This window comes from Girardinichthys multiradiatus, chromosome 7 (assembly GCF_021462225.1).
Source record: "Girardinichthys multiradiatus isolate DD_20200921_A chromosome 7, DD_fGirMul_XY1, whole genome shotgun sequence".
NCBI classification, from domain to species: domain Eukaryota; kingdom Metazoa; phylum Chordata; class Actinopteri; order Cyprinodontiformes; family Goodeidae; genus Girardinichthys; species Girardinichthys multiradiatus.
Genome location: NC_061800.1, coordinates 35,890,860 through 35,962,948, shown reverse-complemented (window position 1 = coordinate 35,962,948; position 72,089 = coordinate 35,890,860). Strand labels below are relative to the sequence as shown.

The following is a 72,089-nucleotide window of genomic DNA, read 5'->3' as shown; positions in this document are numbered from 1 at the left end:
TTCTTTTATTTTTATGCTCTACAAATAAACTGATTTAAACGTTGTTCCTAAATTTAATATGTTAGTGTTTAAATTGTTACATTTTACAAATAGATTTACACATTTTTTTATCTATGAACACACAACTTTAACAATTTAAATGGCTGAATAATGAACAAGATTATAAAACAAGAAAATAAGCCATTAGGACTCCATTTGTTCGGTTTCACACTATCACTGTTGCTAGGCAACATAAGTTACGCTGAGGGAAAGGCAGACTGACATAACACCGGCCGCACCATGCTGATCTGGCATGTTTGGCTAATAGCTACAGGTAGCATAAGTGTTGCTGTTTGACCATCATTTGTTTACATAATGCTTCTTATAGATGTTCATTTGACTTGGTGATGGACATCCGCTAAGCTCATGTATGCTGCACTGCTCCAGCTCAACATTCCATAAAGGAAGTTTAACCTGATGTGAAACGTAAATCGATGAATATATGTTTGTTTATTCTAAGGCTATCCTCAAGGACCCAGATGTGTGACACAAAAAACTGAATTTTAGAACTGAAATTGAATTTTAGAACTGAAAGTGAAAGTAGGCAAACTGAATTTTCAAAACAACGAAATACATTTTCAATGCAAATTAATTCAGTTTCAAACCATTAAATTCAGTTTCAAACCAGTAAATTCAGTTTCAAATCAATGCATTTAATTTCAAATTACACAAATACAGATTCAGTCGGAGAAATTCTAATTCAGTTTCTGATGGCACACGTTTCTTCCCATATAGATGACTTGCCTAAATTCCTCAGTTTTCATTGTATTATCCATCAGCAGGCCTTGTATCAAAGCTCAGAAATAATGACTTTGAAAATGTAATGCAGGTGATTGGCTGCAGTCTACTGTCGCTCCAGGAACTGTACACCTCCAGGACCCTGAAGCGGGCAGGGAAGATTCTGGCTGATCCCTCCCACCCCGGTCACAGACTCTTTGAGACTCTCCCCTCTGGCAGGAGGCTGCGGTCCATCCGGACCAAAACCTCACGCCACAAGAACAGTTTTTTCCCATCTGCCACCAGCCTGGTTAACAAAGCCCGGAAACCACACTGACACTCTCCCTTTCACCCACACCCCCCTTTTTTTGCTGACAGGACACCTGTAACCTGTAACTCTATGCGTTACATTAACGCTCAGCTTGGACTCCTGCTTACTTGCACTGCTTTACTTGCACAATGATCATCTGCACTGTTGTATTGCTCTTGCATCTTATACTGCTCTATATTTACTCTCACTCACTTAAAACTGTGCACTTATATTTATATTATATTGTAGATATGTTTGTACTGTTTAATTTGTACTGTATTGCACCGACTACGCCAAAACAAATTCCTTGTATGTCCAAAAACGTACTTGGCAATAAAGCTTTTCTGATTCTGATTCTGATTCTGATTCGGGGTAATGCAAACTGTTGTGCCTGTGGTAAACTATATTGTTTCAAGAGCACTAAACCACAGACAGTTCAGACAGTTAATAGAAGACTATAACACAGAGTACAATGATTTAGTGATGCACAGTGAAGTACGGTGGCTGTCTCGTGGAAAGGTGCTTCAGCGGTTTCTCAGCCTCCTTCCTGAAATTTGCACCTTTTTGGACAATAAAGGGAAACACCAGCCTGAGTTAAAAGACCCACATTGGATCATACAGCTGGCCTTTCTAACAGATATTACAAGTCACCTGAACTCTCTCAACTTGCAGCTCCAAGGAAGAGACAAGCTGCCAAGTGACATGATGAGGGCAATCAGGGCATTCCAGAGCAAAATAACTGCTTTGTGGATACCTGACAAAGAACTCACCCACTTCCCAAGACTGAAAGAAAAAACCACAAATGATCCTACTCTGCAGCAGCACTTCAGCTAGATTTTGTTGAAGTTTTGAAGGAGTTAAGTGGGGAGTTTGAATCCAGATTCAGTGATGTGTATCAACATAAGGGAATTTTTTATTTAATTGAAAATCCCTTTCATGTGGATTTATCCTCTCTTGGTCCAACCATCACACAGCTCTGCCCTAACAGCAGTGCCTCTCTTGAAAGTGAAATAATTGACCTGCAAGCAAATTACATTCTCCAAGCTGAACTCAGAGCAGGAGTAGGCCACTTCTGGAGCTTGGTTTCTGAAGAAGACTTTCCCACCTTAAAACCACTTGCACAGAAGGTGATGTACTTCTTTGTGAGCACATACACATGTGAGTCAACATTTTCAACCATGAACATTATCAAGAAGAAACAGAGAAACAGACTGACCAATGCTCACCTTGAATGCCTCACTAACATCTAACTAAGCAAAAATAAAGAAAACAGCAGTGGGTGTTGAATCAATCAGCATTTATGGCAAAATTGAGAATATGACGAAGAGGTGTGGGGGTGAGTGGAGAGTGGGGGGCGCAACTCCTACTGTACTCAGTGATGTCCTGATCATAAAACTTCCCCCAACTCCTGAGCAGACAAAGGGTTATAAAACTTTTGGCGGCAAGCTAGCGGGCAGTGAGATTGGAGACAAAGGAAAATGGAGAATTTTACCATGAGGTGATTTTAACAGTCCAGTCTTACCACACACCTGCGTTGACTCTCATGTGGTAAAACATGCACAGAGCTAGCACAGCAGCTTCATACATCAACACGACACATCAAAGTTCCAATAAGCAAGGTTACATGCACATATCGTTCAGAACACATGAGATCCTAACTAGCGATTCTGATCGCTCTACAACCTCTGACCCTGCCCAGGCCTTCTAATAAAGAAATAAAAATAAAGGATAGGTTTTACTTGGTGAAGCTCCTTCTGGGTCAGCGAGTGAGAGGGAAAGAGGGGGGGGGTTGAAGCGTTTTGCGCGTCCGCAGCTCAACTCCAGGAAAGCGGTCAGTCCCCGTCCTTTGGCCTCCTTGACGAAAAGGAAAAATATGATCTGACCATCAAAGTCGACTTGTGATGAAAACACGGTGGCGGTTCGTTTCCTCGAACTCCGTTTTTTTAGTTACGTGTTAAACTCAAGTCTTCGATCGGCAAAGTGAAATTTCTGGCCTTCCTAGTCCAGAAACCTCAGTTATGAATTGTTCGTTGTCCAACGAGAGAGAATGAATGAACTCTGCAAAGAGCTCTTCTCTTGAAGTGGCGCACTTCAGTCGCTAGTCCAGTTCCTAGCAGAAGGCGGGGTTTTCAAACGGAACCCTTCCTATATAGCGTCTTGTGACGTCAGACTTGGGACGCTCGTCATATCAGTCGCAGTGCTCGACGGGATATGTAGTAGCGGGCTGTCCTGGATTACAAAATGGCCGATGCCATTGGAGATGCACAGTGACGTCCAACAACGTGCAGATAGTCCAACACTCAGCAAACAAGTGGTCCAACAGATGGTATAGATGAAAAAACCAGAAAGAGTGTTGGCAGATGGTTTTGGCTGAACATGAAGAAAGCTAAAAAAGAAAAGGAGTTGGCAGAAGAGAAAAGCAAAGACAGTGGTTGGTTTAAAGGCAAGTTTAAAGAGACAAGGGACAAGGCAGCAAAAAATTAGACATTCTGGTCTCAGATGGTTTTAATATGGCAGGGAGGAAAATATGCAATGTTTGATAAACCTGACACCACACATACACAACCACACACTGACAGGAATAAGGAAACAGCTGACAAACCACCACCCTATGCACCTCCCCCACCGTCTGCTCAGCCTCCTCCCCCTGCTACATCTCCTTCCACAGGGCTGTACCCTGTACTTGACGTCAAAGAAGGGCATGTAACTGTTCGTGGGTTGTCCAGCCCACAGGCTGCTCTCACCTCTTGTCCCGCCCCTACAGCTCCACAAAAAAAAACAAAAGGACTTAATTTCTTTCTTATCTGAATCACAAGACTCTCTGTCTGTAACTGACCCAGCTTGCTCTGAAGCACTCTCTGTTCGCTCTTATACTCCAGTAAAACCAGATGAGTTTAAGCTAAGAAGATTGCGGGAAATCTTGGATGGTGTAACAATTCCCATCCCAACTTTAACTCCATCTCAGCAACATCCCTCACCCCGTTCACCCTGCACAGATTATTCACCCCAAAGCATGACCATGGCAACACCTGCCCCATCTAAGCAAGTAGGCTCAGTGACTGTTGCTGTGTGTGGTGAAACTACAGCTCACACCACCTTTGCCCTAGATTCAGACCTTTTCACTCGATATTCCCAGTGGATAGGGGATGCGCTAAGGGACCTATACACTGTGACCAGGGGGTGCACTATCCCTAAATTTGAATGGAATCCAAACACCAATCCAAGAGAATATTTGGATCAACGCCAATCCATGTGGCAAACACAAACAGGAACCAATCCAGCCAATGAGGGCTCACAGAGGGATTGGTTCAGAGACGCTGTGCTGAGAGGCTTACCCACACAGGTTAAAACCAACATGGAAGACAATCCTGATTTGCCAGGGGCTGATAGTGGAACGTGGGATCGCCATTTAATTCACCATCTATCTAAAATAAGAGAGGAACATAAGAAGGATGATGAAGAACTTAAAGCATTGCAGACTCAGTTACTAAACATGCAGTTAGCTGAAGCAAAACAAAAAGCAGGGGAATAGAAAAAGAGAATAAAACCACCAAAATAATGTATGAAGGTGCTGTGTCCCAACCACCACAAGCTCCTCCATTTCCTGGCCACCAGGACACGTTTGCACAGGGGCCTATGACCTCTGGTCCTCATCAGGCACATGCTGGTCGTTTCAGGGGACGAGGTGTGCCCAGGAGAAGGGGATTCCAGCGAGGGCCGCCACGGAGGTGGGGGAATGCTGATGTGTGCTACTACTGTGAAGAGCCAGGCCACTGGTCTCGTGAATGTCCATACAAGAACCCTCAAGGAGAGAATGGATGGTATGGTCCACTTGCAAGACCAGCAGGTCGCCCCCGCAGAGGGAGAGGTAGTCCGCCACGTGGAGGCCAACAGCTTACTGTCCGTGACGGTGGATGGACAAAGTTTTCCTTTTCTAGTGGACACTGGGGCTACATGCTCAACCATCAAACAAGCCCCTCCCAACACTCTCTCCACAAGGACTACCACTGTCATGGGGTTTTCTGGGGCTAAACAGGTCCTACCTTACACCAAGCCCCTAAGAACTGAAATAGGAGGGCAAACTTTGAACCACAGTTACTTAGTGTCCGCAGACACACCAGTAAATTTACTGGGCAGAGACATGTTGATCAAAATGGGCGCAACCATTCTGTGTGGTTCAGACGGACTGCAGGTGCATCTTCCTAATGGCACCCAACTTTCATGTGGCAGCAACACACACTTTTTACATGGACAGTATTTAATCCAGCCCTTACCCGATCCTATGGCTGACATTTACTGGGTCTTGCTACACCCAGAAACCACAGTGTGCAGAGGTGTTCTCTCTTCCTTCCTTCGGTGGAAATCCTGGATCTCCACTCTGGCACCCTATATTCCTCCCCCTGACCCGCCGCATGTCACCCTGTTTTATGACAGAAATAACTGTGAATACTACCAGGAAAGCTTTGCTGATGAGCTGGAGGGTAAGACGTGGGACATTGTCACCACTGACATTTATGTAGCTCCAGAAGGCGTTGTTGCCTCTGTACAGTTATCCAAAGAACAGGAAGGGTGGTTTGAAATGTGGGCTGATGGCGTTCCGCACGTTTCTTTAGCCCTCCATCCAGGACATGAAGCACGTGAGTTAGGGGGTGTGTCCTTCTTCCTACAGGATTGGCATCTCTCTTCCACTCCTAACCTCTCCTATTCACCTTCAGGGAACACTTATCGCATTCTTAATCATTCCACAGATGTAGGCACCCTGGAACATGTACAGTTAGACAGACATCATGGTAGAGAAAAATCAGATCACCCACTGACAGCTGCAGTTGTACAAAGCATGCCCTCCACACTTTGGTTCAGAAGGTCCCACGGACGTGGGCCTCATACACTGTACTCCCATTACTTTTCAGCTTACTTCTGATCAACCAATCTGGAGGTCCCAATACACTCATAAACCCGCTGCTGAACTGGGCATTAAGGACACAATTGAGGGTCTGTGGAATGCCGGTGTATTAGAGTCGGCTGACTCCTCCCCGTGGAATACACCTATTTTACCAGTTGAGAAAAAAGGAACAGGGAAATGGAGAATGGCACACAATTTGAGAGCCGTTAATGCAGCACTGTCCACTCCTACTGTCCCTGTTCCAAATCCTTATGTTGCTCTCACTAATCTTAATCCTGAACATGCATGGTTTACATGCATTGACCTGGCCAATGCTTTCTTTTGCCTGCCTTTAGCTGAAGAATGCAGGGACATTTTTGCTTTCACCTATAGATCACATAGGTACCGATACACTCGTTTGCCACAGGGTTTTGCTCTCTCCCCAGGAATCTTTAACCAAGTTCTTAAAGACTCCTTACAGGACTTCCCACTCCCACCACATACTACACTCATCCAGTATGTTGATGACATTCTCTTGGCCACACCTACTCTCACTGAATGTTTGGAGGCTACTGCTGTAGGCTTTAGCAGGAATTTGTCTGCCATCCTTACACAAAGCTAAATATTCCATATCAAAATGATTAAAGTTAAACAGATTGAGCTTGCGTGTTCCTGTAAACGCATCATGATCCAGTAACGCAATCACCACATACTTGGGAAAGACGCCTAAGAAAAGATTCTCTTGGTTGCATACCCTTGAATTTTCAGGGATGGAATATGTTTTTACATTCACACGTGAAAGTGGATACAGAGCATTTGCCTTCATTAAAGCTGAAGCGTGCCCCAGTCGTACAGCTGGAGAGACAGTAACTTTTTTGATAAAAAGAGATGCTCCTAATATCCTGAGTTTGTAAGTGGAGTCTCTTGCTGCCATGAGACAAAAGGTGTCGTTGGCTCTTGTAAGTTTAATTTTGAGGTCAACAGAGTTTAAAAGAAGTCTCTCACAGAAAAATATGTCTGCATGCAGGGGGCCTAGGAGATGTACCTCCCTGGAATTTGCCGTAAAGCCTGCTCTGCTGTTAAGACCTTGATTTGGCCCGTTAGTTGTAACAATAGAGTTCAGAGCACCTGCAGTGTCTTTATAAAAAAGACCAGAGCTAAAGTGGGTTTTTAAAGAATCCTCAGAAAAGTTTAACAATGTCTCAATCATGGCTCTATATGGATATGTAGCGCTGGATTGTGAAATCATTCGATCTCCGAGAGTGACATCACACTGACTGAAGATGGTGTTTAACGGGTAGTTGATGAGCCCTACAGGTGCATCATCTGGCAGGTTTGTTCCATCCTCGTTAGTAATTTTCACTCTGAGATGCAACAGCGTATCGTTGAGATCCAGATACTTTTCTCCGTCTCCCGGAATGAAAAACTCGATCGGGCCTCCATCAGTGATTGCTGATAAAGGCTGGATCTCGGTGTAAATTTTATCTTCGATCGATAGCTGCGTCATCGGGCAGAAAATAAGTCCAACTCTGCCAGCGTGCACTCTGATGATTTGTTATGTAAAAGAGCCATTATTTAAATATATCAAAACATGCGGATGACTTCCTTCCTCTTCGTTTGTCTGCTCCAACTGATCTCCTTTTTTGCGTTTGTCGTTGTTTTTTAACCGTCCTTAAACGATCACCAGGGGGTCTTGTTCTGGGTCTTTTGGATAAAACCATAATTCCTGAACCTTCTTGACCGTCGGTGTGTGTAGAACCACTCATTTTACTCACGGCTCTACCGATGACATCCGAAGCGATTTTTGATGCAGCCGTTTTAAGATGGGGTTTTGCAATTGCAAATCCTTTTTTAACCAGAGGGGATACGAAGCGGAATAATTTTGAAAATAATGATCCAATTCCGCGTCCGTACATGACCGGAGCCCCATAAAACCCTGGCAGATTACCGCCTGATTGACTTACATAGTAATTTACAAAGCGATTTGGATCACGTCTCAGACTTAGCTGTGCCATGTTCTCTCTTGCCTGCTTGATGCAGTGTTGAATGACCAGCGTAATATGAATGATAACCAATTGGTCTTAGAGGTTATATACATATCTCTGGAATAGTTTATACAAATAAAATTTATCTCAGGCTACGTTGTGATATCACCGGTCTGAAGTGTAGTCTTATGACGGTCTTTCCATAGAGGAAATTTACAGGAACGTTTTGGTCCGATTTAATTTCTATATTGATATTTTCAATATGTCTTCTGGAGACTGGAAGGTAGTGGGTGGGGTTAAACGTCTGAGTAATCATATCACTGAATTTGCCTTGTACTTTGACGGTCCGCAGTAAAGGTGCAAAAGTGTCGCCTACTATTTGAGGGCTGACCACGTCGCTGTAACAGTATAGGTGATAGAAACCAGCCTTTATATCTGCCGGAAAAGGAGCCAGTTTTGGTTCAGAAACATGAATCCATTTCCCTGGTTTCACGCCCATCATATAAGCTAGAGTGTTGAAGAAGCGTATTTCATACGGACTGTTTGCTTGAAATGCAAATCTCTTTTGAACTTTGCTGAATTTAATGCGTAAACCCGAATTCAATTTTTTGAAAAACATTTCCATCTCTGTCTCGAGTTGAACAACGCTGTTATAGTAGCCACTTCTGATCCTTTGCGTATTGATCTCCACATCACCAACCTTCCTCCATTCAAAGTAGGCATCATAATCCGGTAAATTATGCCATGTATGAGGGTATGAAATCTCTGCTAATGCAACCATCCATTGGCCTTCTAAATCAATATGTTGAGCTAAATTTACACGGAAACTTGAACTGGTATTATTTTTAAACACTTCCATGCTAGCATTATATGGAAGAGTAACGTAAAAGCCATCATCCTCTACCTGACGGTTCATGATGCTGTGTCAACTGTGAGGTTTAGTGCAAACCTTTTTATACGTTTCGAAGTTCATCAAACTTGATCCAACTGTTGAATTTCTCAGGCCAGTTTTTCCAGCTTACAAAAACCTGTTTGACTCCCTTGACCGTACGTCGTTTTAATATTTTTTCCACTTGATACATCTTGTCATTAAATATTTTTACTTTTTGAAGTTCCTCAGCGTAAAAGGAACCCTCGATAGGTTCTCCATCCAAATCTTTGAGTTTGTATACAGGAGGAGATCGGGGTATCCACTCATACACTGTAAACACTTCATCCGTAAAACTCTATTCGTATTTTTTGTCAAACACTCCACGGACCTTGGATATTCTGACAAGATCCCCTTGTTTAAACGTTGTCACTGAGTCCTTGCAATATCTGTTGGACTTGACATCATACAGATTCTGAAACACTTGAAAGGCATTTTCTGAGGTCACTTCCATAGGGCTCATTTTAATGCTGGAGTGGTAGGAATGGTTGTAGCTTCTAGCTAGGTTTTGCAGTACATCGACGTACCGCCGGGTATTGTTAGCTGTAAAATATCTCCACATCCTTGTTTTTAATGTGCGGTTAAATCTCTCGACCACTGAAGCTTTTGCTTCACTCGCTGTGGCAAAATGTTCAATACCGTGTTTCTCCATTAAAACCTTAAATTTCTTGTTAAAAAATTCTTTACCGGCATCAGTCTGAAGTTTTTTGGGGATCTGACTTTCTGCAAAAATTGATTCAAATGCCTTTACCACCTCAGCGGCTGTTTTCCTCTTCAAAACTCGTACATACGCCCTTTTTGAAAAGATGTCAATGACTGTTAATAAATAATTATAACCATCATTTTCCTTGGCCAGAGCTTGCATGTCACAGAGATCAGCCTGGAACTGCCTCAATGGTCTGGTGACAAAAACTCTGTTTCTCGGGAACTTTATTCTTGCAGGTTTATGTAGAGTATAGGTATCTTTTCCTGATAAAAAATCTTTAACTTTTTCAACCGCAACCTTCTTTCCCGTTTCATCTTGCATAACCCTCCTCAGCCTATCTACACCCCCAAAACGTCCCGGATTTGAAGGGCTATAATATACTTTCTTCATCAGCCGTCTTCCTGCCATCTCTGCCTTATGCTCACTCTGCCAATTACTTGTTAAATAATGAGAAAAAACACACAGGAGGGTAGATTTATCCTTATTTTTTTTATTTTTGTATTTAATATTTAAAAAAAACAACCAAAAAACAAAATCAGATAAAATGCAGATTAATGCAGATGAATTCAAACACTACTAGCTTTTAAACAACACTTCTGGGAAAGGTTACTATGTTCCTACTTTAATTGTATTTAATAGTAAAAAGAAAAAAAAAGAAGAAAAATCATATAATGCAGATTAATTAAAGTACTGGAATACTAAAAAAAAAATGATACAACAAGTCATCAAACATGTGAGATCAGTTTGTCAGTCCATAGCACTCTGAAACAGAGTTAAGTTGTTTGAGATGTTTCTCATCGACCATGCGATCATAAACATGCGCTATTGCACTGTGGATGCCTTGTACCGATTTCAGTTCATATAAAACCTTGGCTTGGCTTGGCTTATCGTCTTCACTCTGAAGTCATCTGCTTGTATGCGTCGAAGTACCAGAAGATTCTGAATAGAAGGGAACGAGTTTGGGGGTTACGAGTCGTCGTACGATGCGTTGAAAGTTGACTTGGTAATAATCCTCCCCCAATACCTCCAGGCAATGGTGCTGACGCTGGCTCGGGTGGTTCGTTATACACCCATAGCAGGTTTCTCTGAGATAGTTCAAAGAGGTTATGTTGAATAAATGAAGTATCGCTGTTTTCACCGTATTGATGAGGGTGGTTGAGAACCAACCGTCAATTTCATCCTCCTGGTTACTCTCATCCTCTGCTGAAGGCTGAGGATCCTCCATCGGTTCCAGGGTTTGTGTAGGGGCTTCGGTAGAGGGTGAGTAGCCGGTGGCTACCTCCTCCTCCACGACCACCTTCATGTCTTCAGGCAGGACATTCGTGTCTACAGACTCAGCCATGAATAGCGGCGATGGTGAGCAGAGGTCTGGAGAAAGCGGTAGATATTTCATGTTGTATCCTGTAGGTGATGCAGGACTGAAGTGGTTCTCTGAGAATGAGGATGTTGAGGTGGATGGTGAGAAGAGGTCAGGGGAAGGCGGATGATATGGTCCAATGTTGAAGCTTTCATCGTGCACAGGAGAGAAGTGGATCTCTGCTCGGTGGTTGTAGAGATCCCTGTATGGTGTCGGTCCACTCATTCTCATGATACGATTCTCAGTGTCTGTGAGCTTGTAGTTATCCCCCCCGTATATATATCATAGGAAGGGGCGTGTCCTCAGAAGAGGGTTCATTCTAAACGTAAAACAGGAAACATCAGGGTTTTTTTCACTGACATGACATCGATCCAACTTCGTGACTTGTGGAAAAGGTCGGAAAGACGATGTCCAATTTCACTCATCTTCTCTGCCCAAGCTTCAAACGGCAGAGCCAGCATTGTCTTGAATATGCCGCAGTCCTGATTGAAAGCCTCCAACACAAACAGATCTGAGGGACTCGTCCGGTTGTTCCTGCGTCTGCTTGCCCAAAAAGACCAGCGGCCATTTGCTGTGGTTTTTGACCCCCACACTGCGCTAAAGAGAGGTTCTCTCTCAGCTATTTCAACATCGGATGGTATATGAAACATTCTCGCCCATTTTACAGGTCGAGGAGACAGTTCATTTTCTTCTTCTTCTTCCTCCCTCTCCTGCTTTGAGACTGTTTCAGGGGTATCATTAAGGTGCGGGATTGCAAGCCTTAACACAGCCCAGTCGCTGTGGGTGAGAGTACACAGAGCCAGTGATCCATTAAATACCTCATCTTGATCCAATTGATACAGGCGAAGCTCTCCTATTTCATACATGAAAATATAACCCCAGCTGCCAACCAGGCCATATGGCTCCAAAGACCATTCTTCCTGCAGAGTGTCGAACGGGGGTCTTTGTACCCAGCAGATGTAGTATGTTGATTTCTTAGGAGCATTCAATTCACAGGATGAATACTGGTAGACGGTCACTGGGGTTTCGCACAGAACTAACATACCTCTTGGCCGACCCGAGGTCTGATTTTCAACCATGGTTGTTGAAGTTGATGTTGGATCCTCATCATCGGTAGAGTATGTTATGACGGGAATTCCGATAGGTATCTCAGTTGAGGAAGTATATGATGCAGTTGCTTGTTCATCATCATCTTGGCACGCGTTGCGTTTCTCCTCCGCTTGACGATAAACTCTCTTAACTCTAGCCATTGTTGAACGGGTGTTCTTTTCCAACGAATGCTGCATGTAAAGTGCAGAGTTTTATCTCTGTATTTAAAGTAAACACTAAAGCACGCCCTATTGTTTTCATTGGGTTATTCAAGGTTTAACGATGCTTACAAACACACCCCCTCTATTTTTAATTGGTGCTGATGCCAAACAGTTTCCGATAATACCATATTTGTCTTGTTCTATTTATAACAAACACACCCCTGTGTTTTAATTGACTCATTTAAGGTATCGCCCCTAATTACGACAACCAATCAGCATCCACGGTTATGCCCCCTTGGACACACCACCTGCTTGACCACGTGACCTCCCGCCCACATGGCACCCACATGGCGCCCACATGGCGCCAACCGGAAGTCCCGCCCTCACCGGAAGTCCCGTCCACCTGTCAAAAAGTTTGACGAAAGGGTGTACTTAAATTCTATCACCTCATCTGTCATTAACTAAACCCGTGGGGGGTCCGTGGAAAGAATTAGAAAACTTTATACAGCGTGCTGAAAGAGGGAGGTATGAGGCATTAACAAGCTCTGACTGGAAAGTAGATCCTAACCCAGGAATCTGGAAACTCACTCTAGGATGGACAGTCAAAGTCCATCCAAAGACACATTTGGATGAGGCAAATTGACAAATACAGGGCCTAGCTGAAAGCAAAGAGAGCAACAGGCACCCTGCCTTAGCTGCTGTCCCACCTGAACTGTGGTCCTAATCATCAACTGATGTAGGACTTATAAAGGGGTTTCCACCATATAAGGTTAAATTAATATCTGAAAAATGGCCAGTAGTTCGCCAGTACCCCTTGAAGCCAGAAGCTGAAGAGGGTATTAAGCCAGTAATACAGAACATACTGAAATCAGGAATATTAAGGGAAGCACCTGATGCTACATGCAACACACCTATCTTTCCGGTGCAGATAGCCAGCACAGGAAAGTGGAGGATGGTCCAGGATCTTAGACCGATAAATTAAATTGTAAAACATGTAGCTCCTGACGTCCCAAATCCAAATACATTACTGCATTCATTAACTCCAGATAAAAAATATTTCTCAGTACCACTGCATGAAGAGTCACAGCATTTATTTGGCTTTCAGTTTAAAGGGAAAAAATACACTTACACCAGACTACCACAAGGCTTCAGCGAAAGCCCACATGTATATACACAAGCCTTAAGATACTCTATGAGCACCTGTGAGGTGCCTGAACATAGCCAAGTCCTGTTGTATGTAGATGATATTCTTACAGCTTCAGACACTCAACAACACTGTGAGGAAGCTACCATAACAGTTCTGAAACATCTCTACAGACAGGGCACAAAGCCTCTAGGGATAAACTGCAGTTTTGCAAGGAGAAAGTGATTTATTTGGGACATATGTTATCACAACATGCCCGTTCCCTCCTAAGCAGCAGAAAAACAGCCATACAGGAAGCCCCAAAACCACGAACTAAACAACAAATGATGTCCTTTCTGGGACTGTGTAATTTTTGCAGAGAATGGCTACCAGACTATGCAGCCATTATACAACCCTTGCAATCTATGATCTATGGCAAAGACATGACATTAAAAGACAAAATCATATGGACTAAGGAGGGAGAAGCAGCATTCACAGAGCTAAAGAATCTGCTTCAAACTACAGTCACCTTAGCTCTGCCGGATTATAGCCAGCCTTTCACACTTTGTGTAGATGCATGTAAGGGTTATATGAAAGCTGTATTAACCCAGCCATTTGGCTCCAAAAACAGATCTTTAGCATTTTATTCTAAAAAACTGGACTCTGTGGCATCTGGATTTCCAATCTGATTACAGAGCTGCACAGCTGCGGCAGAAGCTGTGAAGCAGACAGCTGAAATTGTGCTGTGCCACCCGCTCACACTGAAAGTTCCTCATTCAGTGTCACTTGTATTGCTACAAACCTCACTTCCTTTCTTGACACATGCAAGGCATATTACGTTGACCTCATTGCTACTTTCACAACCAAATATAACTCTGCAAAGATGTGGTCCACTGAACCCTAGCACGCTAATTCCAACAGCAGAAGATGGGAAACCACATTCTTGCAAAACAAAGGTTGAGGAAGACACAAAACCTAGGCAAGATATCTCTCAGACCCCTCTGAAAAACTCACAAATAATCTTTGTAGATGGATCAGCATCAAAAGATGAATATGGAAAAAACAGAGTTGGTTATGCAGTAACCACTGAAACTAAAATTATAGAATCACAGGCCCTGCCCCATACATGCTCAGCACAGACTGCAGAGCTGTATGCTGTTATCAGAGCTTGTGAATTATATGAAGGAAATCCCCTATTTATAGATACAGATGTGCTGAAAGATTCACAACAATCTGCACCAGCTGCAGAAGTTAAATCTTGGCTGAATAGAGGGGCCATAAAGAAAGATGACATTTATCATTTGGAAAATAAGCCAATATTACCAAAGAATTTATACAAGACGGCAGCCCATGCGACACACGGGGTTTCCCATGTGTCGACAGGAGGGATGGTACACTTAGTAAATCTACATTTCCACACCATAAATTTTTCTGACTATGCAAAAAACTTTTGTAGATCATGTATTATCTGCTGCAAACATAATCCACAGGGAAACATGAGACCCAAAAGAGGCCAGTTCCCAGCAGCAATCCATCCCTTTCACACGATACACATGGAATCATAGAGTTATCATGGTCAGGGGGAAAGAAATGTTGTTTAGTGGTCATAGATGCATTTTCAAAGTGGGTTGAAATATACCCTGCAAAGCACTGTGATGCACTCACAGTGGCAAAGAGTTTAGTGACACATTTCTTCCCCATATATGGTATCCCACAAATCATAAGATCAGATAATGGGACTCATTTTGTAAATAATGTAATAGAACTGTGCTCTAAAGCATTAGGGTTTCAGTTAAAAAACCATTGTTCTTACCACCCGCAATCTGCTGGGCTGGTTGAACGAACAAATGCAACAATAAAAAATAGATTAAGGAAAACAATGGAAGAAACAGGGAGGCCATGGCCCGAATGCCTATCCCTGGTATAATTATGGATGAGAATAACTCCAAATCAAACTGGTCTCACTCCATTTGAAATAGTACATGGAAGACCTTTTCCATTGCCATCAGAAATGGATGACATAGGAAAAGCACAGCAGGAAACATCATTAGCTGAATGGATGAGTAAAATGTTACAAACAAAAGAAGTACAGTTGTCCAGTAGTCTGCCAGTAAATTCTGCTCCAATTTCACAGAACAACCTGAGGCCTGGAGACCTGGTCCTGATTAAGACATTCCACAGAAAGGACTGGAGCACCCCCTGCTGGAAAGGGCCATACCGCGTTCTCCTGACCACACCGACAGCTCTGAAAATCGCAGAGAGACCATCCTGGATCCACAAGAGCCACTGTAAGCTAATATCACCATTACAGGAGCCAAACCAACCGACGGGGTAACAGGGGAAGACCGAGTACAAAGGGGCTGGTGACCTATAGGGCCCAGCATCTCAAACCGGTGAAGAAAACAACTGACTTGTGCCCAACTTAGCATGGCTTTTTGTAACATGTGGACAGGACTAATAAGCCTGAGCCTAATTCTGGTAGCAGGGCTCTTTCTCTGTTTAAGGCAGGATCCACAGGATGCAACATCACACGAGAAGAGATGGACACCGGACGGCTCTCATCTCAGACCCCTAAAGAAAGGAGGAGGACATCTGTTTCTTCAAAATTATCGGTATCGTTACATGTATGAAACAGCTAAAGCACAAAACAAAACAGACTGTTATGTATGTTCTATCATGCCAGTCCATTCCCAGGGCCCTACAGTGTATGTGAGAAAAATGAATTTCACAGAAGCAGCATGTGCCTTTTCAATAGGACTCTGGGGTATGCGAAGCGTACATTTTTTATTGTTCCTGGTCAAAACCTGAAGAGAGGAGAAGGCATCCAAACGGTTGGTAAGGAAGGACAACAAAACATACACATATTACAACAATTCTCTTGCATATGCATGTGACCCATGTAACTGTACATGTGACCCCAAGAAATGACAGCCTCTGCACATCAGTAATAAGGGAAGAGCCACACCATTCGAAGCACATGCCAACGGAAACACATTCCACCACGATTGTTTGAGTAGAGAAAAGGAAAAAGATTCTTCTATCTGTATGGGTAACACCACGCAGTGTGGAGGCACATGAGTCTCCAAAGGAAATAATCACAATGGAACATACTGGGTCGAGGGGGTAGCTTGGTTATGCGGGAATAATGCTTATTTTATATTACCCCCGAATTGGTATGGGGTGTGTGCTCCAGTTTTCACATCTGATCACACTATAATACTTAGTAAGGTAACGATGATACCCACAATCCCCAAAAGGCAAAAGAGAGATATAGAAATGAAACCACACGACCCTATCTGGGGAACTAATGTCCCGGATGAATTTAAGCTTTGGCCAAAAGATGAGAAAGTGACACTATCTCTCCTTCCTTCGCTAGGTGTGGGGAAACTAATGCTGCGTGTGGAAACTTTAAGCTACCGATTAGGGCTGTTTTTGAATAACTCCATAATAGTAGAAGAGGGCCAAAACACAGAAATGAGTGCTATGCGAGCCATGATAATTCAGAATCGCATGGCTTTGGATATTCTAACAGCATCAACGGGGGGCGTTTGCATTTTGTTGAACAACACCTGTTGCACATATAACCCAGATAATATACATTTCTCAAATATAACAGGGGCGCTGAATAACCTGCGTAACCTGCAAAATGTCATGACACACGACCACCCGACTCCCAGCTCCTCTTGGCTAGACTGGATGTTCCAAGGGGGGTGGATGAATTGGGTTAAGATGTTCTTATTTGTCCAGCAGCATTCCTGATCATCCTGTGCACCTTGTCAATATGTATTATTCCAAGTTGCAAATGCTTGGTAAAAAGGATAGTAACTCAATCAGTCACAGTCGCATATGCAGCATTGATTCAAGTCGACACCACACTGGACCCAAAAACAGATGACTATGATGACATGTTGTAAATGAATATATCTTCAATGCCTGAGTGTATTCATAATTGTACTTCATAAAATGACCTTATAGCAGAAAATCGAAAGAAGTTGCTGTTTAAGTGAAATGAGAAAAAGTGCAATGATGACATGAACAAGGTTTGTTTTAATTCTTTTACTTTTATTACATTTTATTTTCTTTGATTTATTATATTGTTTTACTCTGCCAGGATTGGTGGTCACCTTGGGCGGAGGGACCGTGTGAGTGTTTCCCACAATATAATCTGCTTTCCGTCCGTGGGTTTGGGCTCACACAGTGTTTTCTTTTACATGTATTTAATCATGACTTTATTCATGATAAAAAAGGGGGGACTGTTAGGGTTTGAAAACTTTTGTATTGTTTATCACTCATGTCTGCTCTGACTGCCTTTCCCTCCTACATGCCACAGGAAGGGAGATGGGTACAGGAGTGAGTTATGCTTTTATCAGCAGCATCTAAAGGCTGCTCAACCAAGTCCCATTCTAACCTTATATATATATATATATATATATATATATATATATATATATATATATATATATATATATATATACAGGGGTTGGACAATGAAACTGAAACACCTGGTTTTAGACCACAATAATTTGTTAGTATGGTGTAGGGCCTCCTTTTGTGGCCAATACAGCGACAGTTCGTCTTGGGAATGACATATACTGTACAAGTCCTGCACAGTGGTCAGAGGGATTTTAAGCCATTCTTCTTGCAGGATAGTGGTCAGGTCACTACGTGATACTGGTGGAGGAAAACGTTTCCTGACTCGCTACTCCAAAACACCCCAAAGTGGCTCAATAATATTTAGATCTGGTGACTGTGCAGGCCATGGGAGATGTTCAACTTCACTTTCATGTTCATCAAATCAATCTTTCACCAGTCTTGCTGTGTGTATTGGTGCACCGCCTTCAGGATACAATATTTGAACCACTGGATGCACATGATCCTCAAGAATGGTTCAATAGTCCATGGCAGTGACACGCCCATCTAGCACAAGTATTGGGCCAAGGGAATGCCATGATATGGCACCCCAAACCATCACTGATCCACTCCCATGCTTCACTTTGGGCATGCAACAGTCTGGGTGGTACGCTTCTTTGGGGCTTCTCCACACCGTAACTCTCCTGGATGTGGAGAAAACAGTAAAGGTGGACTCATCAGAGAACAATACATGTTTCACATTGTCCGCAGCCCAAGATTTGCGCTCCTTGCACCATTGAAACTGACGTTTGGCATTGGCATGAGTGACCAAAGGTTTGGCTATAGCAGCCCGGCCGTGTATATGGACCCTGTGGAGCTCCCGACGGATAGTTCTGGTGGAAACAGGAGAGTTGAGGTGCACATTTAATTCTGCCGTGATTTGGGCAGCCGTGGTTTTATGTTTTTTGGATACAATCTGGATTAGCACCCGAGCATCCCTTTCAGACAGCTTCCTCTTGCGTCCACAGTTAATCCTGTTGGAAGCGTACCGGAGTCAAATTCCTTGTTTGTATGCACGAACTTGGCAATAAAGCTGATTCTGATTCTGATGTGGTTCATCCTTCTTGGTGGTATGCTGACATTACCCTGGATACCATGGCTCTTGATACATCACAAAGACTTGCTGTCTTGGTCACAGATGCGCCAGCAAGATGTGCACCAACAATTTGTCCTCTTTTGAACTCTGGTATGTCACCCATAATGTTGTGTGCATTTCAATATTTTGAGCAAAACTGTGCTCTTACCCTGCTAATTGAACCTTCACACTGTGCTCTTACTGGTGCAATGTGCAATCAATGAAGACTGGCTACCAGGCTGGTGCAATTTAGCCATGAAACCTCCCACACTAAAATGACAGGTGTTTCAGTTTCATTGTCCAACCCCTGTATATACACACACACTATATTGCCAAAAGTATTGGGTCACACCACCAAATCATTAAGTTCCAGTGTTACAATCACTTCCATGGCTGCAGGTGTATAAAGTTTGACATTGAGAAACCTGACTGGCCTCCTCTCCATGACTACGCCTTGAGATCCTGTCCATGTCCATGAACACCACAAACAGGATCAACGACAAGGGGCAGCCCTGGCGGAGTCCATCGCACACTGGGAAAAGGTTCACATTTATGCCGAAAATGCAGACTCTGCTCTTGCTTTGGGCGTACAAGGATTGGATATCTCTTCTTAAAAGCCACCCAGACACCCCATACTCCTGCAGCACCCCTCACAAAATACCTTGGCGAACATGGTGGTCTCCAGATCCAAAAAAAACATATGTAGACTGGTGAAGTATGCTCCCATGACACCCTCAACAGTGCAATAAGGGTAAAGATCTGGTCCAACATTCCACGGCAAGACTAATGCCACATTGTTTCTCCTGGATCAGATGTGCATCTATCAGTTGGAGCCTCCTCTCCAACACCCCAGAGCCTTCCCAGGGAGGCAGAGAAATGTGATCCTTTGATAACCGCAATGCACTCTCTGGTCCGCTTTCCTGAAAATGATGACCACCAGCCGACTCCAACGATGTGATCCTGCACATCCACGCAACAATGAAGAGGTGTATCAACCATATCCAGAGCCTCAGCCAGAAAACATTAATTCTCTGGCTGAGAATTAATGTTGTACATTGGGGTGTTTGAGTTGTTTGCTTTAAAATGATGTTTAGATTTTCTTTCTTTTTTATAAGTTCCTGTAGTGGAGCAAGGGGCAGTTCATGGAGGATTTTGAACACCAGGGGAGAAAATATTAAAACATTTAGCATGTTTAATAATATTTTTCTCCACTCAATTAGTCATGTTTCTTTAAGATCCTGTAGTGATGATATGTTTTTGATATTTATGTATAATGGTGAGTGCCTGCTTGAATAGAATAGAGTCTGAAATATGATTTTTTTCCCCTCCTATCTTACTTTACCTAAATGTGTGTTTTCATTACTGTTCATAGATTTTCAGATTTCTCAGAAGGATTAACAGCAAAAGCCAAATATTATTAGTATATGAAAATTTCACTAAAGCTGTTTTTACACCAATTACCAGAGATTTTTAAATTTCTTAGAAGGATTGTATTGCAACAATTTCATACCATTGAAAGCCAAACATTAGTATTTAAAAAGTTTGGACTAAAAATGTTTTATACCAGTGACCCACCCAGCTTATTGAATGATGGGACCACAACTGCCTCATACCAGCAACCTCAAGGATTAATGTTGTCATTTTTCTTCTAGCACCAGATGAATTCCTTACCACAGCGGATTTAATGAGGAAATTACCTCTATTAGAAAGATTGGATTAGAACCAGCTTTTCATTTTGTGTGGTTTGTTTTCACATTGTACTTTTTGTAAGTGAACTATTATTTGTAAACAAAGCCACGCGGGTGACGATCATTGTTCCCATTAGACAAAAATGATGGGGGCGGGACAGAGCACAGACCCGGAAATTGAGGAAAACAGTTGTAGACGTCCTGCGTGCAGCACCTCTGTTCTGCATATTTATGCCGTTATTACAACTGCAATATTATTGTGAGGGTGAAGAGCAGCTCATTCAACACAGACTTTGAGAAGTTCCATTTATAATTTGGGAATCCCGTCGGAGAATGCATGCTGAACGCCGACGTTCTCTACGTGCCTTGTCCCACAACAAGCCAGTAGCGTTGATAAGCAACGCTTTTTATGTCCAAAGAGACGGACCCTTTTTGTAGTTGGTTCGGATCAGGGCCGGTTTGTATTCAAACCATAAGCGAACTGCACCAGAGTCCGTTTGGAAGCGGACCGAGACCACCTCAAAAAGTGGGTCTCGGTCCAGTTGTTTGGCCCAGACCAGGGTTCGCTGGAGTGTATTCACACCTGCACAAAAGGTCCGGACCAAGGGGGGAAACGAACTCTGGTCCATTTAAAGCAGACCAAAAGTGGCAAGTGTAAATACACCCTATGCCTCATCCTGCCCAGACTTCTAAATGTACCTATCCAATTTAATCTAAAAAAAAAACCAAAATCAGCACTATGGGCTGCACGTTGCCGCAGTTGGTAGCACTGTTGCCTTGCAGCAAGAAATTCCTGGGTTCGAATCCCAGCCGGGGGTCTTTCTGCATGTAGTTTGCATGTTCTCCCCGTGCATGCGTGGGTTCTCACCGGGTACTCCGGCTTCCTCCCACAGTCCAAAGACATGCCTGTTGTGTTAATTGGTCACTCTAAATTGCCCATAGGTGTATGAATAAGTGTGTGCATGGTTGTTTGTGTGTTGCCCTCCGATGGACTGGCGACCTGTCCAGGGTGTACCCCACCTCTCGCCCATACACTGCTGGAGATAGGCACCAGCTTCCCCGCGACCCACTATGGAATAAGTAGTAGAAAATGACTGACTGATGACTGACTGACTGATGAGAACAAAATTACGCTGACGTTGATTTCTTCTCTCCACCAATTGTGGATGGTTCAGGTCTGAAGAAAACGAGGGGGAGGGGATCGTCCGTGATCAACTCAAGAAAAGAAAAAAGGTAAACTTCTCATCCGACTGAATCAACAAGGAGAAAACTAATCTCCTTGGAAATTAAACCTTTGTGGGGTTTTCACTTGTGCCAGGTGTAGGCGTGGTCTTCGATCATCATATTACCTTCTTGTATTTATTATACAGATTTCCATCTTTCAAGCTCTTCCGGGAATGGCCTTGTGGAGCAAAGGTTTGCCTGCGAGCTTTTCTCTCTCCAGATATGTGCCTCCATTGCGTCGTCCTGTGAGACACACTGGAAATAGCAACGAAACTTTATTTTCTGCGGGTTTTACAATCCCGGGTGACGTCAGAGCTGCGATGTCTGTTGAGCTGCGCATGTTCAATTGTGCAACCAAAATGGATGACTCCAACATATATATACAGTACAGACCAAAGGTTTGGACACACCTTCTCATTCAAAGAGTTTTATTTATTTTCATGACTATGAATGTTGTAGCTTCACACTGAAGGCATCAAAACTATGAATTAACACATGTGGAATTATATACTGAACAAAAAAGTGTGAAACAACTGAAAATATGTCTTATATTCTAGTATTCTAGGTTCTTCAAAGTAGCCACCTTTTGCTTTGATTACTGTTCTGCACACTCTTGGCATTCTGTTGAAGAGCTTCAAGAGGTAGTCACCTGAAATGGTTTTCACTTCACAGGTGTGCCCAGTCAGGTTTAATAAGTGGGATTTCAAGGCGTATAAATGGGGTTGGGACCATCAGTTGTGTTGTGCAGGAGGTGGATATGGTACACAGCTGATAGTCCTACTGAATACACTGTTAGAATATCTTTAAATCGAGAAACACTGCTCCAGTTACTCCACTATTGTCAACCTTAGACTTCATATTTTCTTTAAAAAATAAAGACACATAGCTGTTGAAAGGTGTTTTCTAAAACCAAACTGCATTAGGTAGAAATTTAAAGGACTGTAGTTAAGGTGATTAATAGTTCTACTATCCATCTTTCAGCATTTTTATAGACCACTGGAAGGTTGTTTAATGGTCTATCATTACTGATATCTGTTGTCTTTCCATTTTTAGCTATTGTTGTGATTACTGAACATTTCCAGGAGCTTGGAAACACACTTTTTTCATTTAAGGATTGATTTATTATGTTAGTAATAGAAGCACAAAGTGCCTGTTTATGGTTTTTAAGCAGAATTGTAAACAAGCCGAATTTATGTTTTGCTCAAGAGTTTCTTAAGTGATTAATATTTTTGTCTATTTCCTGCGCAGATGCTGTACATTAGTCAGAAACTGCGGTTTTAGTGCTTATCGGTATTATATTTAGAGCTTTTGAGTCAGTGTTTTTGTTAACATCTTGAAGGACGACCATTTAGTTTGGTATTTCAGCAAGGCCTGTTTAACATTATCTGATCAGATTTCTAATTTCTTTATAGTTTCAGTCCGATTTCTCATTAGATGTTTTTTATTTTTATTTTTTTTAATATATTCAAACGTCTCCTGTAGTCCTGAGTCCTGTAAACAGCACAAAGCATTTCTCAATAATAAGCTCATTTTCTTATTTTGCCATGCATTACTTGTTTTTCTAATGCTGCTCATAAATTAATGGTTAAGCAGCCCCGTTTATATCTTTATGATGTTTTTAAATATTTGACTCATACTTTTTCTGTCCTTCATTCATATTTTCTGAACATGTAGACCTTTCAATTCATAATTGATGTCTTCTTGCTTGTGTCACTTCTATATCAGAATGTTGTCTCATGATTCTTATATTTCTGTTCCAAAAGTCCAATTTTGTTGCTTTTAGTTTTATAATCTTACCATTGCATTGCCTGTTTTCTATTTTTTATGTATTTTATTACTTTTTCTGGCAGTTCTATAAAAAAGCCTCACTAAACTCTGACATCTCTTCACATATTGGATAACTCTAGCACTGCCTGACTTCATTATAGTAAATGTTTATTCTGTTTTTCATTACCATAGTGCAGAGTCTGGTTCAATATATCCATCATGTTTACAAAAATCTGTCATTCATAAAGGGATGTTATTTTCCATTATAATCTGTGACAGAGAAAGTTGGATGTACGCATATAACATATTGTGTTGTGGAACTGAAGTCAGAGTAACAAAACCACAGAGTCTACATAATATCCAGCTTTTCTGAAACATCTTGAAATAATTAGGCACAAATTTGCCATCTCTGCCATCTCTCTCTGAATCTTTTAGGTCAGAATGCATTGATACATTTTTTCTTATGGGGTTTTATTCCCTGATCCTCTAAATGTGTGTATGGCAACTTAATTACATCTGAATGCTAAACCCATGTTGTGTTTTACCACTCTGGTGACTCCATGCTGGCAGAATGCTCGCTTCCCTGCGCTGGTGGGGAAAGCATTTTTATTTGTGGTTTCTGAATCTTTATTCTGAGCTACTCATAAAGCACTAGGATGAGTGATATCATGTGGTATTCATCAACATGGTAGCTTTTTTGTTGTACTTTTTAGTCATTTAAATAGAGAGATTAAAGACAATGACACACAAAGGAGGTTAGGCAGCAAATGAAACCAACAGTTTAACAATTACATTTTTATCCCTCATTTTTTCTTGCTTGTTTTTACTCACAGAATTCTCACATTGACAGACGTGAAACTTGGTTCAAAGCACACTCTGCATTATTATTTTTAATTGACAGTAGGGAAGTAATAAAACTATTCATTACCTGAGTTATGAAGATGACTTTTAGGCATAACTGGACAGAGAAAATCAAAGTATTCTTCTGTATGGATTTTATGACTATATCAACAGTCTAATAAGAGCGCTTCAGTCAGTTCCCTTTATTTGTATGCGGCGCTGTGAAAATTTATTTACACTGTTACAGTGAAGTGTTTTAGATCAAACCATTTTTTATGTCAAACAGAGATAACCTGAGTCAATACTTCCCAAACCTGAAAACTGGTTGTGCAACAACATTTATGGAGGGTGTCAGTGACTGTCTGCTGGACATACTTTCCATGTGTTTTATTGTGTAGGCCATAACATTTGACAGAACCTGGAAGCAAGATGTGACACGAATAGTGTCACATCCTGCTGCTGTGCACCTTATGTATTACCTGAGGTAAAAATGGCCAAAAATTGTCCTCATCACTTTTGTAAAATGCTGGAGAAGTTTTGTTGTGAAAGTACAAAATGCACATGTCTACATCTGTTTTACATTGCCAGAAGATCTGTTTTAAACTAAAGATCTAAGTTTTTCTTAGCCTTAAGTGAATGCTTTTGTTGCAAGGCAACATTAACACCAAACAGCAACTAAAACCGAACTTGTAAAAGTAAATGGACTGAACTTAAAAGTAATAGTCCACCATAAATATTTAAATAGTTTTATGGCTCATAATTTTCCTGATATGAAGTCATGTGTATCTAAACAAACGTGAATAATAAATTTGATAAATGCCAGAACCTTGCAAGTTGAAAAATCAGGGTTCTGACCAGGTTGGGCCATAGACATACAGAAAGGGGTCTGTTATCATGTGTATTTTTGCGCCATTTTAATGTGATGACTTGGTTTGTCAACAATGACTAAATCTCAGGATGTGAGAAGAGAGACAAGGACTTCAGGAACACAGTGCTGGGCCATAAACTGTTTCAACTATCGGAACAAATTTAAAAAACTGAAGGGAACCACTTTCTGTAAGTGAGTTTCATGTTTATATTTAACAACCAACTACATAGTGAGAATCCATACAATGTAAATAGTCATGAAAATGAAGAAAAACATTAATGAGAAAGTGTATCTAAAACATTTGACCAATAGTGTATAATATGTAATGATTAGTAATTGAGACCAAATACACTGAAAAGATATGTTAGGCCTGTAGATTATCTACATCACACCCTGTATGTTTATTCATGTATGTTTATCTTTCACTAATATGCTAAGACATACAAATCATCTATATCTTTTCTTATTTGCATGTCTGAAGAAGGTAAATTATAACGAATTCAAAGGGTTCTCAGAGGGCCCTTATATCCAAGCTATCTATAAACCCAGTTTTTAATGTATTATTTAACTTTTGTAATGGTAATTAATGACAATAATTCTATTTATAATAACCATAGGCCAGATTTTAAGAGGATAAACTTTCGTATTACATTTACATTTATTAATATGTCCAACTTTGTTTTGTTTTTTTCCTAACGCACACATTTTTCTAGAAAAACAGTGCAAAGATCATTACAATAACTTTAAACGTTACAAGGAAATCAGGCTTTAAAAGGATTAAGATTAGTACATGCGTAAATGTCTGAAATAGGGCGTTGTTCACTTATCTATAAACATCAAAATCACTCCTGGACGTTCATGTCACGAATAGCAGCGCCGTCATTAGCTGTCCACTCTCTGTCTCTGTGGGTTGGGCATTTCAGACCACATCTCTATGCAAAAATAACTGTATGTTTAAAGGCCTAAATCTCTAACATAAAGAGATCAATATTTTTTTCAATTCTCAATGGATCTGATAAGTCATGTTATAAAAAGTTTATGTTTTCAGCAGAAGGAAGGGGTGTGGGGGGCGCTCGCCCAGGTACACATAAATTCTAGAAGCGCAGCTGCTTTCATACACTATATTGCCAAAAGTATTGGATCCCAACACCAAATCAATGAATTATGGTGTTACAATCCTTTCCATGGCTGCAGGTGTGTAAAGTTTGATGCAGAGAAACGTGACTGACCTGCACAGAGTCCTGACCTCAACCGTCTTGAACACCTTTGGAATAAATTAGAGCAGAGGCTGCAGTTCTGGTTTTTCCATCTAATTATGAACGCACTCCACACAAACCTTGATGAAGAAGTTTTACAGAATAGTTAAAGTAGCTATTGCTGGCAATGGTGGATCCATCATCAAATTAGACCTTATAGATTAGGAATAGGATGTCATCAAAGTTCATGTAAGTAAAAGTAGACAGACAAATACTTTTGGCAATAATGTGTATCTTTCCTACTCTTTGTAAATTATGTCACATTTAAACACAAAATTACAGCAAAGTGATTTGCTTTTATTAAGTATTAAACATAAACATAATTATTTCCTGTTTTTACATCCCTGTGCCAGTATACCCCATAATATAGCTGATAGAATGCTTTCATTATTATAATGCGCTCTGTGCATCACCAGTTCTCAAAACCTAAGTAGATAAAAACTGCTGACAGGTCTAACTTTTATACCTACTCGGCTTTATAGTGAACTTCATAATCATTATTACCAAAACAGAAATCTCCAAACACCTAAAATAGGTTTTCACCTCTTTGCTTCATCATCCTCAGCATCATCGCGCCTCCAGTGAATTTATAACTGCTCTGCTTCACAGAGGGCGCAGGCTAAGTGTTTTTGGTGTCCTTATCTCGCAGGATCTCTATCTTGTTTTAACGAGGCACTTGACCTCCCTCGACGCTCTCCTACTCCCCGAGTGACGCAGAAAAGTGGGCCGGCAGAGCGCTAAGAGCAGGAGTTTAGAGGACTAAACATCACTACTCAACCAGACTTCATTTAGGGAAGCCTATAGGTAAGAAGCCGCCTGTCTAATCTAATCTCGGACGTTCTTTCAATGAAACTCCTCGCTGGCGGAGACACCGGCATGAGCGCGGATGTATTCGAGAGCCAAAGAACGGACTTTTCCTCAAACTTGTAGCAACCATCTCTCTCTGTCTTGATTAAACTTTTTTTCTTGAATGAGGCTGGCACATCTGGACGCAGGGCTGTCGGAGCTGTCAAGTCCAGCGAAAACTTTTAGACGGAAGTGACTTTGGCTTATTCATCCCTAAACTTAGGGATAAATATACTGGAACGAGTTTGAAGTGAAATCTCCTATAATTTTTGCAACTTTTAAACAACTTTAAAAAAAAATAGCGCAAACATGGAACAGTCATTGCTCAGACTGACGTGCGTCTTGGTGGTTATCTGTTTGCTGGATAAAAGGTGAGTTAAATATAGAGGGATTTCTTTTTTTATTTAACGATGTTATCTTTTTATTTAAAAATTTTATAGGCCAATTTTCAATAAAATATTGATTAAATACGTTCAGTAAGTAGTTTGCAACTTAATATAAAAGTCATTCAGTCAGTCAGTCATTTTCTACCGCTTATTCCATAGTGGGTCACGGGGGAGCTGGTGCCTATCTCATTCATGAATGTAAACGCCGCACTAAAATCGTTTTTAAAACATAAGTTTATTATTTGCCCACTAAGGCAGTTGCTCCAATCTTTCTGCCGAAATCCCAACAGGTAGCAACTGTATCTGGAAGCACATCCAGTTTAAACTTTTGCATCACCACGCATGTCCTCTCCAGGTAACATATGAACAAGAAAGTTCCACATGCGGTAGAAACTGCACAGAAGTGGCGTGCAAAGTGTCTTGGTGTGTAAAAGCAACTGTGCACTCTGACTTGCTCCAGAGTGTTTGCATGTTAAGGTGTGCTTGAGCAGTGGTTGATGTGTGTTTGCCAAGAGTTACAGATGCTCGTCACTGAATGTTTATCAGACTGAGGCGAACTGAGGCACACACTGCCTGTGACTGAAGCGTACTGGTGATGAAAGAAAAAGCAGGACACATTTCAGATGTTTCAGCTGCCAGGCTTTTCCTTCTCGCTGCTTTTACTGATTGTGTGTGGCGTTGGAAAGAACTGAAACTGCCGTCGGCTGTATGTTGGTTCACATGATTGATCTGCAACACAAACTTCTCTGAGCTGAAAATTACTGTACCGTTAATAGGAAAGAGTTTGTTAAATAATATTTCCAGATCTGATTTATGAGGCAACATGGCAGGGGCTTTCCACTGTGTAATTAAAGCGGTATTTGTGAATCATCCAATATAGATTCACAGCGTACATACTGTGTATCAATACATATTAGGACGAAATTAACAGATTATGACAAGAATTCCCAAAAGCCATCTCTTTTTATTTAATTTCAGACTGTTTACAGTAATATAAATGATATTTTATGATGTATTATTATTACATTTAACAACCTCAATATTCCTAAAAATTGATTATCTGAAGAAGAAAAAGAAAAAATCAAATTGAAACGACAAGAAAAAAACGAACAGCGTTGAAAGTGCTTTAAAAACGGACACATCTGTAGCTGGTTTTGTAACCATTAACTCAGACTATTTGTGTATTTTTTTAAACTTTACAGGACTCTGCCACATTGGAGACCTGTCAGCTTTGGACATCTTTGTGTTTCTGTGTGAACTGAATATTGGGGTCACATTCAAGGAGACTTGGTGGTCTTAACTAGACTTTAGTGACTAACAAAACCTTGCAGAGCAGAGGCAAAAGGTTTGAGCCATAGATTCGTCCCGCTAATAACCCCCGACTTTATGCTTCTCACAGGGTGGAATCCAATGAGATCTTAGGTCTTAAGCTCCCCAACATCGAACCCATCCTGAATGCCAACACGGTTTGTCTGACACTACCCGGGCTGACAAGACGCCAGCTGGAGGTGTGCATGCGTAATCCAGACGTGACGGCTTCGGCAATCCAGGGGATCCAGATCGCCATCCACGAGTGCCAGCACCAGTTCAGAGGGCACCGTTGGAACTGCTCCAGTCTGGAGACAAGAAACAAAATACCCTATGACAGCATAGTCTTTAAAAGAGGTCAGTTTTACTGCATCCTTCTAAGATTTTTGCCCTTCCTGTTTACTGTTTGCATCTCATTAATAAAAACTCTTAGAATTGGGAAAAGCAGTCATTTTTATTTTTTTATAGCAATTAACTGCTGATTTGCTGTCTAAATGCATGAAAGATGAAGCAGTTGTCGGCTTCAGAGTTCAACGCTCAACACAGACTGCCAGGTATAAATTTGGATTTTAATTGGCTTGTGGTTTCCTCCTCAAACAGACTTCAATGAACTACCTTTAAAGCATGGGCTTACAGTGAGATTAGCCGGCACAGAGATACAAAAGATCCCAAAGAACGGTTAATATTATTGTTCAAAGCTTCAGAAAACTACACCAAGAGATGATTTTCCATTTTCATCAATGCCGCCTTGAAAGATGCCGTCCAGTGGTCAGGTCATCTCCAGTCACCAACAGACGTTCCTAACCACATTACTATTGCTCCTCAATAAACCACACAAAGGAGGAGATCATTTCAAAAGAAACTAGTCAACTTCAGACTACCAAACCTCCTGCAGATCGGTTTTCTCCAGTGCTTTGTTGTGCTTAGAGCTTTTCGAATTTGCCACAAAGGATGAAAGGGGATATTTCAAGCTGAGAAGCCTTCGGATGGTCTCATCCTATGTCATTGACTGGAAAAGGCATCAATTTCTTAGTAGAAGCACCTGGGTAGTTGGAACATGTGGCTAAACGTTTGAGTTTGGGGTTTAGTTTGCTTTCAGTGGTTTTTTTATTATCTTATAATTAAAATATTCTATTCAGCATATGGGAAGTGCAAAACAAAATGAAAAAAATGAACTTTAGAACTACCTATTTGGTGAAATGTAATTGACAATATCATCAATAATCCAGAAGGACCATATTACTTAGCATTTAAATAACACAGAGCTTGTGAAATACACTTAAGGAAAATGATTTAGCATTGGTTTTACTCTCAAGGAAGGAAAATTTTATTTAAAAATATTTCTGTTAATAATTTAATATGTATGTCAGATCATTTTGCCGTTTATACATATCTTTCCAAAAGTATTTATACAACAATCAACAATAACAGGCACAAACTTTTGAAGTGGCAGAAAAGTCATATATATCAATGGCAGAAGAATTCTCATTTAAAACTTGTGACCATGTGGAGTAGGACAGGCTCTGGTCAGATGAGATCAAACTTTAACTTTATGGCCCACATGCAAAATTCCTCTGTGTGCCATAAAACTAAAACTGCACATCACCCTGAACACACCCTTCCCACAATGAAACATGGTAATGGCAGCATAATGCTGAGGGGGGTGCATTTCTTAAGCGTGCACAAGAAAGCTGATCATGGTTGATTGGGTTGATGGAGCTAAAAACAGGCCAGTCATGGAAAAAAAAACATTCCAACAGCATAATCACATTTAGCATACAATCAGGGCTACAATGGAATGGTTCAGATCAAAGCATATTCATTTGTTAAAGTGCTCCAGTTAAAGTCTTGACTGAAGTAAGTGTGGCAAGACTTGAAAATTCCAATCTGACTTAACTTGCGCTACTCTTGCAGTTGGAAATGCAGCAAAATGTAGTGCTGTTGATATGTTGGAGCAGCAGCTTCTCTACAACTGAGAGGAAGTGGTTAGATAAGCTCATCAGGAAAGCCAGCTCTGTCCTAGGATGCCCCCTTGAGCTAGTGCGGGTTGTGGGAGACAGAAGGACTCTAGCAAAAATAACATCACCTTTGGACATTGTCTCCCACCCCTGAAACTGTTGCAGAATTGGACTGCTGCATCTTAGGTGCACAAAAGAGTGTTTCTGCAGATCCTTCCTCCCAGTAGCTGTTAGATGTTATTTCTCAGATTTTTATTCGAAACCATACACCACTTTTCTTTCAATTCAAAATTGTACACTTTGGGTTGGTGTATTACATAACCTCCTACTAAAATGCGCTGAAGTTTGTGGCTGTATCTTGAAAAAATGCAAAAACGTTTAAGGACTAGGTCTACATTAGGAAGGCACTGTGTATATTTGATCTCTAGCATTTGTGCAAATGTTTAGAGTTCCAGGCTTAGTTTTAATATATTGGTTCTATTATTGAAAATAAACTTTTTCACTACCCTGTATGCTTACGCATCTCTGGCCTTACTTTCCCTCATAACTGACTCAATCAAAGGCTGTTTGTCATTATTAGGAGGCAGTTGCTAGTTGTCTGGCATCCCTGGTTTGCCTCGGGTGCAGAAACTCCAAACCACTGACATAAACAACCTCTTTAAATAAGATGATTCATCTGTTGCATGTTGATACGGTCCCCTCCACAGAAGCTGAAAAATGGATACAATTTAACATGCTGCAGCCATTATTGTGTGCAGCTACTGTAGAGTGGCGGTGCTTTCAGTGAAACATGTTTACAGACTAGATGGGATGTGGTACTCTTTTCAGCAAAACTGCCTGTAGAAATAGATCTGACTGTCTTACATGCATAGATTGAGTATGCCAACTTAATACCTTTATTTTTATTTATGTTTAATACCTTTTTTAATAGTTTTTAAAAGCAAGATCTGTCATTGGATAGCATAATATAAACAATTTAGATGTCTAATTTTGCTACATCAGAAGCTGTTGGATCCTCAGGCTATGCCACAGATCTCTGCTGATGGTCTCTTGTGAATTTTCTTGGCTCATGCTTATTCTTACTCAGCTTGCATTTAAAACTAGGCTAAGGAGGAACCCAGGCAAGACATGGATCAACAGAAGTAGGAAAATCGGTCCATCACACTCTGTCATTCTTTCTTTCATTTCGCCTCTCCTTATCTGTCACTGGGCCTGCTCCTAATGCTTTTACTTCTCTTGCCAGAGCGAGTACTTGTGAATTTGCTCTCAGCACTTTCCCAACTCTCGGAGGCAAACGCATAAACCTGTTTAGTTGGTTTCTGTAACACAAAGTGACAGTTTCTTTGAAACTTTAATTCATTTTGCCACTTCCTCTGCCATCAGTTCAGCCGGGCGTGCCGCAGCCGGTGAATTATTTGTTAGATTGATTTTTTCCCAAGTCTTCCAGGGCCCTGTGTGGAGGAGTCCAGAGCAGAGCTGGACAGGAGCTAAAACAGGATTTCTATGTAGGGAGGTGTGCCTAAGTGCCATCTCTCCTCTCCCACCTTATACAGGTCAAATTGTTAGGTTGGAGGTGGTAGATGGGGAATTCCTTGGTTAAATTATGTATATAAGAGTTTAAGTTAGAGTATTCTTTCTTATAATAACAAATAATAAGAAAAGATCACTTTTATCATTAATTCACCTGTTAAAAAATGTAACCATCAGTAAATCAGATGACAGTTTTTGCTTTATAAACATGATAAATAACTCATTTTGGATTTTAGGTGTAGAAGATCAAACTTTCCTGTGGCTTGCAATATGACACAAGATCATTTCCAACCTATATTTTTAACACAACACTCAAGATGTGATCTACGTCATGCTTTACACTGTCTTTAGTGACAATGCCTGCTAACCTTCTTGCCTTCTGAAAATCAGAAATCTATCGGCATTAACCAGCACATAGCCAAATTCTGTTTAAGAGTGAATGTACATCCTCTAATAAAAGAATATCAATCTTTTAAGGACAAATATCAATTTAGATCATGAAAAGAAAAATGTAACAATAAAATATGTCAAGCTATTTAATTAAAGGCCTGCCCTTTGACAACATTAGCTTACATCTGCGAAGTGGTCAGTCAAAGCCAGGAATTGCCAGCAACTTCATTGGTTAGAGCGGGGGTTCTACTGTTACCTCTTTCTATTTCACAGCTACCCACCAGGTTGTCTCTGCAAGTGCCTCCCTTGGTAATTCAGAGGCCTAAAAGCAGTAGGTAGACTTCAAACCCTCATGCCACCTTGCTCCTTACCTAATTCACACCAGGAAAAGGTTGTCTCAGGCCTGACTAGCAAGTGTTTTGTGAGAGGTACTTAAGGTTCTGTGATATGGCCCCTCTCTAAAACATCTTTGAGCCATCGCACATAAACTGATCAAACGGGCCATGTCCCGACAGGACGTGCTCTTAGCCTCATAAAGTTGGCAGTGAAGTTTTAGCTGTGCTGTAGGTTTGATTGTAGCAATGTAGTTGCTGCCCCCGACTTCATACCTACTTGTCAACTTGGTTCTGTGGCTTTAATGGTTCAGAGCTATAAAATAAGCCCATTTAAAAAAATGCTTTCAAGCTGGGCCTAAGAAACCTTCCTCTCGCATTAATGTGTTTTATGTAACGACCAGGGTGGTATGAGAGCTGAACAGAATAGATTTGCCGATTAGATATGAAGAGTGTGTGATCAGTGCGATACTCTAAAACAACCAACCAACCAGCATTACAGCCCATGGGTTTATGAAACCAGTGTCATCATGTTCAGTGCTTTGCAACAATATTCCTACCCCTTAACATTTTTCACATTTTGTCACATTGTAGCCTCTGTGTATTTTATTTGGATTTTTTTGTTAAAGACCAATACAAAGTAATGTATAATTGAGAAAGAAAAAGAAAATCTCCAAAATTATAATTAAAAATCAGAAAAGTGTGGCATGTATTTGTGTACTCTGATACCCCAAAATAAAATTCAGTGTCTTCTGAAGCCACCCATTTAGTAAATTAAATCCACGTGTGTGTAATTTATTCTCAGTATACATTCCTGTTAAAAAGTATTTGCACCTTATAGATTCCATCTGTTTTAGTTTTTTTGTTGTTTTCAAAAATGTTTCAAAAGGTTTCTTATCGATACAGAAAAATACTTGATAAAACCAAAAAATGTTTTCAAATAATGCTTTTAATTATTAAGGGGAAAAGGTATTCAAACCAACCTGCCACTTTGTGAAAAAGCAGTTCTTTGCAATTAGATATTTCAAGCTTGAACTGAATTGGACTGGAGTCCAGACATTCACTAGACCACTCCATAACCTTTATTTTATTGTAGTGGTTTGAGCCATCAAGAGGTCAATGTGCTGGTGTGCTTTGAATCATCGTCTTACTGTCCAAACCAAGTGTCTCTGAGCCTAAGGTCATGAACATTGTCCTTCAGGATATCCATAAGACAGAAGAATTCATGGTTCCAACAGCTAATTGCAATTTTTGCCAGATCTGAAGCAGCAAAGCAGCTCCAGATCATAACACCACCACCTCCATGTTGATAGGTGTTATTTTATTATCATGTTATTTTATTGTAATACTGTATTAGATTTGCAGCAGATGTAACGGGTTGCACACCTTCCACAAACTTCCACTTTTGTCTTGTTGGTCCACAAAATATTTTTATAAGTCTATTATAAGTCTTGGTATGTTTTCTGGCAAATATCCTTTGTGTTCTTTTGGTCAGTATTGTTTTTTACCTCTCACGTAGCTGCCATTTTTGCATAGCCTCATTCTTCTTGTTAAATCATGAGCATTTACGTTAACTGAGAACAATTAGTCTTACAGTGGTTTAGATGTTCTGGTTTTTGGAAGCCCTTGGATGAGTTGTTGATGTACTCTTGGAGTAATTTTGGTAGACAAGCCACTCCTACTACTAGAAAGTTCGCCACTGTTACCATTGAATGGCTCTAACTGTGGTTTGCTGTAGTCCCAAAGCCTTAGAAAGTGCTTTGTAACCATTTCCAGTCTGGTGAGGTGTCCATGATTTTAGATCGAGGCATTATGTGTAGCTTTTAAAGTCTTTTGTCAGACAGGTTCTGTCTAAATGATTTCTGTATTCTATAGTCATGGCAGTAGTCATGGCTGAATTTAGTGGGTAAAACTGAACCAAAAATGTGGTTTTGCCAGTGGTATTGCAATTATATTTTCAGTTATGGCTTTGTATTGCTTTTTTATATTTGAATAAATGAAATCATCATTTGAAAGCTAAATTTTTGTTTACTTGTGTATTAAAAATGTTTAAAGATTTAAGCAGGACAAAGATTTAAAAACCCAAGAAATCTGTAGGAGCCAAAGTTTTTCACAGGAATGTTAATACATAATTTCTGTGAAGGCCTCCTTAGGACAGCTGTGGGGCTTAAAGAGGGGCTCTTTTTTGCGGCCAATATTGCAGAAACATCTATGTAAAAAAAAATCCTAGAGGTAGATCTACAGCAAAGCATCGGAACATAGCTTTATAGTGTTGTGTGAAGCGGCAAATATCGTTTTACCATTATTACATCAGCACATGCTTATATTGACAGTGTGCAAATTTTGGTGATTGCCACTTCTTTTTAATACACAAAAAAAAAACATTTCAGGTGAAAGTTTTATATACATCCCAGAAAGATCTTTGGTCATTTCTGATTGAAATTTAGGCATTATAATGTACTGGGCTATGTTCCGGATAACATTGTAGCCCAATTTTTTAAGACACATTTTTTTCTGTATTGGTCTTTTGCTTGTTGCAGTTGTAACTGTTGACATACAGGGTGTCATTCAGATTTGCATTATTTGCTTTCAGTAGACAAGTAAAATACTTATTTTTTTAGGAGCGTTTATGAGATTGGATTTAAATACTCTGAGTATACAACATTTTTAAATGTTTTGTAACTGTGCCATTTCTGTGAGAATGACTCTCATTTATTTATTATAAGGCTGTCTTTGAGTTTTTATGTGTTCATCATTAGGCAATATATGCTGAGCAAAGAATTTCAGTACGGCAGCAACTGCGTCAAACATTACACCATAATCTCTCAAAAACAAAGCAGTTTTAAGTTTTCTGACTGGTGTATAAAGAAGGAAGTAACCTCAAATAGTGCTAAAAAGGCAAGTTAAAAGTTTTTTTATATGACTCCAACAAGCAGCTTGGATCATTTCCCCCTTTCAAACTGCTGTGCTGTAAACTCCTGAGTGGTTTCTTTTCATGTTCGCTTTACAAGTTTCCATTCTAATCCACACTATTTTCTAAAGCTGCAAGTGGCAGCCACTGGGGCCGCTTTTACAAACACCACAGATGGGACAAACACAAGTTCTTCTGCCTTACTTCACCCCCAATTACTCCACAAATGAATATTGATTTCTTTGTCATGGGGCGAATGAATACATGTATTGTATGTGCATGTAAGGAATGTTTAAAGTAATACTGCTCTTACAAATTACAGTCCAGATAAAGTAGAAGTGTACACATTATATTTGCTACCTGCTATCATGGAGAAAAATATGTATATAGTTGAACAGGTGAAATCAGTTATACAGTCAACAAAGTGATTACATCCATACAAGTATTTAATCACCGCCTCTTCTTGCCCTGATCCTTCTGAGCCAATTTGGCTCAATTACAAGGCAAAAAGCCGCAATATGGCGTAAGCAGCTTCTCTAGAATAAACAAGTACATTTTTCATTAAGTTTTCAGCACCACATTTAAAAAGATGAAAGTCAGGGGAATAATCAAACTAGATCATCCAGAAAAATAAGTGAGTAACCAAGTTGACTGGTGGGTTTGATCTGTATAAAAGCTCCAAATAACATTAAAAGGGATAGATCAAAATCAGAAATATTTCTATCCCAGCTTCCTGTTTATGTTGGTGTACTTCATCTCTAAACAGACCTTGTACAGTGCGTTTTAAAAACATTCAGAGGCCTTGACATTTCCATATTTTGTCCATGTTACTACCACTACACTACAATATAGTTTATTGGGCCTTTATGCGATAGAGTCCTAATAAACAAGACAAGTTTAAATTTTAAAACCTTGTATGATTTTTTTACAATTCTACACTAATTTATGTTGGTCTATCACATACAATCTCACTAAAATACTCTGAAATGTATGGTTGTAACTTGACAAAATGTGAATAGCTCAGTTGGTAACATACTGTATATGTGTAGCAGCAGAATAAACTGAAAAAGACAAGCATCATTTGTCACTGTCTGTGACTGCCTTTTGTGTTGTTGAATGGGAGTGGTAGCAGTTTGTTCATGTTCTTCAGGTCTACCAGGAGAAACTACTTAACTGTTAGGAACCGGCTGATGTTGTCCCATGAATTTCCCCAAGCTTGTCTCTTCATTTCATAAAGGGAAGCAATATCTGTAATATGTGTCATTTGGAATGCAAAGCTGTCAAGTGATGATTTAAAACGTATTGAGTATCATGCATGAGCATGACCATTTGCTACTTAATTAAGAAGGATGAAATAGCAGCTCATTCGTTACAACAATAGTAAAATTGATTGACAAAGAGGATTTCTTTTTTGGTCATCAATTTTCTTTAAAATTTCATATTTTCTCGGACACATGCCTGATATATTTGATATACTCGTACTCGTCGTCTTCCGCTTATCCGGGACTGGGTCGCGGGGGCACCAGACTCAGCAGAGACACCCAGACGTCCCTCTCCCCAGATACCTCCTCCAGCTCCTCCAGGGGGAGCCCAAGGGGTTCCCAGGCCAGCCGAAAGACAGTCCCTCCAGCGTGTCCTGGTCCGTCCCCTGGGCCTCCTCCCGGTGGGACATGCCTGGAACACCTCCCAAGGAAGGCGTCCAGGAGGCATCCGGTATAGATGCCCGAGCCACCTCAACTGACTCCTCTCGATGTGGAGGAGCAGCGGCTCTACTCCGAGCCCCTCCCGGATGGCTGGAGGGACTCTAAGGGAGTGCCCAGGCCCAGCCACCCTACGGAGGAAGCTCATTTCAGGCGTTTTTATCCGGGATCTCATTTTTCGGTCATGACCCAAAGTTCCTGGCCATAGGTGAGGGCAGGAACGTAGACTGACCAGTAAATTGAGAGCTTCGGCTTTCGGCTTAGCTCTCTCTTCACCACAACGGACCGGCACAGCGCCCTCATTACTGCAGGAGTCGCACCGATCCGTCTGTCGAAACCCCGAGATACTTGAACTGCTCCACTTGAGGCAGGAAGTCCCCTCCAACCTGAAGAGGACAAGCCACCCTTTTCCGGTCGAGAACCATGGCCTCTGACTTGGAGGAGCTGATCTTCATCCCAGCCGCTTCACAGCGCATGCTGTAGGTCTTGGCTAGAGGGGGCCAGCAGGACACGTCATCTGCAAAAAGAACAGACGAAATCCACTGGTCCCCAAACCAGACCCCCTCCGGCCCTTGGCTGCATCTAGAAATCTTGTCCATAAAAGTTATGAACAGGACCGGTGACAAAGGGCAGCCCTGCCGGAGTCCAACATGCACCGGGAACAGGTCCGACTTAGTGCCGGCAATGCGGACCAAACTCCTGCTCCGCTTGTACAGGTACCAGATGGCCCCTAATAAAGGGCCCCCGATTCCATACTCCTGAAGCACCCCCCACTGGGCATCACGAGGGACACAGTCCAATGCTTTCTCCAGGTCCACAAAACACATGTGGACCGGTTGGGCAAACTCCCATGAACCCTCGAGTACCCTGTAGAGTGTATAGAGCTGGTCCAGTGTTCCACGGCCGGGACGAAAACCACACTGCTCCTCCTGAAGCCGAGGTACGACTATCGGCCGGACTCTCCTCTCCAATAACTGGGCGTAGTCCTTACCAGGGTTATTTGATATATTTACATTTATGTATGCAGGTTTTGTGAATATCTACATCTAACATTGACTTTATTGTAGCTTGATGAGTTCCCTAATTACACTGTGTGAGAGTGTCTAATAAAAGTATTTGCACCTGTTGAACTTTCCCACGTTTGTCATGTTGCAACAATGAACCACAATGCATTTTATATTAACTCACAGAGCACTGTTTAGTCCATCATCTAAAATGCAAAGGGTACGGCTCAACTGGCTGTATGCCTAAACTGACAGGCTTAGCAAAAAAAGCATTAATCAGAGAAGTAGCCAAAAAGCCTATGGTAACTCTGGAGGAGCTGCATAGATCCCCAACTCTGGTGGGAGAATCTGTTGCCAGGGCAACTCTTAGTTGTGTGCTCCACAAAATCTGCCCTTTGTAAAAAACTGAAAAGAAAATTGTAAATGTTGAAAAAAAGGCTAGTTTGATTTTGCCAAGAGCAAAGTGGAAGAAGATGCTCTGGTCAGGTGACCACATGCTAAACACAATATGTGGTGGAAAACTAAGTGCTAAATACACTATCCCCATGGCAAAGCACAGCAGTGGCAGCATCATACTGTGGGGATATTTTTTTTCAACAGGGCCAGGGAAGCTGGTTAGACTGAGAGAAAAAGGATAGAGCTTAACACAGTGCTGAATAGAAATGTACACCACTTTTTTCAGACTTTTAACTAGACAAAAACCAAAAGCATGTATCATTTTTCTTACCCTTCACAATAATGCACTACTTTGTGTTGGCCTAAAATCACATTAAAATCACATAAAAAACCTATAAAATCCCTATAAAATACACCAAGGTTTATGTGCAAGTCTGCAAAGCGCTGTATTTTGTAAATGGTCCTTTTTTCTTTATTTTACGTTGCTCTGATGCTGATGTTTCTTTCCAGGCATTATCTGTTTGAGGTGAAAGCATCTTTTTAATTAGAACATATGTTTTTGTGGTCTTTTGCATCTTTAAAACTTGTTTTTTATTGTAAAAATTATATTATTTGTTTCTTTTGACTTGAGCTTTTGACTTTGCCTGTACACACAGGTTTTCGAGAGAGTGCCTTCGCGTATGCAATTGCAGCAGCTGGGGTGGTGCACGCTGTGGCCAACGCCTGCTCCATGGGAAAACTGAAAGCATGCGGTTGTGACGAGAAGCGGCGCGGGGACGAGGAGGCGTTTCGGCTCAAGCTTAGCCGCTTACAGCTGGAGGCCATTCAGAGAGGGAAGGGGATGGTTCACGGTGTGATGGAGCACTACCCTGCTGACCTCTCCGGACTGCAGACGGACACCTGGGAGTGGGGTGGCTGCAGCCCTGATGTGGAATTTGGGGAAAAGTTCTCACGGGACTTCCTGGATTCTCGTGAAACTTACAGAGACATCCATGCAAGAATGAGGTTGCATAATAATAAAGTTGGGAGGCAGGTGAGTGTGTCTGCACAACATCACATACTTGAAGTTATTTATCTTTTGGCTTTTGCAAAACAGTACATATAATTATATAAAGTCTGTTGTAGTACGCTCAATTGAGTGGGATCGTCTGTTGAAATCATACCTGTAACTAAATAGGATTAAGTTGAGGCTCATAAAACAGTCTATACAGAATTTTAAAAATAAGTTTCAGAAAACCATCAGCACTGCAGTGTTTATATTCCTTTTTTCAGTTTTAATTTAAAACAAATCTTTCTTTTGAAAGTTTTTAGGCAATTGTTAAGTTGGAAGATGGTGTTTGATGTTAGTCCTCAAATATTTTGTCAACATCTAATAAGAAAGTACATAAGACCTGCATAATGTCACCCACTGGTTCATGGATTGTTGTTTTGAGGCCTTCAGTTTGTCACTTTGTTGTATCCATCTCGGATTTTATAAGCCAACGAGAAGTGCAGAAAACAGGTCTTATTAGGAACACAAAACACTATTCACATCCAACAGGAGCCACCTATCAAGACCTACAGCCTTGATTTTGCTGTATTGAAACACTAAGTGTGATCTACAAGTACACAGAGAATTAAAAGATAACCCAACAGACATGTGTTGGGAAAGAGATACACAAAAAGAAGACTTTAAACACGTCTGTCAACAAACAGTACAAGAATCTCCTAAAATTTAGATGTTGTACAGCTATGATACTGAAGTACAGGTCCTTCTCAAAATATTAGCATATTGTGATAAAGTTAATTATTTTCCATAATGTCATGATGAAAATTTAACATTCATATATTTTAGATTCATTGCACACTAACTGAAATATTTCAGGTCTTTTATTGTCTTAATACGGATGATTTTGGCATACAGCTCATGAAAACCCAAAATTCCTATCTCACAAAATTAGCATATCATTAAAAGGGTCTCTAAACGAGCTATGAACCTAATCATCTGAATCAACAAGTTAACTCTAAACACCTGCAAAAGATTCCTGAGGCCTTTAAAACTCCCAGCCTGGTTCATCACTCAAAACCCCAATCATGGGTAAGACTGCCGACCTGACTGCTGTCCAGAAGGCCACTACTGACACCCTCAAGCAAGAGGGTAAGACACAGAAAGACATTTCTGAACAAATAGGCTGTTCCCAGAGTGCTGTATCAAGGCACCTCAGTGGGAAGTCTGTGGGAAGGAAAAAGTGTGGCAGAAAACGCTGCACAACGAGAAGAGGTGACCGGACCCTGAGGAAGATTGTGGAGAAGGGCCGATTCCAGACCTTGGGGGACCTGCGGAAGCAGTGGACTGAGTCTGGAGTAGAAACATCTAGAGCCACCGTGCACAGGCGTGTGCAGGAAATGGGCTACAGGTGCCGCATTCCCCAGGTCAAGCCACTTTTGAACCAGAAACAGCGGCAGAAGCACCTGACCTGGGCTACAGAGAAGCAGCACTGGACTGATGCTCAGTGGTCCAAAGTACTTTTTTCGGATGAAAGCAAATTTTGCATGTCATTCAGAAATCAAGGTGCCAGAGTCTGGAGGAAGACTGGGGAGAAGGAAATGCCAAAATGCCAGAAGTCCAGTGTCAAGTACCCACAGTCAGTGATGGTCTGGGGTGCCGTGTCAGCTGCTGGTGTTGGTCCACTGTGTTTTATCAAGGGCAGGGTCAATGCAGCTAGCTATCAGGAGATTTTGGAGCACTTCATGCTTCCATCTGCTGAAAAGCTTTATGGAGATGAAGATTTCATTTTTCAGCACGACCTGGCACCTGCTCACAGTGCCAAAACCACTGGTAAATGGTTTACTGACCATGGTATCACTGTGCTCAATTTGCCTGCCAACTCTCCTGACCTGAACCCCATAGAGAATCTGTGGGATATTGTGAAGAGAACGTTGAGAGACTCAAGACCCAACACTCTGGATGAGCTAAAGGCCGCTATCGAAGCATCCTGGGCCTCCATAAGACCTCAGCAGTGCCACAGGCTGATTGCCTCCATGCCACGCCGCATTGAAGCAGTCATTTCTGCCAAAGGATTCCCGACCAAGTATTGAGTGCATAACTGTACATGATTATTTGAAGGTTGACGTTTTTTGTATTAAAAACATTTTTCTTTTATTGGTCGGATGAAATATGCTAATTTTGTGAGATAGGAATTTTGGGTTTTCATGAGCTGTATGCCAAAATCATCCGTATTAAGACAATAAAAGACCTGAAATATTTCAGTTAGTGTGCAATGAATCTAAAATATATGAATGTAAAATTTTCATCATGACATTATGGAAAATAATGAACTTTATCACAATGTGCTAATATTTTGAGAAGGACCTGTAGATCAGAACTGATAAACAGAGGTGGCTTTAGTATTCCTATTTGAGGAGTCTAGGTGCATAAATATAAAGCAGCAGGATTTGTGAAATTTAAAATGCTTCAAAAAATCTAAACAACTTAAGTTTTTCTTGACCTGTCAGGTGTTTTAAAGCTGTATGGGGCTGATTAAATTTTATAAATTGTAGCTTTTGATATTCCTACACAGGCATGAGGCTTTTAGTCCTTTGTCATAGTTAATCAAACCACAATATGCTGTGACGCTGTTTAATGCAAATATGATAGTATTTTCTATTTTCTATGCTCAGGCATGTGAGAGTTGCAGTACTGTAAAAAAAAAAATATATATTAAATAACAATTTTTGGCTGGTTCAACACTGCTGTTTGTTTCTGCGTCGACTCTGAGAGCCTAGTATTGTACGGCCTGTTTTCATGAAAGAATACAGAATAGCTTAATTGTTCAACGCTGAAATATGTTGCAGTTTTTTGTGCCCAAATTTGTAGAATGACTACACTTAAACTAAATCTCCTTATTGCTCTGAATATTATTCCTTTTTGCCATTCTGCTCTTCAGAGAATAACAATAGGAGCATGACAAGTAGACCATAGCTGGTTAATTAGTCAGGATATTTGTTTCGCTAAAATGCTGCTAGTAGCTTCCCAGGTATGCTTTAATAACAGCTCCTTTAAATTTTATTGCCATGACTTTGCAAAAATCTGACTGATCCTTAGCAGTAATCAATGGTACACCAAAAGAGATGAAGGAGGGTCGAGCCCTGAGAAATTCTGCTCCAAGCAGCCAGAAAAACACTTTCACTGGCATCTGATTACAAGGGTTTTTGAAACTGTGCTTTTTAAACCTTGATATACTTTCATGCCTGTAATCGGCACATGCCTACTACTTGTTGCTGAAAGCTCTATATAAATAAACTTGACTTGACTTAAACTTGACTTGACTTGACTACAGAAATAGATCTAACATTTTGCTATATATAGACACACATTATTGCTATAAACCTCTGTTTGAGATTAATAATTTGGCCATAAATGCTTCTTGAAGGATAGAGTGAAAGTGGCAAAAATTATAACTCTAAATTATTTATTGATGGTGGAATTAGTGCTTATCTTCATAAAGAAAAAAATCCTAATGAAATGCATTAGACACTGCTCCTCTGTTGAGGCGGTGCACATTTGAGATTTAATTATTAGAAGTAATTATGATAAAATGAATCCCTTAGTAGTGGTTTTTCCCATCTTTAAGCTTTTCTACTTCTCCTACACTCCTGATTCCTGAGTTTTAGTATATTGTATCTGTCTTAAAGTATTAGTCTTTGTTGCAAAAATCTATTCCGGTTTTTCAAGCATTTTCCTTCAAGCGTCAAATAATATGCTACCAGAAACATTGTTGGTGTTAGAAAACTATACATGTTTATGGATCAGACAAGTCTACAGATGTAGAGTTTTTGAGAATATATTTGAAACTATTCCAGCTGCTGTATATTTTCGTTTCAACTGGTCTCACCTCATTTGTGAAGAATTTCCCTTTAGTTTGAAGTTCAAAGGTTTTTTTGTAATAGAAATGTAGAATAATGATATGAAGTTGTCACACTGAAGATTAATGAGAGTGCAAGAGGTTGTAATTAGCTGAGAATTTATTTCAGCCTAATATTTTTTTCAACAGCAGCGATCACAACCGTCACCATTTGAAAAGACTCTCAAACTGACTAGTTCTAAAGGATTTGCCCTTGGGGCAACACAAGAGAAAATGTAAATGACATTGATAAGCCTTGGCAGCGTCCAGCTCTGTTGTGGTAGAGAGACAAGAAGCAACCATAAATTGCTCATTGTACCCCCATTTCCTCCTGAGTAATTTGGGACTGTATCTTTTCATCAGTTTACTTCTGGTTTCCTTGACTATGCAGACAAAACACAAATGTGGGGCTTGTCAGCTAATTGCAGCAACAGCTGACCTCCCTGTTGTAGCTGGATGGTAAAGTTAGTCATACACACAGGGCAGTGACAAAAGGTTTTAATTAGGGCCTCTCAACATGAGAGTGAAAATGGGGGGGGGGGGATACATGAGTTACAATAAATTATTAAGCCAAAAAAAGAAGATGGTTTACTTTCTAAGGCCTCTTATTTTGGTATTAACTGCAACTAGGCTTCGGATGCACAGTTGTTTTAAATCTGTGGTTCATCATAATTTCGTTTTTGTTTTAAGGAAGGACATTTATTCATACTGTTTCACTGCACCAAATGCAGCGTTTTGTCCTGGCTTATCTTCATGAAGCACATTTAACACATCCAAATGACATGCTAATTAACAGGACACATTTTGTCTGCTGAGAAAGTGTACATCTGAGATGTAACAGAGCTAAAATGTTGCATGTAGCAATTTTGTGTGTATAATTCAAAATTGAGTACAGTTGAAAAGCTTCTGTTTTCTTTTCTTTGGAGCTTTACACTTCAAGTTACAGTGATAAAGATATAATCTGACAAATTAATTATGGTTATTAATGATCCCCTTTTACTGGGAAATGATAACTAATGAAACAAAAAATTATGCATTAGCATAACTTGGTATTCTTGCCCAATCATCAGTATAATTTTGCCCAAAATGTGATATAGTTGGGCTGCACGGTAGTCAGTTGGTAGCACTGCTGCCTTGCAGCAAAAAGCTCCTGGGTTCGACTTCTGGTCAGGGGTCTTTCTGCATGGAGTTTGCATGTTCTCCCCGTGCATGCGTCAGTTCACTCCGGGTACTCTGGCTTCCTCTGACATTCCAAAAGCATGACTGTTAGGTTAATTGGTCTCTTTAAACTGCCCATAGATGTGAATGATTGTGTGTCTCTGTGTTGCCCTGCGATGGACTGGTGACCTGTCCTGAGTGTACCCCGCCTCTTGGCCGTAGACTGCTGAAGACAGGCGGCATCTCCCCTGCAACCTTGTACTGAAGAAGTGGGTATAGAAGATGGATGGAGAAATAGTACAGTTACCTTTAAATGAAAGTACATCATGTTTAAATTCAATGGTTTTACCTTTTGGATATATTTAGGGTTTTTGGGGTGTGCCTAATTTGGCAGGAGATGGGTAGACAGATTGGGACCTAGTCTGCAGTAATGTGAGTGCTGCTTTGGTCAGCTGTGGTGAAAATAGCTGCTCCACCATCTATGGTCATGAGAGATGGATTATGAACAAAACAATAAGATTCTGGATATGAGCTACTGCAATGAGCTTTCCCTGTGAGGTGCCTGGACTCAACTTAGAGATAGAATGAGGATCTTCATCACCCGGGAGGAGCTCAGAGAAGAACTGCTGCTCCGCTGTATCGAAAGGTTTCGATTCAGGTGATTCGGGTATCAAGTGTGATCCATTGTAACATTGCAAGCATGCTGTTAATCATGCACTGAAGTGTTTGACGTGACATCATCATGTTGCGTCCTAAACAGCTTCTCAGTAAAAGAAACTTTTGAACCTTTATCTGGAAACTGAAGCCACTCATGCAATAGACCAGTGCCATGCATGTGTTTTGTATAGGTATAGACATTTAGGCCCTACTTTTGTTGTTCAATGAGATGTGTCATAAATGTCTCAAAGTATGATATTGATGATGGTACGGAATCCTTCCTGTACTGTAAAAATGAGAGTAAAACTGAAATTTACCACATATTTTAAAGAAGACTAACTTTCAGTCACTAAAACTTGACTGCTACCTTTATAATAAATTGGAATAAATTGAATATAATGACATAATTTATTCTAGAGTTACATGTTAAGTCATGTCAAAGATATGCATCACCCAGTTACCTGAATAAAGGTTTAACAGGACTTTTAGATTAAGTTTTTAAGTTAAAGTTAAAAGTATATTTAAATCATCTCTCCCCCTCCTCCCCTTGTTGCTGCACACTGGTCAAGTGTTTACCCTATATTTTTGTCCAGGTGTCAAACCCAAAAGACTAAACATGTTATAGGTTATAGATAGCAGTTTTCTAACAAATCTCAATATGTTACAGTCATTTAGCTGCAGTGGTAATATTTGTTACCTTTCAGTGTAAATTAAAATGATAAGATCCTTTTCTACATGGTTGTGTAAATACCATTAAATTATAATATTTTGTTAAAGGTTATCATTCCATGAGAATTTCATACAAATGTAAGCATAGAAACAAATGCTTCAAAATTAGGAGTTGCTTTAAAAAGAGTTATCACACCCAACAAAACCTAAATGAGACTCCACACCCATACTTACTGACAGGAGTGATGACCTCTGATGACCTTAGTAGAGATTCAAGATAAAGTCTTCTGCAATGACTGTTGTTGTATATCTGATGGCTTAAACTCCAAAACGTTAGAATTCAGATCACAGAATCATAATAATCTTTCTGTCCTAATTCCATATCCAAAAACACAAAATGCATATCACGAATCCTTTGCTTTCCTTAGTGAAACATGTTATTAAGTACCACAGCAGCTTCAGTCTCCAGCAGGTTACAGATGACCTCAAGCTGGAGAGCCCTAGTTCAGTGAGTACTAACAGTACACAGAGAACCAACTTTAGGTGAAGAAAAATAACTTAGGGGAGAAATAAAGTAGTAAAAGAGACACAAAGCAGGGTTGAACATGACGGTCAAAGAAGCAAGTGAGTCAGTGAGGAACTGTTACTGTAAAACAGCCCCCATCTGATGACTTTAAGTGTAAAGTACAATAAAGCCCCATTATAAACCAGCCACAAACACGTACATGCACACACAAGGCCCCTTGTATAAAACAGAAAACACTGACAGGTGGGGCCATAAAATAACACCTACCCATCTCTTGTGTCTTTTCCTCCCACCAACCCACTGCTATAACTACTTTACCTTCCTCCATCCCAGTACTGCCCTGTCTCTGCCCCCCCCCCCCCCCCCCTCGTTTCAGAGGAGTAGTCTTTAAGCAGAGGAATGTCGTGGGTTATTTCCTTTTTTTCTTCTTACACGGGGTGTGCATGTTGCCTCATGCCCACCCTAGGGTTCTCACGACGTCCCGTCTTGTTTTTTGCACTAATTAGTGACTGCTGGCAGTTTGGAAACAGATGTTTAAAACCCTGCAAAAGATTTTAGACTTCAAACAGCGGGCCAGAAAGTAGAAAGAGATTCGCCCTTCCTTCCTTCATTTCTTTCTCTTTTACTGCTGTACCTCCTCTAACCTCTCTCTAGTAGAAATTACAATGATAAAAAATAATATTTATGGCATCATTTAAGTAACTGTTATGTAAACTACAAGGTTTGAAAATGTTTTTAAAGAATACTTTTAGTTTTTAATACTGAAAAAATCCATTCAACAAAGATTTTGCTGCAAGCCTTACTGTACTATTACTGTTTACTGTTTAAAATCAATAAAACATCAGCAGGCAATAAATGTCTTGGTTAAACAGTTTTTTTTATTTCTCCTCAGAGTGTCCTTGTCTATCATTTAAAGAGTTTGGCACACATCTGTGTGTTCATGTTGCAGAGCTAAGAGCCATGTCAAGGTTCTGTTGAATCCTGTCTGTTCATAGGGTAGGCAGGTGGTGACAGTGCTGGCTAAGCAACAGTCTGCTGTGTTACTGGCAAGCGTGTTGGTAATTAAAATTTGCCATCAGGGCCAAACTGCATGGGTGCAAAAAGAGAGGCTGCTGTCTTGCAGGAAGGCGACTATCTATTTCCACCAATTTTCACCACTCTGTATAAATGTCTACAGCTTGTAACTCAAGGTCTGAGTGTCTCTTTAAATCCTTTTTAGTCTTTATAGTTGTGATATAACTTACATCTCAGTTTTTGCTGCTTCTCTGTTTGTTTCATCACTGGGGATACTATGGCAGCAAAGTAAAATCAGCCTTGACTTTAAAGTTGAAATGATATTCTTCATCATTCACATTGTTATTTCACTGAATGATTGATTGAATAAACATAGTGATTACAAAAAGCTGACACATTAACCTGAGAAAACTGCTTGCATTGTCTCTATAAAAACCAATGCTTCGCAGAAGCATTCATGCCACTAAACTTGTACACATTTCGTCATGTTACAACCACAAACTGCAGTGTATTTTTCTGATAGGTCAACCTGAAGTAAGACATAATTATAGAATGGAAGAAAAATGCTTTATGGTGTTCATAATGTTACAGATACATAAAATTGAATTTTGTGGGGTGCATTTGTATTCCGGCCCTTTACTCTGATACCCCTAATATAATATGGTGCAATATTGGAGAACAAACACATCATGAATAAGGTTGTCAAGATAAAAGTTTTGGAGACGTTTAAAGTAGAGTTAAGTTAGAAAACAATATCCCAAGCACTGGAGATTTCAATTCATCATGTGATACACAGCTCAGCTGGGAGACTGTCGACTAGCTTTGCACTAAACAAATCTATCCTTTATCGAGCAAGGGTAGGAGGAAGCTGTTGTTGAAAGACAGACATTTGCAGTCCAGTTTGCAATTTGCCATAAGCCATGTGGGACACAGCAAACGTGGAAGAAGGTGCCCTGGTCAGATGAAACAAAAACTGAACTTTTTGGCCTACATGCAAAATGCTATATGAAAACTAGCCCTCAACATAGTTCAATCAGAACACTCATGTGTACATGTTGAAATACATCTTTATTGGCTAGTATGGTATAAGTTGGAATTTGGTGTCTGGGCTTTGATCTTCTCACTTCATGGTCATGTTGCTCACTAGTCATAGAATGATGAGTGCATCTCTATCTCCCAGAGCAAGTCTTCAGCATGTCAGAAAGTGAGCCGAGGCTCTCTGACCTCAGAGCCCTATGGGGGTCCTAGGGTGGTAGACGGGCTAAAGACAACAGAGTGGTTGAAATCAAATCATATTTATGTGTTAGAGTTGGCCAAAGTCCAGCCCTAAATCAGTTGAGAATCTGTGGTTAAATTGGTGATGAAAGCAAAACTTCTGTCTGTATGTGTGCAAATCTAGAGACATAACTCATTAGACTTGCACCTGAAACTGCTGCTAAAGATGGTTCTAGATACTATTGACTCAGGTGCCTACTAACGTGCTCTTCTCTATTCTAATTTTTCTCATTACATATTTTTTGGGGGGAAAACGTTTGAAATCCAGGTGTTCCTTCCACTTCTCCACCATGCATTTTGTGTTAGTGTGTTACTTAACATTAGACTGATTCAGATTAAAGTTTGTCGTAACTTGAGAAAAGGTGAAAACGACCAAGGTGATGCATGCTGTAAATGAAGTGATTGTTTTGTACCATAATGCAAAACTCCTTGACATTGGAAAGAGCTGGTGATTAAAGTTAATCAGCCACTTTAGAGTAGTTTTAATAGAAAAACTTGTCTTTCTAAGGCAGATGTTTCAAAGCAATCGAGGACTAACTTTGTGTATGTGAAGGCTTCACGCTGCTTTAACTGCAGCACTGTAATATTTATTAGCATAATGAATTTGAACGGCACCCCTTTGAGATCCGCCCAAACCAGCAAAACTGGGAGTCCCAGGTCTTTTTATGGCTAATTTAACTCGTGAGCAATGATAAACTTCTCATAAGCGGCAGTTCAGGTTAATTCACTTACTTAGAAACCACACAAAAGGAATCAACCGTTTGATCAAGAAACATTAGAGCTGGGTTATTCCTACATTCCTCAGAGGACATTTTATATCGTCGGTGCCGTGCAGGGCTTTCCTGACGGTACAGAACAAGGAGATTCAATTTGAACTAACACATACCGTGCATATACTAGTACATGTGTCAGCTTAGTGCTTATGTCTGTAATAACATTTTATTAGTCTTTAAATGAGAGCTGTGGACACTGTGTGTAATTGCCAGTGAGTAAATGCTGTTCTGTACAGACACTAACATTGTGTAGCAGTATACATTTGCCCACTAACAGCATGTCATTGTGTCAGCATGTGTATTCATATGCGCGTGCTTCGCTGTTCTTTTGAAGCAAGGCATTTGATTAGTTTAAAGTGATGTCGGGGTTTAATGTGTTGCTGTAGGATTTGTTTGTGTGTTTTGATTTTGCCCCGGCTTTCTGCTCGGCTTTAGGGTTCTTTAGTAGATCGCCTTTGAACTGGCAAAAACAAGGCAGCGAACGTTGTCGTCGGCTGTTTATCCGTGAAGAGGGGTCGATCGTGGGACACGCAGACATTAGATTAGGATTTTCCCAAAAGTGGTTTGGACTGATGACACAGAGATTTGTACAATGATCAAATTCAAAGCAGCAAGCTAAACTGGGAATAAGAGGTGCATTTTTAGTGGCACCTCTAATGAACTGGTTGTAACTGGCAATGGCATTGCTCAACGTTTGTGATTCCACATGCATAATACATCATAAATTGCATCCAGCATGTGTTGCAACTAATAAAATATGTTCCTTATTTTTAATTTGGAACACCACTTAGTAAAACAACCAAATCATACTGTAGGGTTTTCAGATTAGTGTAAGCAGAGGAGCACAATTTTCTGCTTATAAAAATGAGCTGTCAAGAAAGACAGATTATAACCAGATTGCACGATTGTTGCAGTCTGGGTTATTCAGCTTATGTTTGCCTCGCACTCTGACACGGCTGGTCATTACCTCCTAATTCATAACTGCTGAGTCACTCATTATTTATTCAAACCCTCATTTTTACTTAAAAACTAATAGCGTAACCAGCATAATACTTTACCTTTGGCATGCTCCAGTCCCAGATCTCAATATTCGTTACAACATAGCTCCAAAAGGCAAGTGCATGCAGGAACTAAACTGCCTCATTACATTTGTATGTTCTGAAAAATCATCACTGTAATTATTGACTATTGTTGAAGAGACGTCCAAATTTTTTTATTGGCACATAACTGCAGGGCTCTGAGATGTAATTCTTGCCTCAACTATTCCTTCATATTGCACTGTGGCCTGTGTGTAGTTTTCTTTGGTCTACTGTGTTATGTCGCCTCCAGTCCTAGTCTGCCACCAATATGTTGTATTTGATCTCTGTCTGGGGTTGTTTTATAGATGCCTCTGTCAACTCTCTAAAGCCCATTAAAAACTGCCAGATGTTTGTTCTAAATATGGTCGACAATTGACTTTCTTTGTAGTGTATAGGCAGAGTGAATAGAAGTGTCTGTTTCCAGATTTCCATCATTACAACCAACATTTTATGTTTTGCAAGGGTTATATTTTGTACAGATAACACACTGGATCTCTGACATTGAGCGGCCAGCTCACATGAGAGGTCATATATGACAAATAATAGCTCCTTCTAAATGTAATAGCTCACCTGGAGAAGATGGGTAAAAATCCTTTAAATAAATTCAATCTAATTTGCAGTTGGAATATCTCATACTAAAACATTCTTAATTTGTTTTGGAGTAGCCCAGCCAAAGTCCCAAGTTGAATCTAACAGAGAATCTGTGGAGGAAGCCAAAGATTAGGGTGATGGCAAGGAGGCCTTCCAACTTCAAAGACATGGAGCAGCTCACCCAAGAAAAATTGTCAAAATACCAGTGATATGCAAAAGCTTATATAAAGGGTTTAATTGCTGTAATTGCAGTAAGGATTTTACCGTTTTTGAGAAGTGCCTAAATGATTTTCCAGATGCTGTTTATCAATAAAATGTTCATAAGAGGAGAAAACAAATCTCTACATTGTTTTTAGTCTATTTCTCATTTTCTATCAGAAACGAGTGTCTTGGTTTAATATAAAAGTAATGGTTTGATTTGTCTAATATTTCAGGATGGGATTATGCTACTGCAATAAAGGAAGAATTTATTTTGAGATATTTTACCCTTCTTTAGGTGTACCAGTAAATGTGATATGGTACACCTGTAAATCCACTACCAGTATAAAGTGACTTAGTAAAGAGCAACAATTTGCAACCAGAAAAGCTTTAATCCATCTGGCAATTCATTGAAAGTCTGTTAAAACAGTGAAGTACTATTCTAACAAAAGAGATCATTTAATTTAAGTTAGTATTTCTGTTATAGTGCAGCTGAACACACTGGCCAAAGGTTGAGTCAGTTTCTTGAAAACTAGCTGTTTTTCCCTTACCAACAATACTGCTTTTATCTCAACCCAAGACTCCAATATTAATATATGCTGTTTCACATTTCTAAGACTGTCATACATGACAGAATAGGTGGGACTGCTGATAGCAATCTAATCTATATGATGAGTGATTGTAAATAACAATATCTGAGTCCTGATAGGGTATCAGCTAGATGGAGAGATGATTGCTAATAAAATCCACATACACATTCACACATACGCTCTTTGTGTAACAACTTGTGTTGGGGCAGCAAAGAAGTGATGCATATAGATCTCCTGGGCCTGTAATCTTATTTTCCATTTGTCAAACATTTACTGTCAATGTGTTGTAGATCTTAGAATCTACAACAAATGTTTTAATTTTGTTCCAAGTATGTAAATAAATATTATATCGATCGGCAAATATCATTTCAAACAGGACTTCTTCTGTTATTTCTCAAAATTGCAACCTTTCCTGTGATCTTCAGTCAGCCTCCGTGAGTCTTTGAAAGTTCTCTGTTGGGAAATAAAAAGCCACAAAGTTTTGAGCTTGAGACAGGAAGTGTTTGATCAGTCATCCAATTTTAGCCCTCGTCTTTATTTCCTCTTGTACTGGATACTCATAGCTAATGCTCTTTGTTTGATGGATCAGATCACATGTTTTACTGGCAGACCACTTTAATTAGACTGAGAGCAGACAGCTTCCTTATTTCCTGTCACCTGTTAACACCCGAATTTTACCTTTTTTGTCTTTCATCCATGTGCCAAAAGATTGTTTCCTAAACACCTAAAGCACATTTCACTCGCAGTTATTTTCTTTTGTTGAGGTTTATGGGGCTTGCAGACTCTGTTTTAAACTTTGCCTGCTCAGGGCGTAGGGTGTGCATATGTTAACAGTCGGTTTAATGAACAAATATTGCCCAAAAAAGATCTAACAGATGGTATTCCTTTGATGACACATTGTCAAGTGTGAAATTTGAAATCAAAATGTTATTTTGAAAGAACTTTTGTTGTATTTCCATTCAAGGCTAAACCTCAACTGAGAAAGAAGAGGCTATAAACCTTATTGGATGTGACTTGCAGAGTTCAGTTATAAAATGCATCATTCCCCTTTGCCTGTGGTACATGTTCCACTAACAGTAATCTCTCTTACTTGACAATATTCATCTCGGAGTCTGATTCTGCCCTATCTAGTCACAGAAGACTAAATTAAAGACTAAGTCTTGATATATCATGAAGGTACACCCTGGACTATATATTTTGTAATTTCATGTTTTATAATTAAAATAATTTATGAAGACGTAGAGAAATTTGTTGGTAGAATGTAGCGTGATGCATCTCTTCAAAGGTTTTGTTGTCGGTATATAAATCAAAAGGAAGCTGGTTATGGTTTCCTTAGAATCTTATTGCATGTTTTAAATTAAGTTAAATCGAATCCATTTAGTTGTCTGAGATAATTTTTAGTCTCCAAGAGTGGCATATGAGTAGCATAGAGGCAATTGTGGCTCAGTAGGAAGAGGAGTTGTTTTGCAATCAGACGGTTGTGGGTTCAATTCCAGCTTCCTGCTGCCATATGTTGATGTGCCCCTGGGCAAGGCACTTGCCTCAAGTTGCCTACTGATCGGTGTATGAATGTGTGAGCGTTAGTGAGTGCGATTGGGTGAATGTGGCTCTAGTGTAAAGCGCTTTGAGCGGTCTGTATGACTGGAAAAGCGCTATATAAGTTCAGTCCATTTACCATATGACCTGACTTGTCCAGCGGGTACACAATGGCCACTCAGGATAGGCACCAGCCACCCTACGCCCTTCAAGGATAAGTAGGTTTAGACAGTGGATTGATGGGTGGATGGATTTGGAGTATATCAATAAAATAAACTAGGTTAAGTGTGAAATAATACCTAACTTGAGTTCTCAACATCTGTTGGCTAAACCAGATGACTGATTGTCTCTTAATATGAATGGTTGTGGTGGTAGCCAGTGACCAACCATAAGTATATGGAAGATTTTTTATGCAATATTATACACATTTGTGAACTATTTCTGAACTATTAGTTTAAAGAGCTTGTCCTCTTCAGGTTGGAGGGGAGTTCCTTCCTCAAGTGTAGAAGTTCAAGTATCTCGGCGTCTTGTTCATGAGTGAGGGAAGAATGGAGCGGGTGATCGACAGACGGATCGGTGCGGCTGCCGCAGTAATGGGGACGCTGTGCCGGTCCGTTGTGGTGAAGAGAGAGCTGAGCCGAAAAGCGTAGCTCTCAATTTACCGGTCAGTCTACGTTCCTACCCTCACCTATGGCCATGAACTTTGGGTCATGACCGAAAGAACGAGATCCCGGATAAAAGCGGCTGAAATGAGCTTCCTCTGTAGGGTGGCTGCGCACTCCCTTAGAGTTAGGGTGAGGAGCAGCCATCCGGGAGGAGCTTGGAGTAGAGCCGCTGCTCCTCCACATCGAAAGATACCAGCTGAGGTGGCTCGGACATCTATACCGGATGCCTCCTGGACGCCTTCCTCGGGAGGTGTTCCAGGCACGTCCCACCGGGAGGAGGCCCAGGGGACGGCCCAGGATATGCTGGAGGGACTATGTCTCTCGGCTGGTCTGGGAACGCCTTGGGCTCCCCCCGGAGGAGCTGGAGGAGGTGTTTGGGGAGAGGGACGTCTGGGTGTCTCTGCTGAGTCTGCTGCCCCCACGACCCGGTCCAGGATAAGCGGAAGACGACAAGTACAAGTACAATCAGAAAATATTTCCAACTTACCTGCAATGTCCATTAGACCAAGCATTTGGGATGCTGAGATAAGGGAATCTTCATCAGTGTATACAGAGCATAGTTTCAGATCATGTAACATTTTTATTCTGTCATTGCTGTGATATTCATGTAGCATTTATGTACGTACATTTTGTTGCTGTAGTACCTTTGTCCAATATATTGCATATCGGGAGTTTTTTGCCCAAAGTCGGTGGCAGCCTGGTTCAACTGGAGATCAAATTGTCCATAGTGAAGTATTAGATGCGTATACAGTCACTGCAGGATCATTACTTACTTACTTACTGTATATTCATACGAAAATAAAATGCAAGGCAGATAGGCAATAGTGTGATGGGGGCATAAGGATTTTGTAAACTCACTGCAGTCCAGTGAGTGTTGTACTTTTTGTTTGAGTTTGTCCATTAACCATGTCACCACTGTCTAGCAGTTTCCTGTGCTTTGTAGGAACTTAAGCTTTCAGACAATATGATTTTGAGATCATTCATGCTTTAAATCATTTGATCAGACAGAATACATCACAAAAAAAGAAAACACTTCTCTTTACAAAACATAAAACTAAACTTTTATCTTATCTGAAAGGTTTTAGACCTCAAAATACCATTAAAATAACACTGTACTGAAGCTCTTTCTTGCTGTTCTACTCTTCTTTGAACCCCATTTCCCGCAGTGAATGACCCATCATCAAACAGTAGCAATGTGGATGCAATTATGACTCCTAGGTCAGTTTGTCTCTTTAAGGTTTAAGTGGGCTGGAGCGTTTCATGATTACAGACTTTGCTGTGTGTTTAAGGCCCGGACGTTTGCGATTCTGGGGTTGCCACTGACTCTTTCTAAAAACCTGCAAAGCTGCACTCTGAACTCAGTGCAAGTGCTGTTTGAACTGTTTTACTGTTGTTTACCCTGAAATCTCACAGCCTTTATTATCCCTTCACCACTGATCACAACTCCTTTAAACTTTACTTTCAACACTCTAAATCAGTAAAACACTGTTTACACAAAAAGCACAATTGTGAGTTATTTTCTTTTATCTTAACAAGCTGCAACCAAAACATGCAATGCTAAAAAAAACTTTTTTTTCATTTTTAACATTATTATTACAGTATTCACTCTACAAGATTGCACCAGTGCTTCTAAAATCTATTTGTTTACATGACTGATAAAGTGGATTTTAAAAATTTTAAAAATGTTAAAATGTCAGATTGTTGTGATCTAAAAAATACATCATTTAATTTATTTTCACATTTAATGTGACATATATTCTGTACAAAACTAGTTTATTAGCCAGCATAGACAAAATCTTTCTTTGTGAAAAAAAATCTGCTTTTGAGCTTAAATTTAGCTCTCTTCTGAATGAAGATGACGCACGACATAGATCAAACAGTGTCAGCAAATTTGGGGGATAATTAGTCGCTCTCTGAATCTTACTGCGATCAATGTTGGAATGGATTCTTGTCCTTATTTGCCCAGTCATGAGAGCTTCTACCGCTGTCTTCTTTCCCCTCAAACACTTTTTAGAGCTTGACCCTAATATTAAGCTCATTCACACCAGAGACTTGCTGTCCAGTCATTGTTGAATTTGTCTGATGTAAATTTGCTGCAGCAAATCCTAATGTTTGGTATTGTCTATTATAGTGTAACAGGAGTTCCTATCCATGTTAAGCTTGCACAATGCAATTTTAAGTCCCGTATCACTTTTGCACTCTCACAATGTGGGAGTATTAAAAAAATTAATAAACTGGTTGCCTAAGTTTCCAAACCCTTAAGCTGAAGCTTTGTTGAAGTTGCTTTCATTTTAGTTTAGAATTCAGTCTTCTTTAGTGGATTTCTAATAAAATGCAACATCTCGGCTTGACAATATTCGCCGCCTCTGTCTCAAAAGTTTTCAAACTGTGAGGAAGTAATCCTACATATTTTCTCTCAAAATCAATTCTGGACCATGGTTTGGTCATTTTGACACTTAACCAAATTTATTCAAGCAAAGCTAAATTGGGCTTAGCTAGGCTAAAATTAGCTAAGCAAAAACAGATTAAACTAAACTAAACCAAAATGAACTAAACTTAGTGTAGCTAAAGTATGCTAAACTCAGCTAACTAGCTTGAACTGAGCTAAGCTAAAATATGCTAAGCTAAATTCCTCTGAAAATGGTGAGCTAAGAGAGCTGGACTGAAAATTAGTAAAAAACAATGTTTAAAGAAAAGACTTAAATGTTTAAAGAAAAAAGACCTTATCTGATAATAAAATTACTTTTATTGATTGTGGCTGCATGGTGGTGCAGTTGGTAGCACTGTTGCCTTGCAGCAAGAAGGTCCTGGGTTTGACTCCCGGCCAGGGGTCTTTCTTCATGGAGTTTGCATGTTCTCCCCGTGCATGCGTGTGTTCTGTCCGGGTACTCCAGCTTCCTCCCACAGTCCAAAAACATGACTGTTAGGTTAATTGGTTTCTATAAATTGTCCTTAGGCGTGAATGAGTGTGTGGATGGTTGTTTGTCCAGTGTGTGTCTGTGTTGCCCTGTGATGGACTGGCGACCTTGGTTTCACACAAATGTTGAAATATAATAAAATCTCTTCATCTACAACTTTATAGCAAACTTCGGAAAGTTTTGGGTCAAACTGGTAAACTGCTATATAGAGCTGTTTATTACTTCATCTTCTTTGAAAAAATGTCTGGTTTCATCTAAAGAAAATCAACCCCACAGCATGATGCTGCTACCACTATGCTTTACTGTGGATGTAGTGTTCAACAAAGTACCACCTAAAACAGATTTATTTGTTTTTCAATTTAATTGTACATGATATTTATATATTATATACATATGTAGATCTATCTATCTATCTATCTATCTATCTATCTATCTATCTATCTATCTATCTATCTATCTATCTATCTATCTATCTATCTATCTATCTATCTATCTATCTATCTATCTATCTATCTATCTATCTATCTATCTATCTATCTATCTATCTATCTATCTATCTATCTATCTATCTATCTATCTATCTATCTATCTATCTATCTATCTATCTATCTATATACAGGGGTTGGACAATGAAACTGAAACACCTGTCATTTTAGTGTGGGAGGTTTGAGAGGGGTTGGACTCTCTTCTACTCTGGAGTGGCCCACGGGGAGAGGCGGCGGGCTGGTGTGGGTTTGCTTGTTGCCCCCCAGCTCAGCCGTCTCGTGTTGAGGTTTACCCCAGTGGATGAGAGGGTCATATCCCTGCGCCTTCGGGTTGGGGTGAGGTCTCTGACTATCATTTCAGCCTACGGGCCGAGTGGTAGTGCAGAGTACCCGGCCTTCTTAGCGTCCCTGTCGGGGGTGCTGGATAGTGCCCCTCCCGGGGACTCCATTGTTCTGCTGGGGGACTTCAACGCCCACGTGGGGAACGACAGTGACACCTGGAGAGGTGTGATCGGGAGGAATGGCCTCCCCGAATCCGAGTGGTGTTTTGTTATTGGACTTCTGTGCTAGTCACGGATTGTCCATAACGAACACCATGTTCAAACATAAGGGTGTCCATCAGTGCACTTGGCACTAGGACACCCTAGGCAGGAGGTCGATGATCGACTTTGTTGTCGTATCATCAGACCTTCGGCCGCATGTTTTGGACACTTGGGTGAAGAGAGGGGCTGAGCTGTCCACTGATCACCACCTGGTGGTGAGTTGGATCCACTGGGGGAGGAGAAAGCCGGACAGACTTGGCAGGCCCAAGCGCATAGTGAGGGTCTGCTGGGAACGCCTGGCGCCTGGCGGAGCCCTCAGCCAGGGATGTATTCAACTCCCACCTCCGGGAGAGCTTCGACCAGATCCCGGGGGATGTTGGAGACATAGAGTCCGAGTGGACCATGTTCTCTGCATCTATTGTCGATGCTGCTGCCCGTAGCTGCGGTCGTAAGGTCTGCGGTGCCTGTCGCGGCAGCAATCCCAGAACCCAGTGGTGGACACCGGCAGTAAGGGATGCTGTCAAGCTGAAGAAGGAGTCCTATTGGCTGTGGTTGGCTTGTGGGACTCCTGAGGCGGCTGACGGGTACCGTGAGGCCAGGCGTGCTGCGGCCCGGGCTGTGGCAGAGGCCAAAACTCGGGCCTGGGAGGAGTTCGGTGAGGCCATGGAGAAGGACTACTGGTTGGCCTCGAAGCGATTCTGGCAAACTGTCCGGCGCCTCAGGAGGGGGAAGCTGTGCTTTGCCAACAATGTTTATAGTGGGGGCGGGAGACTGCTGACCTCGACTGAGGACATTATCGGGCGGTGGAAGGAGTACTTTGAGGATCTCCTCAATCCTGCCGTCACGCATTCCGTGGTGGAAACAGAGGCTGGGGACTCGGGGTTGGACTCTTTCATCACCCAGGCTGAAGTCACCGAGGTGGTTAAAAAGCTCCGCGGTGGCAAGGCTTCGGGGGTGGATGAGATCTGCCCTGAGTACCTCAAGTGTCTGGATGTTGTAGGGCTGTCATGGTTGACACGCCTCTTCAACATTGCATGGCGGTCGGGGACAGTGCCTCTGGACTGGCAGACTGGGGTGGTGGTCCCCTTTCATAAGAAGGGGGACCGGAGGGTGTGTTCCAACTACAGGGGGATCACACTCCTCGGCCTCCCTGGTAAGGCCTACGCCTGGGTATTGGAGAGGAGAGTCCGACCGATAGTCAAACCTCGGCTTCAGGAGGAGCAGTGTGGTTTTCGTCCCGACCGTGGAACACTGGACGCTCCATGAGTATGGAATTGGGGGCCCTTTATTAGGGGCCATTCGGTCCCTGTACGAGCGGAGCAGGAGTTTGGTCCGCATTGCCGGCACTAAGTCGGACCTGTTCCCGGTGCATGTTGGACTCCGGCAGGGCTGCCCTTTGTCACCGGTCCTGTTCATAACTTTTATGGACAGGATTTCTAGACGCAGCCAAGGGCCGGAGGCGGTCTGGTTTGGGGACCAGTGGGTTTCGTCTCTTCTTTTTGCAGATGACGTGGTGCTGCTGGCCCCCAGCATGCGCTGTGGACAATGTGAAACATGTATTGGTCAATACACACAGCAAGACTGGTGAAACATTGGTTTGATGAACATGAAAGTGAAGTTGAACATCTCCCATGGCCTGCACAGTCACCAGATCTAAATATTATTGAGTCACTTTGGGGTGTTTTGGAGGAGCGAGTCAAGAAACGTTTTCCTCCACCAGTATCACATAGTGACCTGGCCACTATCCTGCAAAAAGAATGGCTTAAAATCCCTCTGACCACTGTGCCGGACTTGTATATGTCATTCCCAAGACGAATTGACGCTGCATTGGCCGCAAAAGGAGGCCCTACACCATACTAATAAATTATTGTGGTCTAAAAACCAGGTGTTTCAGTTTCAATGTCCAACCCATGTATATACATTTAACAAATTCTATGTAAAAAGTTTTGAGATAATTTATCATTGTAATTGTTTTACATCCTAAAAGACTGGCATTGTAACATGGGTGTGTATGCTTCTGAGAACGACTGTGACATAATAACTGATGAATTACATTTGATAAGAAATTAATTAAATGTAATTTAAGGAACAAATATATCCAAAGACTGACCCTCTGTGAACATTGCATCTGCTAGTTTTACCTAAGCCAGAAACCTAAGCAGGACATTTGGATGTTGAATAGAACAGGTAGAAGCAGTGAGCAGTAAATTAATAACACCAAGAATGTAAAAGAAATTGCAATACTAAGATTTTTAGTAGGTCAAGTACAATGTTTAAAAACATGTGACTTTCACAAATTTCCTCTGAAACCACTTTATGAGGAACTTCATGCTTATTTCTTTGTAATTATCCACACATGGCATATTCTGTATCCCTGGATATGCCTGCTCATAATAGGGCTGCAAGCCTTTTGCTATCAGTATCAAAGAACATCTAGCACAGTTATTGGGGACATGCAAACCTTTGGTTATGGCAAAATGTAACTGTAGTTTCTAAACAGACAAGGCAAGTATTCAGCTACAAGCCTCCAAGCTTTATTGTTAGCACATGTTTAGAATGTCTTAAAGGCCCAGCCTGTGTGGGTGGGTGTGTGTGTGTGCATGCGTGCGTGCTTGTGTCCATGCGTGTCTGTTGATAGGGGCGGCAGCAGTAGCATCTGTCAGTACTCTGGGTGGCCTGGTGTTCCTGTTGGTAATTGGATCTTAAAGTTTTGGACTGGTGCTGACTGATAAACACCCACCAACACACATATGTACACACATTACACACAAAAAACGGACATGACTGTTGTAGAACTTGTTTCTGTGTTTGTTTATGTCTGTGCTCCGAATGAAATAGATGAGGTTACATTTATGCACCAGGATGCTGACTCTGGTCACCTAAAATTATTTTCAGACATCATGATAGAGCTTGTTTATGTGTCAAGGTGTAGTTTAACCAGCTTTACCTGACCGTGCTGTACATGTATGATGAACAGGGATTTGACGTCCAGTTTGGCTTTACCAGGCAAAATCAGACCATTAAAGTGAAAACATGTAAATACCACACTGCCCAGATGTGTAATATGCTGTTACATGTGGGTCATCCATGAAGTCATTACTTCATGCCAAAGATGAATAATGACAATGCTGTCTGTTTGGGTAATGCCTGCATCCACTATGTTATTTGATATCAGTAGGTTAAACCACTTTGAGACAGACCACCTGGAATTCCTACTGGGAAACTATCTATTTCTGAAATGGATTCTAGATCATTAAGCAGACACAGGACCTTGAAGAAATATATGTAACTTGTTAAGTACATGCCTACCTTGCAAAAGTCTTTATACCTGTTGAACCCTTTTTTGATTTTACAACAAACTTCAATGTATTTTATTTACATTTTAGGTGACAGATCACCATGAAGTAGTACATATTTGTAAACTGAAAGAAAATTAAAATGAAAATCAGAACCCTTGAGCAGCAGCATGATCCTGCCACCACCACATTTTCCCATAAGGATAGTGTGTTCAGGGTTATCTGCGTTGTTAGATGATGATAATGTGCAGATAGTGCTTTGTATGTAACGTAGAAACTTATATTTTTACCTTATCTGCCAAGAGCACTTTTTTGCCGTGTTCGTTCCAACGCCTCTAGAAATAGTTTTTCTTTTCAGGATTACCATTTATTTATCTCCATCCATCTATCCATCAACTCTGACCGGCTACCCTGTCCCTTCTGAAGCAGAGTATCCCTACAGCATGACGCTGCCTCCACCTAGTTACACCATAGGGAGTCTGTATTTTCAGGGCAGTGTGCAGTCTTAGTTTCCCTCAACACATAGCATTTGCATGTACAGTAGGCCAGAAGGTTCAATATTGGTCTGATCTGACCAGAACACATTTGTGCATGTATGCTACATGGCTTGTGGCAAAATGGACTTCTCATGGCACAGCTTTCTTCTTGCCAGTGTTCCATAAAGGCCAGATTTGTAGCTTTTATGGGCACAAATAGCATGGCCCATGCTAACTTCTCTAGAGTTAGCATGGGCATCTGAAGTTCTTCTGTGATAAATGCTTTCTCTGCCTAACTAGTGAAGGTGGGCAACCATGTTTTGGTAGGTTTATAGCTGTGCCGTATCTGTTTAAAATGTTTGGATTTAACAGTGCTCTGTTAGATGTTCAAAACCTGAGAAATTGTTTTCTAACCCTACCCAGCTTTAAATGTACCAACTTCATCCCTGACCTGTCTGCCATGTTCCTTGGTCTTCATTATGCTGTTTGTGTGCTAATGCTCTCTAACAAACCTCTGAGGAATTTAAATATGACCTGTCGCCTATTTTATACACTCGATGAGTGTGGCCTTTATGGAACACTGGCAAGAAGAGAATAAATTACACACAAGTGGACTGTATTTACTAATTATGTGATGTCTGAAGGCACTTGGTCAATCAGGGTTTAGTCCCCTCACCCAATAACCTCTTCTCTCTTTCTCCCTCCACCCCATACCTTCTATCCATTTTCCTCTGTTGTCTTCTAGGTGGTGCTCGACAACATGAGAAGGAAATGCAAGTGCCACGGGACTTCAGGGAGCTGCCAGCTCAAGACCTGCTGGCAGGTCACTCCAGAGTTCCGGCTGGTGGGTTCAATGCTAAAAGAACGCTTCCACATTGCCACCCTTATCAAGGCTCAGAACAGGAATAACGGCCAGCTGGACCATTCAAACCATAACAACCACAACCATCACCACCATCACACTCATCGAGACAACCACCACTCGCATCGGCGGCGGCTTAACATCAGGGAGCTGGTGTATTTTGAGAAGTCACCTGATTTTTGTGAGAGGGACCTCAGCTCAGACTCAGTGGGCACGCAGGGCCGGATCTGCAACAAGACCAGCCCTGAGATGGACAACTGTGAGAGCCTGTGCTGCGGGAGGGGGCACAATATTCTGCAGCAGACGCGCAGCGAACGCTGCAACTGCAAGTTTCACTGGTGCTGCTACGTGGTCTGTGAAGAGTGCAGGATAACAGAATGGGTCAGCGTTTGCAAATGAAGAAAAACACACTAAAAGACACAAGAAATAAGTAAAAACAATACTGCCTAATGCCCCAATTAGTTTTGTCATAGACTGCAGTATTTTTGTCGCAGATAAGTCGTGGAAGGACAGTGTGATGCATTTGATGTGGCAAAAGGAAACTTGTGATGGTTCGTGTGGAGTGTGCACATGCAGGAGGCATGTGAAGTTGCCACAAGCCAGAGTAAAAAGGATATGCACCACCTTTCTGTGGAACTTAGTTATAGTAAACCAAATCTCAATTGAAAACATGATGTGTTAACCTTACTAAGCAAAGAGGATTGCACCAGAAAGAGAGTTAAATTTATTTCTAGTTTTAAGGATATAAGATCTTCATATTGTTTAAAACGCCAATTTGTTTTGTATATTTTAGACTATTTATACACTAAACAGTACAATCAGCAACTGACACCAATGCGTGAATCCTGTCATTTTCATGTCTTTTGACCACTACCTACAGACAAACTGTAAAAATCTTACTGAGTTTACTCAAAACAACAAACTATTTCATCATTTGCAGATTTTGTGCCTTCTTGTATGGCAGTTAAGGAGTTTAAATATTTATTTATAGCAGCTGTCACGTTGCACATATGACACAGCAGTTTTAAGTGATACTTTACAATCCTCCAGTCAATGTTATTATAATGTTTATAATAAAGTTTAACCCTGCAAACAACTATGACACCCCTCAAAGAACACAGGTGCTCATTATAGTGAGAAAAGAGAAGATTTGGGTCTAAAACTGACTCCTAGAATGGAGTGAATTGATAATGTGGTTTCAGCCGTGGCAACTGCAGGGCTGGTGGTCATGCTGGTCTAAAAGAGAGATCTGAAGCTGTATGTTAGTACTGCTTAATGGGATTCCTCATTGTACACCTTTACCTTCTTCAAATGGAGAACATAAATAAAAAGTCCAGATACCAGGCCTAAACACTATGTGCGTGGACTCACTCAAGATAAACAACAGACACAAGTTTTGTTTTAGGACCACAATGTAAGACAGCACAGATATGCAATTCTCAGTTCCCAGTGTGTCATGTGTGATGTGATACGTGATGTAAGAAGATGGTCAGACTGCACAGTAGATCTGACAAGTCCACATATTATCTTTGACATATCTAAACAGCACTGTAAATAAAAAAAAGTATGCTGCACAAATGCCATCAATAATATTCAAGTGCATCAAAAAGCTGAGTGCACATAAACAAGCTCCAGTTGCACACACACTATAAACATCCTTAAGTGGCATAAATCAGTCTTTCCTGTTTTGTGATGCACTGTCTTGTGTGCAACACTGTAAGCTTCTTGTTGTATGTACACTCACTCGTTTCACAAATTATCATTGTGTACTATATCCTGATGTCAGCTTCAAAGTATATAAGGAATAGTATAAGTGAGCTACTTATCAGATGGTTTAATTTATTTAAAGCAATGTATTTTCTGTGTTGAAAACAGAAAGCTGGGATTGTGTTACCTGTGTAACTGATAAGTAGTTTGCACATACTAAAAAGTGTCCACGAGAACTTTGAAAAATGTCAACATTATGTATTCTAAGTGTTAAATGTAATGTATGTTTGTATTTTTATGTTTTAATATGTTTATTATCTAAGTTATTTTATTTTTGTGGATAACTTAATATTTGTAAGACAATAAAAACAGACTGTGTTCATGAAACAAGCTTAATCGTGATGAATGATAGCATGCTTTTGCTTTTACAAGAGGTACAGCTATTTATGGCACATTGTGATAATGTTTACCATTTCTATTTCCCTAATATGTTTACTTTTCCAAGCCAACAAAATTCAAGCATTTTGCATTTTATAATTTATGCCTAAGACAAAACAAAGCAATGAGGAGCTTTCAAGCAAGATCCCTTCAGGCCTGGCTCCTGGTAGATGTTCAGGTCTTTCTAATTAGGGCAATGTTTGCCACTTCCTCAAGTATCTAAATAAATAAAAACCACTCTTGATAAAAATGTAAAAAAAAATGTTGGTCTTCTTTCCCTCGTTTAAAATCACCATTATAAATTGTTGACACATCTAAAACATGCATATAGCTGTGAGTTGATGATGACAACACTTGCAAGCTTGAAGCACAGGGAGCAGGTGAGAGTCAAACCTCCTTGTTAAATAACACTTATGCTAGAAATTACGTTCTATTACTGATTGCCTTGTTCACTTATTTACTTGTTTTTTATTTACTTCCATATATTTATTGCAAATCTACAGCCGCAACTTTAAACATAAGTTGTCTTCTGTGTCATTTGAGAGTTAATTTGTCTTACATGACTTATGAGTGCCTTTTTTATTTTTTATTTTATGTGTTTTTAACTTTCTAACTTCAACAATGTCCCAGAAGCATCTAGCTGATGGCACACAGGTTGTTGTGTCCATCCATACTTAGGGATAGGGATTCCTGAAGAAAATTGCATTGTGTATTATCAACTATTATAATATGCAACTGTTTTCTGTTCAGTTTTGAACTCCATCAAGTGTTTTTTTTTTCCTGATTGTGACCAAAAATTGCGAACAAATTATAAAATATAACTTCAAATTATGAATCATCATTTACAAGTTTTTCTAACTGTTTCTATCAAGGATTGAGTATGACTTACAAGACTTTATTTATGTTTTTCTACTGTTTGATGCAAGATTTAATGATAAAAGCACTAACCAACCCTAAATGAATCCAGTCCATATTTGACCAGAAATATTCAACACAAAATTATGCCTAAGCCCCACCAAAGTATATTTTACTCTCACCCATAGTCTAAAAGGACAACAAATAAAGACTATATTTCATGCTGTTTGCCTCCCTCTTGTAATTATAGTTATTACAGTAATTATGTCTGACTTAGGTTGTCCTAAATGTTTTTGTAAGGAACCTTCAGATATACCCACACCAGATAAGACTACACGTCTGTGGTCAAGTGCAGACCGTTCCTTACCAGTTGCTGCTTGCGTGCAGAGCAAAATCCTGTTGAGTGTTCTGACTCACTTCTACATTCTGTACCCCGAGGGAAGTGATGAAGTCACCAAGTGATGTGTAAAAATGCAAGAGATACACTTTCAAAGTAAACAGATGTGAAGTAAAAAGGTGCTATTTTGGAGTCATGCGAGTCTATTCTTATCCAAACATACAGCTGCTCTCTGATGCACCATCTACATTGGGTTCAGCATGCACACTTCATCCTGAAGTGCGCTGATCCAAGTGAAAATGCTCTTAACAGCCCTCTCTTTGTGTATAAATAGTTTATGTGTGAATGTGTGCTTGGAGTTATGCCTTGTATGTGAATTGCACGTGCATGTTTGTTTATGCAGCCATGTCTGTTTCTTTTGGCAAACACATGCGTTTAAGTGACAGAGTGGGCGTATGCAAGGTAGTATTATGTTTTCACAATGGCCTGAAACCAAGATTGGGCAACCTGCTGAGATTGCTGCATGTGTTATTCAACCAGTAGGCCTCACGGGCTGCCAACTGCAAGTTCATCTGGTACTGGACAAAACCTATAACTCCTCACCTCTTGTTTTCAGCTCGGATGTTTTAATGTTAAATAGGACAAACAAAGAGAACATCTTCATATATCTTAGGGACTTAGGGCTAGATTTTTGATCCCTAAAAGTAATTATCATATATTAAATTACTTACCAGAAAAAAAGTGAAAAACATATTCACTAGAATAGCTCTTAGCTGTGAATGTGAGCAACACCAGGTCTGAACTTGTGCTCTACGTTTATTTAAACAGTGGCTGTTATTTTTATAGAGAACAGGTCTCGAGTGACAGAAGATTTGGGCTGAAACAACATCATGCTGGTAAGTTTGGTTTATTTTGCTGTGACTTGAACAAGCACGCCTGAATCACTTGTTAAACATTCTTTAATGTTTTCAGCGTAAAGGTCAGAATGTGGCTCAGAAGTGGACCTCGCTTTTTATCTTATAGCAGTTGAGAGAAGTACCGTTAACCTTTGTTACATAAGGCAATTGTATCACATGTATTCAAAGATTGTATTAACTTTTAATCACACTGTTTTATAATCCTTTAATTGGGTAGAAAGAAAGAAACACAAACAAGATTAAACAATGGTGAGTAAACTAATTCTATAATTTCATTCTGCAGGGAAAATTAAACATTTTCTGAATAAAAGATAAATGCCCATAATATCATCTGAGCTGTTTTCAAGAGTACCACTGCCTAAGGAGTTTAAAGAAAGGGCTTCACAGCCTAGAATTGTAATATCTAATGTTCACTTAAGCTGTAGAGAGGGAGAGAAACAATTCATACTGGACATGTTTGTTTCCCAGGACCAGAACAACATCTTAGCAGAGTGCATTACTGTGGTCCGGGTCCTTGTGACACCTTTCAGTGAATCAGAGTGGATCTCTGGACTTAGGATTACCACACCTGTCTTTCAGCTTCCTTGAAAGAGAAAATTGTAGTACAACAGCTTTTCAAAATGACCTGCAGATCTATCTGTGCCTGGGAGGGAGTAGCTGGTTTGTCTGGCCCAGGTTGTTGGATGACAGTTTTCCACTATGAATTACATTGGAAATGTAATGAATACAAATAAAAAAATGCTCCTACAGAAAGTCACCAAGGTAAGAAGTACGGAAAAACAAAACACAACATTGCCAGAACTTTAATGATTCCTGTTTTTGTCATGCCATGCCTGGGAATTGTTTTCATTTTCATGTCTACACAGTCTTCGTGCCATGTCTTTCTGTTTCAGTATCATTCAGCCCACTTGTGTCGTGCTTAAGTGCCTCTGTTTCACCTGTGTGCAGCACTTCCCTAGCCTCTGCCTTTCTGCTAGATTGTCTACCGCCTTGTTTCAGTAGAAGTCCAGCGTTCTCTCTCTGTTCTCTTTTTTCTTCTAGTGATCAACCTTATTTGTGTCCTTGGATTATTCCGGCCATGCCTTGCACATGACGGACCTCTACTGTCAATCTGATATCTGGACATCAATCCCCGCTTTAACTTCTGACAACCAATTCTCGCCTGAACCCTGCACTAAGTATTCCTGCATCCGTCAGTGAATGACCATTGCCTGTCCAACATGAAGGCGCACAGGCTGAAGAGGAGTGCTGCAAGGATCCTGTGCGTTTCCACTCTTTTTCAGATCAGATTGTTTTCCAGAGTACCCATCCTTTCACCCACTCCGACATCACCGGTGATCCGTATCCTGAACTTTAAATCTCATTACAGTTGAATAAGCCTATTTTCTTATAATGCTTGCTTCTGTATTGTGGCTGAATTTCCAGGTCCACAGTGTAAATCCTTACAGTACCTTCACACAAAATTAAAACAACAATGTAACAATACATGAAACAGACATAAAAAATGATCACAACCTAATCTCAAGGCTGCATGGTTTCCTTCTTGCATTTCCTATGATCTTGCTCTCCTATTGGTTGGAGTCTCAGCACCATGTGACCTCATGATCCAGGAGCTTCAGGTTAAGAGTCATCAAATGGTCTTGTTCAGCCAATTAGATGCAGACTTTACACAGCATGTGGTCACATTAGTACGCCAAAAATAAAAATGGATTCAATTAATTTTTTTCTTGAAAAACCAAATAATCGTACATCTACAATGTGTAACCTTTTGGTCACAGACCTTAATTAAGCAAACCGCAAACAGAAGCTCTCTTTGGGGTTATCTGAGCTTGTTTCCTGGTGATTGTCTGTGTGCACAATAAATTTTGCAAATTTGACAGTGTGCTGTGGTCTATTTTTCTTCCTTTTGCAGTATTTAAACCAGTGAAAGACAACAGAGATGTAAAAAAATGTGTCATTGTACATAAAATACTATTACCAAGCTAAAGCTGCCTCAATTTCAAGTTGTGCCACTTCATCATGCTACTGAATAAAAAAAAGGCTTACTTCAGAGTTTGACACATCAATCACTATTTAAACAGAAATAATAATAATAAGAAGAATTATTTCAAAAGCTTTTATGAATTTCAATGTTAATAGCAATAAAATTATTCAGAGTGATATGTCATGTACAGGGGTTGGACAATGAAACTGAAACACCTGTCATTTTAGTGTGGGAGGTTTCATGGCTAAATTGGACCAGCCTGGTAGCCAGTCTTCATTGATTGCACATTGCGCCAGTAAGAGCAGAGTGTGAAGGTTCAATTAGCAGGGTAACAGCACAGTTTTGCTCAAAATATTGAAATGCACACAACATTATGGGTGACATACCAGAGTTCAAAAGAAGACAAATTGTTGGTGCACGTCTTGCTGGTGCATCTGTGACCAAGACAGCAAGTCTTTGTGATGTATCAAGAGCCACGGTATCCAGGGTAATGTCAGCATACCACCAAGAAGGACGAACCACATCCAACAGGATAAACTGTGGACACAAGAGGAAGCTATCTGAAAGGGATGTTCGGGTGCTAACCCAGATTGTATCCAAAAAACATAAAACCACGGTTGCCCAAATCACTGCAGAATTAAATGTGCACCTCAACTCTCCTGTTTCCACCAGAACTGTCCGTCGGGAGCTCCACAGGGTCAATATACACGGCCGGGCTGCTATAGCCAAACCTTTGGTCACTCATGCCAATGCCAAACATCGGTTTCAATGGTGCAAGGAGCGCAAATCTTGGGCTGTGGACAATGTGAAACATGTATTGTTCTCTGATGAGTCCACCTTTACTGTTTTCCCCACATCCGGGAGAGTTACGGTGTGGAGAAGTCCCAAAGAAGCATACCACCCAGACTGTTGCATGCCCAGAGTGAAGCATGGGGGTGGATCAGTGATGGTTTGGGCTGCCATATCATGGCATTCCCTTGGCCCAATACTTGTGCTAGATGGGCACGTCACTGCCAAGGACTACCGAACCATTCTTGAGGACCATGTGCATCCAATGGTTCAAACATTGTATCCTGAAGGCGGTGCCGTGTATCAGGATGACAATGCACCAATACACACAGGAAGACTGGTGAAAGATTGGTTTGATGAACATGAAAGTGAAGTTGAACATCTCCCATGGCCTGCACAGTCACCAGATCTAAATATTATTGAGCCACTTTGGGGTGCTTTGGAGGAGCGAGTCAGGAAACGTTTTCCTCCACCAGTATCACGTAGTGACCTGGCCACTATCCTGCAAAAAGAATGGCTTAAAATCCCTCTGACCACTGTGCAGGACTTGTATATGTCATTCCCAAGACGAATTGATGCTGTATTGACCGCAAAAGGAGGCCCTACACCATACTAATAAATTATTGTGGTCTAAAACCAGGTGTTTCAGTTTCATTGTCCAACCCCTGTATGACAGATAACCCAAAAACGTTATTTTAGGCATAAAACTTGAGGGTCATTGCATTCATGTGTTAAAGATTCAGAATGATGTTAACATGGAATGAGGCACTGTTCATTTGTTTGTTAAATCAAAAGGTCCAGCACTATCATTTTAAAGGGCATTGGAGGAGTGCAGTTGTTAGTTGTGTGAAAGGTCAGATCTGATTTGTGCTGTTCACCATAGTTTTACTACCACCGTCTTTGGATGATGTAAGCCGTTAGCAGCAGGAAATTTCAAATACCCTTTAATTTGATAATTTAATAGAAAAGCCCAAATCTTTTGTCTTCAGAGTGACATCTGTGCTTGTCATGCTGTGGGTGTAAATTTGGTTCATGAGCTTTCATGGTAAATAATTTAAATGACATTTGCCAGAGTCTCACAGTCAACAGATCTTTACCTCTTTAATACCCAAAAGCTTGTTTGGGACTAAAAACCATACACTCCACACCTCCATAAAATACTACCTGTGTGTGTTATTTAATCTGTTTGTTATTAAATTGTTTTAGAGAAAATCCACCAATACCATTTTTGGAATTTTTATCATACAACCTGCAAGACCAAAGGATTCACAGTGTATTTAATGTTTTCTGATAAAAAACCACAAAAACAAACCACGAGAGGTGTATTACAAGATCATCATATGTGTAGACATAATTGGCGGTAGCCCTATGTGCTGTTAATTCTGCAACTTTGTTAGAACAAACAGCTAAAAATATTTATAGGGTCTGATTTGTCCCTTCTAAAATAGTTTAATTATGTTTTTAAAAAAATTAGGCTTACATTTCCCCTCCAACCTGAAGAGGACAAGCCACCCTTTTCCGGTCGAGTACCATGGCCTCGGACTTGGAGGAGCTGATCTTCATCCCAGCCGCTTCACACTCGGCTGCGAACCGCCCCAGCGCATGCTGTAGGTCTTGGCTAGAAGGGGCCAGCAGGACCAAGTCATCTGCAAAAAGAAGAGACAAAATCCACTGGTCCCCAAA

At 40.7% G+C, this 72,089-nt stretch overlaps 1 protein-coding gene across 1 annotated transcript; it reads left to right on the top strand.

Moving 5' to 3' along the window:
• The first annotated feature begins 27,224 nt into the window (after positions 1–27,224).
• Positions 27,225–65,711, top strand: wnt10a (wingless-type MMTV integration site family, member 10a). The gene is made up of 4 exons (XM_047370902.1): positions 27,225–27,642; positions 29,057–29,322; positions 39,843–40,219; positions 63,263–65,711. The coding sequence occupies exons 1-4, from the start codon at positions 27,581–27,583 to the stop codon at positions 63,776–63,778; spliced, it is 1,221 nt and encodes a 406-aa protein (XP_047226858.1). The 5' UTR covers positions 27,225–27,580; the 3' UTR covers positions 63,779–65,711.
• The last annotated feature ends 6,378 nt before the right edge of the window (positions 65,712–72,089 follow it).

Bases quoted from the DNA above. Each gene is read 5' to 3' on its own strand.
- wnt10a (XM_047370902.1), top strand. From the start codon at position 27,581: ATGGAACAGTCATTGCTCAGACTGACGTGCGTCTTGGTGGTTATCTGT. The intron at 27,643-29,056 runs GTGAGTTAAATA...TGCTTCTCACAG, and splicing joins ATCTGTTTGCTGGATAAAAG to GGTGGAATCCAATGAGATCT. The intron at 29,323-39,842 runs GTCAGTTTTACT...CTGTACACACAG, and splicing joins CAGCATAGTCTTTAAAAGAG to GTTTTCGAGAGAGTGCCTTC.